We start from the raw sequence: 60,948 nt of genomic DNA, 5'->3' as shown, positions 1-60,948 counted from the left end.
GAGATATAAAGATGAAAATACATAGCCTTTATTTAGTTCAAACGTGTTCTACACATGTGTCAAACCGAGATTATCAAAGAAAAACTCTCGACTTTTGTCATAGCTAGCGCCAACCAAAAAGACTCGATTTTTTACTAGTTAGCCAACGAAAACATGCAAATTTTATCAAAAATTATAAATTAAAAAAAAAAAAAAAGAAGAAGAAAAAAAACCTTGCGAATATCACATACTTTTTAAATGAAGGTGTATTTTATATACTTAACAAACTTGGATGTTAATTAACGGGAAAAAAAAACACAACTGCTGTCCCAAAAAACTTTTGGTGTCTGTGTTAGTTTATAGATCTATGTTAATCAATGTTTTAATAAAAGGTATTGTATCATTATACATTTATACCGGATTAACAAAAGTGTTTAAGTTGACAACATAAAAGTACACATATACATATACAATCATCTTATCACCAAATATATCATTTAATTACAATTATAATAGATACACTCATCATATTTAAACAAACAATAAAAATTAATTAGTATCAATTTTCACGATATAAATAACAAAAAGGACGAGATAAAAACCCAACCTATGTTTTTTACAAATATTTTTCTTTAGATATAAATAACCGGTTTATACAAAAGTTTCACCCTGAAAAACCAAATAAACAACACAACAGTCAATAATGGTGGAATTATAGACTAAAAGATAAAGATTAAAAAAATAAGAATTAATAGTTCATACCTCAAATAAACGTCACGCCCACCTGCACCTTTGCTTTGATTCAATTCTATGGGTCTCGATCAATACGTGAGGATCCTTTTTATTTATTTATATATTATACAAAGGCATGTCTTTATATTCCTTATTAACCTATGTTTTTCTTAACATAATAATCATTACTTTCCATGTATAAATTCATTATAAAAACATGATTAAATTCCAAAAATATGCTTCTTTTTGAAAAGTTAGTAAATTATATGCTTCTTTAAATATGTTTTCCAAGACTATGCTTGCTTATTAAAATAATAATAAAACTCAAATGGTGCTCCCTCTTCTTTAATCTCTTCTTAATGCTCTGTGCCTCTGTATCATTTTTTCAATCCAACCCCCTTATAGATAAGTATAAGTTACTAATAACGTTTTTATATTTTAGATAATTAACCAATCACCTTTAACCATTTTTATTATTTTTACAATCACCTTTCTACATTAACTAACCAGCTCGATCAATTTATATCCGATGCGGTGATTCGATGCGTACAATTTCATGAAGATATAGGAAGTTTTAAGTTTTAGCATAAATATATAAGAGAACATAACAAAATAATCTCCAAAAAATAGTTTATCGCTTTGTCTCCTGGAAATCAAAACATATATATTTTACAAAAATGTGGAGATCGAATAGAATTCAACTTTCCATGTTTACTTATTGTAAACACTAACCAAATAAACAAGCATAGTTTTGGAAAACATATTTGAAACAAGTATAGAGTTTACCATCTTTTAAAAAACAAGCATATTCTTGGAATTTACTCTAAAAACATAGAAACTTGCGTTTAATTTATTAAATGTTCATTTATTATAAATAAAGAACCTAACCATATATATATATATATATATCAAAAAAGCTTACTATATATGGTTAACAAAGCTTGCTCATCAAGGTTTCTTATTTTTAGGGAGATATAAAGATCGTTCAATTATTAATTAAGTTCTTGTTATAAATTAATCTAGATCAACCAAAACTGATCAACAATATATATAAAGAAAATGGGTGGTAGAAAAATACTATATTTCTCACTGAATGCACATTAGAAAACTTCAAACTACCAATGTAAATGAAGATACGAATCCGCCATGAGTAGGATATGTGAGAAGTGATCAGATGCAAACAGTCTTATTTGATCTTTTCCGCAGAGACCCAAGTATGTTTTTCCGCCTCTAGACTCTAGTAGTCATAGACTCACAAACTCCTAGCAGTTTGTTACAACCACTTTGCTTACTTCAACAATCCTTGCAACTTGTATCAGGAACTTGCAACTTCAATGCAAGTCATATATATTAACGTCTAACGATAAGTGGTTATACGCCCCGAAATAATTGTGTGACAGCTGTGGTATATAAATAAAAGCGGCAGAACGGAGCCAAAAAAATGGTTGTTCTTTTGAGCCATCCCAGGTGATTATATGGACCCGTGGAGCCCCGACCTGTTATCCTTCCACTGTCGTGAGCGAGGAGTTTTCGCAGCTCTGTGAAACCAGCCTTACGCAGTGCCCCCTACTCTAGGAACCATGAAACCCAAGCCTTCGCTCAAGCCACATGGTCCAACTCACGACTTGGAATGGGCAAGCCAGTTTGTGCACCAACAGACCCAATCAGCCTGGAATTGCTCACAGTCCAACCATTTTAATACCCTCACTTGAGTTATAGGCAAGCGCTACCAAGCCCGGTGACTGAAACCCTACAAGCGGCCTTTATAAAGAAAAAAGTTTTCTCTTACACTACCGATGTGGGACAAGATGTTAACATACTACTCCGTAATAATACAGTGTCGCTACAAAACTTTGTGGTTTGATCCGATTGTAAATTTCTTTAATCTATACATTTGGTAAGTTGTTAATGTTAGAAATTGTAAACAATGTTCAGAAATGTGTTTTTTTATATTAGATATTATATAGTGGAATTGTATATGTAACGTAATTTCTTTAAAAACTTATCGATGTATATTAATTATACTAGTTTTAATACCCGTACGATGTACGGATTGAATATATATATCGTAAGTTTGATTTTTTTATATATCGTAAGATTAATTTTTTGTATTAAAACAAAAATTAAACATTACATGTATATAATATTGGTATTTAAGGATAAAAAAATATTAATTAATGATATGGTACAAGTTAATCTTTAGATGTTTAGTATTTTTAGTTATTAAGTAACTTAATCGAAATATTATTATTGGGAAAAAAATGCATTGGCAATATAAGGGAGATGCTAATCTATAAATATTTAAATAATCTAATCAAATTATGATAAATGGAGTAAATAGAATGCTTTGAAAGTACGAAAGAAAAACCAAAGAGATTAAAAATATAGGTAAAAGAGTTTTAGTTATATCAAATCTCTACAAACCGATTAATATTTTAAAAAAAAGGATTTTTATTATTAGTTATATTAAATTAAACGGACATGTGTCAATTAAATAGAGTGTCATATGTCGATTAAAGAATACCTCAATCCGGTTATTTCTTAGGTGTGGAACCCCTCAGATACTAATATTTTATTATTTCTTCTTTAATGAATAAATGCATGGGCTCCCATGATTTTTATGGATTAAAAAAACAATATGTGAGTGTTTCACACCTAAGCTTAGATACCCGACAGCCTTATATTCTCATCCCCCGTATATATATATATATATATATCATAGCAAACTACTAAAGCTTTATATAGTTATAACCTTGTTACTTGAAAGGATGGTGAGTTTTCTATACACGTTCACAATAATGAACAAGTGTATTCTTCGTGTAGAATTTGTTCATGATTAAGTTGACTAGTAAGTTTGCGTCTAGAGTACGAAAGCAAACATTAGAAGAAACCGGCCTTATTGTTTTTGAACAAATAAAAAGGATCAGAAAACTGTCTATTCATCTATGTGATTATACTTGGCATGTTCTGAGAGATGCAACGTGGTATACTTTGTGCGTTTTAACTGCTAACAGGTTGAAAACTTAACGTCGAATGGTAAAAGAGAGACGAGAAGCATGTTTGCAATTACAACAGACACCTCTGACAAAATTATCTAATTTATCAAGTATATTTTTCTCTAAAGGGGAAAATCAGAAAATATAAAACCAGCACCAACTTTGTTCCTAATAGCTACTGTCAAGTTGAGATTTCGGATATCTAGAACACGGATGTAAATATTGCAATGCTAAACCATTCAACAACTAAACATGGCCAACGCCCAACTGAAACAAATATGTTGTGTCTTTCAACATCCTACTGTAATGTAACGAAAACATTTTTTCAACACAGTTTAAAGTTGCTCACTTCCCTGTAGATTCACTTCATCACTATCAGTTGGACTTCAGATATTTCGAACACGGGTGTAAATATTTCAACACTTACACCATTCAACTAAACACAGACAGCTGACACAAACATGTAGGTCCTACAGTGATGTAACAAAAACCATTTTTCAGCAGAGTTGGACTTCATTCAACAACTGGACCCTCGTCATCAACTGGGCTACCCTGAGCTGCAGGACGATCATGGTCAACTGGGCTACCCTGAGCTGCAGGACCATCATGGTCAACAAGGCTTTGTTCATACACAGGGCTAGGGCTGCGGCCACGCCCATTAGCTACAACAGGACTGTATGCAGGACTTTGGCTCTTTCCTCTCTGTGGGCTCATGCTATACTCTGAATTTACCCTCTTGGGAGAAGGGCTAACTTTGTCCTCAGTAGGAGTTTGGCTGCGCTTTCTTCCTTTAAAGGGAGATGGTGAATTATGCGACTCAGGGCTACGGCTTGAGCTCCTAGAGTAGCGGGGGCGCTGTTTCCTTTCACGTTCCTTCTTTGGAGGAGATCTGGAACGACTGGTACAGAAAGGGACATTAAGTCATAAATTCCTATATGCGGCAATTGGAACCCAGTTATAAATAGATGGGGTCAATTTCAAGTATATTTTTCTTTAAAGGGTTAAATCAGAAAAAAGACCAAACTGAACAAATGTTAAAGGATCAAACGGGTCTTCACTCGCCGAAAGCATACCCAAAATGCCAAAACCATACTCCATAACTTCTTGTCGTCATTGAATAAAATTGAGTAGTCTAGTAAAAAAATACACATTCGGGGTTGATACCTTTAAACATCCATTATTTATTAAAAGATGATCAGAAAAGTTGCGGGTTAGTGCTGGCAGATCCAATTCGTACTAAAAATTTAACCATTCTTCACACATTAATAATCTATTAAGAAACACTCAGGAAAGTATCCGCGGATCAGCCCTGCCCAATCCACCCCGTACAAAAGTAGCCCATTTTGACAATTTACCCAATCCAACCAATTTGCTGCCTCTATTATAATGACCGTTAACCAAGACCATGCAATATTCTATCAAGCACTCAAATTGAATGATGTGAACTGTACCTGGGGCTTCGGCTATAACTAAGACTCCGGTTTCGGCGACGACGAGGAGAGCGTGATCGTATCGGTGACCTTGAGTAGCTCCGATCACGTCTGTGAAGCAATTATTAATACGATCAGCTAGTAAATCTGGGGATCAAAATGCTAAAACGGACATTGTAAGGGAAGAGAAAAAACGAACTTTAACTTTTTAGGACTATTTTGGCAGTTCCTTTCGATGTGGCCCCTTTCTCCACATCGGTAACACTTATTCTTCCAGTCACCAGCTTTGCAGTCTCGAGCCCAGTGACCATCAAGTCCACAGTTGAAACATCGTCCTGCCCCAGGTGGTGAAGCTCTACCTATATGTTCTCTAGAACCACCAGGTCCGCGTGGAGTCTATAACCAAAAAAAAACACCTCTGAAAATTATATATGCAGATTCATAATAGCTAAAGCATATATATATAGATATATATATATATAATGCTGCACCAAGACAGAATAATTCTTGTGATAAACCAGTAAGGGTGGAAACTTTAACCTCTAAATTTGTGAATAAAATAGATATTTTTACTCTAATAGGTCAAAACACAAAAGTCGCATAAAGTAGGTTTTTTAGTATAAAGCCTTCTAGATCAATATTAGTATTGAGATTATATCATCTACTTACATAATGAATAATGACAGATTGACACGAAAAATTATATGAAAAGGTAAAAAAAGGATAAAAATTGTGTTGGGTGAAACCGGACCACACCTGTTATGTTTTAACGCATACCTAAGACCAGTTTTGACTCGTTACCCAATCCATCCCTTTTTCCATATCTGAAAACTAACACCGAAAATATCGTTACCCAACCCATCCCTTTTTCCATATCTGAAAACCAACACCGAAAATACCGTTACCCAACCGATCCCTTTTTTCATATCCAGGAACCAACACTAACAATCTACCTCACCTGATCCCCACAAATAAGATAAGAAAGCCACAGATAAAAAAATTACAAGACTAACAGTAAAATGCATGCAAGATCCTCAATACCTTTTGAACAAAATAAAGATAGATAAGGTAAAAACATAGCATCAAAGCAGACATATCTAAACTAACGCATGGCAACTACACACGTGTACATCTAGACATACAAATAGAAGTCACTTACACCCTTTGCAAATTCCACAAGAAGTCGACTGCCATTCAGATCTCTACCATTCAAGCTATATCTTGCATCATCAGCATCACGGGGATCACTAAAATCCTATTATTACAAATTCATACAACAGGGGTAAAGAACAAAAAACAGAAGATGATAATCCTGTAATAAATATGCCATCCTTAAAGGCATGAATAATTGAAAAAGAAACTTTTAGGTAGTTGTACAATGAAAAGAAGGGTAAGGACAGATACATACAACAAATGCGTAGTCATGCTTCATATCCACATTACGTACTCTGCGCAAACGGTTTCCAGAAACAATAAGTCCACATCATTACTTAAGCATCATACATCGCCCACCAAGAAGAACAAAACACCAATTTGCATTGTTGCCAATTCCATATAAACACGTACAAACACTACACAAAGTATCGCCAAACACTCGGCAAGACTTGTCACCATTTGACCTCCAGGTCAGGCAAAAACCCGATAACCTTCAATAAATTCATTCAAGTTAAATCACATACACCTACAGGCAGGCACAATGTCCGTTTCATACAAATCAATTATGTCCTGTTAGTGGGCCACGGGATACGCCTATTTGCTGACTACCTAAATTGTCTAGTTATCTTTCAACGTTTTCGATCACCTCTATTCTAAAGTCTAAACACGCGGAAAATTCACATACTTGACCATAACCACACTCATAATCATATATTGCCTAAAAACTAAAGCAGTAAGCATACACATACAGCAAAGACCAAAAACATAAAAGCCGAGTTTTCATCGGACAATTTGTATCGTCACGTTTAACAACGGAAAGAAAAAAAGAGAGTTACCTCCCATATTTGCTGAAGAGGTAATCCAAATCACGAGAGCGTGTTCTTGAAGACAAACGGCCAACATATAAACGAGTTGTACCATACCGATCATCATAGCGAGGCATTTTCGACCTATATATATATATATTATGAATTAATTAATATTAATATATAGCATATCTATAATCTAAATCAATAGATTGTTACTGTTGTAAATATTAATTGAAATCACTAGAAATATTATAATAATTATAATTAGAATGAAAACAAAAGCAAGCCAGAAACAAACCTTCGGTAAGTTTTTCCCCAATTCCGATTTCAGACACGGCTCTAAGAAGATCCCAATTTTATTGTTAGCATGGACCTAAGTCGGTTCGGGTCAGGTCGGATAGGCATAGGATTGGATCAGGTTTGATTATTAGCCCAAAGTCTTTTAATAGTTTGATATTGAAGTTGGGCTGATGGCCGGCCCAATCAAAGGCTATTTTATAGCAATTCTAGGTAAGTAAAAGAAGAAAAAGAAAATGGTGGCAAAATGTTTTGATTAATACATCCATTGAGAATTTGAAATCATGAAGATTCAATCAATGATTTGGAGCTATTGGCAATTTGAAAATTAAGAAATTATTTAATCTAATGACATATTTATAAACAATTTTTTTTTTTTTTTTGGTTTATTATTTGAAGCCAAACCTGATTTTAGTTATTAATTGTGTTAGACGATTGGTTATACCTATTCACGCAACGTTTCTATGTGTTTTCTCCGTTTTCTTTCTCTTTATTATACTAAACACACAACTTTGAAGCGTCATACACAAAACCTCATAATGTTTAGTCCTGCATTTTCACAGAGAAGTTTAGTACCTTTTCTGCTTTAGCTTAACTCGGAATATTTTTTACAGGAAAAGGAGTGGGAATGTCAGCAACATATTTGATTAGAAACTAATCACTACTAATAATTACTAATGAAAAGGGCAACAAATACGAGTAGTATAATCAAGGCCACCAACAATGTGATAATCCTTCACTAGTCCTTCATGTCATAAAGCAAAACTATTATTTTAATTACGGAACAATCTGATTTGTCCGTCATTAACATCTTTATTCTAAAGGTACCACAACTGTGCCGTGTTAACTTGTACAATTAGCTATACAGCTTGTACATTGTGGTACACTTATAAAAAAATTGTGGTACGAATATCACTTCCCTATTCCAAAGGAGAATGATTAAGTAGATTTGTGAAAAAGATAAATAATGGCACCTCTTTAATCGGAAACCACTAAAAAGATACACCTCTTTACAGTATTAAGGTTGTTACGAAATAGTCTCTTAAAAAAGCAACCAATGGAATTGTATATCACAAATAGGAACAATCATTTCAAAATTGGTTTGGAGTTTATCAACTTCACTCTCCACGTCAACTAAGTCAGGAATTTAGGTTTGGGGGTGAGGAAATTGCTAAATCTATCTTTTTTTAACGAGAACCATAGACAGGGCCAAGCACCGGCCAACCCCCTACTAGCTCCGCCACCGATCAAGTAAGTGCATTTTAAAAGGTTTTTTATTTTAAGAAGATGGTGGGAATTGAAATGGATAAAAGGAAACATGTTCAAATGCAAGAATATGGCCATATGGGTTCAAGATGGGCATAATATTAATATCTTTCTATAGACTCTGGTGAGTGGTGATCCTAACTTTACATTAAACAACAACGTATGAAAATCAATTATAAGCATTTGAATATATGTGAAACCTCGTATTGACGTAGTAAGTGATGTTGTTTATCAGTTTGAAGTTGTACATCATTTAATGCTTCCAACTTCGATTTCGTTTTACTCTAAAATCCCAAACTTTATCACAGAGCCTTCAGCCTTGTAATATTTGATAAGGACAACTGTTTTTCTTTTCTTTAATTTATTTGTAAAATTAGAACGAGGAAGGAGAAATGAATTTTGGTATGCAGTTAAGTTATAAAGTCTTACTCATCATTTTAGCCACTCAACTATGTCCTTTTAGCATAAGTAGTCCTCTCTCTGCCAAAAGGAACCCGCATCCGATTTACAATAATGATGATGTGTGTTATTTTGTCTTTCTAACTCTTTGATTAAATAGAAATCCATAATTTAATAATATGAATAAAACCAGGATACAATTACATAGTCTCGAAAGAGAAAATGAAGCCTAAAACAAACTATTGTGAGTAATTTATCAAACAGTCGTAGTAGAAACTTGATACATTAGCGTACAAGGGGTTTAAAAGAACCAAAAGCATCAAAAGTCATGAGATTTTCATGGAAAATTTGTTCAAAAGGATATATCAAACAAAGTCATGAGAGGGCAGCCCGGTATCCTGATTTGCTAGGGAGATTTCAATATCACGTACAGGAAGTAGTAAAGCTATATTCTTGCAAATAGTAGTTGCCAGTGCTTTGATTAGCCGTATGTAAAGACGTACATAAGAGAGTAGAAACACACTAACAGGCAGAAATGAAATCGTGTACAAGATGATGTTCGTCCAATGTTGTGCACTACTAATGGTTAGGATAAGTGTGGCTGCAAACGCAACCATCATCATTGACACAGATAGGATCAGCATGGTAAGGCCTAGTAAGAGTTTGTTATGCAGATGGCTCTTAAAATCCCATAGTCTAAATGAAGATGTGAGGATGGAAAGAAATAAGATAACTGATGTCAAAGAAAACGTGAGCGAAAGTGCATCTGCTAGGGCAAAGATTATGAAATATGGTTTGTTCTTGAGAAGTGGATAACCTGTTTGTTGATTTGGACCTCCGGGTACAGTGTAAGCTGCAGCAAAGGCAACAGTGGCAATGAGCACAGCAACAATGGTGCAGTGCTCAGCTGTGCTCCTCATCCACTGCTTAGCATCCATGCGGAGCTGCTCATTTTTCTCATTGAATAGTTGTTCACCAGTCTTTCCGTCGGCATTTATCTGCAGACGTCCTAACCTTGTACATGCTTTGCTCACACTCTGCTTACAGACCAAAAATTAAAACACGAAGTGAAGATTTAATATGTATAATTGTATACTATGGTCATTTAATTTACGTATAGGTACAATTAATGATAAAAAGAGCAAAAAACGAGGGTACAGATTCTCTCAGGTTCTCCCAGTAGCGAGGTTTTCAACCATTGGATTCAAACCAAAGGTCAAGATTTGATGATCAAGTTTGAATCTTGAGTGCAAGACCAAAAACTAAAGTTCCCATAAGGCCATAAGAAACCCCCAAACATACCCAATACATTAAAAACTAAGGGCACAAGAGAAAGACTCGGCTTTGGAACATGGGGGAACATATGAAGGAGCGAAGTAAGTTTCTGGTAAAGTTAATATTAGTCCATCAGAAAAACCAGTGGAAGTGATTGATTACAATAATATGCTATGCATGAACATTGAAGGTACTTCATTACCTCAAACAGAAGCAAATCTTCGCGTAGTATAAGAGCAGGGCTTCTGATGTCCCCCTCGGCTTTCTGATCTCTAACTTTATGACCAACCATGTGCAGAATCGAGTTGCCTTGTTTGTCAATTTTCTCTCTTATCCTTGTTAAAGTAGACTTCATATTGGTCACGGTTTCATAGATCTCCATTCTTCGATATTTAATTGCCACGTGCAAAATAGTACACCCATCCTCATCAATTTGTTCTATTGCTTGAGGGTAGACTTCCAATATTTTTCTTACAATTTCTGTGCAACCTGATTCCGTGGCTAGAAACAATGTTGAATGAGAAATTTCTTGAGATACCGGTGAATGCCTTGTCTGCTGAACTGTGGAAGCATCTCCTCTGAAGTTGTGGACTCTGAATGTCGAATGATCTGAGAGGGGTCCTGTTGCTTCCCATGAAACATCCTTGTCGATCAAAAAGGATGCAAGGTTCTTTGCTAATTCACTTTTCAGCTTTCGTTTTTGAATTTCTTTTAGGATAGGCACTCTACTAGTTCTTCCTTTAGGATGTGAATCAGCTACTGCAAAAATAAAGGTCAAGGAGTAAATATAGTACATTCTTGTTGGTTAGATTAAAAACCTATATATACATGTAATTTTCTAGACAGAAGTATATATGTTAGTATATCATACACTTGTATATGAGCCACTTGACGAAATTATCTCGTGAGTCACTGTCAAAAACCAATGGCTTGTTTGCAAGAAGTTGAAGGCCGGTCATCCCATCTTTATCCTCTTTGTTAATCAAACTTGGATATTTATCAATTATATGATGTGCCAAATCTGTGTGAGTACATCAATATATTAGACATATTTATCAACAAAAAATGACAGTATATATAGAAAAAGAAAACACACTAACCGAAGTTCTCACTATGAATTGCAACATGAAATATAGTAGCTTTATCATCTCTTTGAAGAAAGGTCCTGAAAAATAGTAGTTCATCTGGAAATCTCCTACTACTGATTTCATTACTAAGAAAACAATAAATTTCTTTCTTGCCATAACGAGCTGCACGGAAAAGAGCAGTCTCCCCAAACCTGTTGGTCATGGTGAGCAATGAAGGAGCCCGGAGAAGGATTGCTTCTGCGACCCTAACTGATTTATCGTTGGTTGCTGTTGCATGCAGCAGTGTGTTTCCAGAAGCATTTGTCAGTGTGAGTTTATTGTACTGGTCTTCTGATAGTGAACCAATTAGCTTAAGAACCAAACCAGCATATTTGTACCAGATGGCAAGGTGGAGAACAGTATCACCATGTATTGTTACTACGTGCAAAGGGCCATCTGGAAAGCCTTTGCACTTGTCAATTACTACGGCTTCATCTCTATCTGATAGCGCTTGATACAAGACGGCATTACTTTTGTGATCTGTAATGTCAAGATGTGTAGCCATTACAACAGAAATTACTAAGGATACTCTAATATATAAAAAATATAAAGTGTAAATGTATGTATCAACGCACATTTTGGTAAGAGACTAAGAGTACTTATATATATACAGAATGGTGACAGGATACTCTAAAGAGAGCACAAAGTTCCGATAGCATATTTATTATAACCGTTAAAAGATCAAAAAGCGTTTGGAAATTGGAATATAATTATACATAGGCCCCAAATTTTTGCTTATATATATATATATATATTTTATAGTTTTCACAAAGATGGTTGATTGGTAGCTTTTCTGCTTTGATTTCAAACGGAAGAGAGCAAAGAAAAGAAGTGAGAATATCAGGAAGATGTTAAGAAACTTAACTATTACCGGCATACCACAATAGAAATAAAGTAAAGAATAAAAGGCCACTAACAATATGATTATCTTTGATTAGTGCTTTCTAATGAGGCCCAAAAAGCAGCATATATTGTATATGATGGCAGAATTTTCTGCCTTTAATTTGGGAAATAATATAATGAATGTATGAAGAAAAAATTAACATCTTAAGAACAAACCAGAATCACTTAGACACTAAGTGATTCGGATACTACCAATTAAAATCGTACAAACCCTTTTCATAAATGGTCAGATTTTAGCCACATATGTCTAAGTAATTTTGATACTGCCAATCAAAATCATGAGTACTAACATCTTGGCGATAATTAGTCACAACAAACGACAACAAGGCCGGATAAAAATAGAAGTACACAGGTGCATCCCGGATCTGTTAATCATCTCTAATGCCAGATTTAGTTGTTTAATTGTCAGCTGCTTAAACAAATTATAAGGCCCTAACACCCTATTGTTTTCAGACCTGCTTTGATTACTTTCAGCATGTATTCAACAGTAGTGATCAGTAAACTGCCTTTGTCTGTCTTGGTTTAGACTTTAGAGTAAATCTGTTCTGTCTGGTTTTACTTATGCACTTGTATGAGAAACTTAATCAAAGTAACTAACAAACACATGTAATAAATTAATACGATGTGAGTCGAATTATATTGATATAGAATTACAATACTAAGTTGAGTATATATACCTTACCAATTAATACAAGTAGGAATCGTCAAATTTATAACCAAATAAACATATTATACTAACAATCTAGACACACTAGATCCAAGCACTTAATACACTAATAGCTAATTCCAATGAAGAATACATTTCAAGAGTTGCCTATGAAACTTAAAGCTCAAAGGATACTCTAATATATACAAATCTGATGTGTAAATGTATGTATCAATGCACATTTTGGTAAGAGTAGTTAAGTGTGTGTGTATAATTATGTATATATACAAAATGGTAATAGACTAATAGGATACACTAAAGAGAGCACAAAGTCCCAATAACAAATTTATTATAACGGTCAAAAGATCAAATAGCATTTGGAATATAAATAGGCCCCAAATTTTCGCTTATATATATGTTTTATAGTTATCACAAAGATTGTTAACAGGTAGCTTTTCTGCTTTGATTTCACACGGAAGAGAGCAAAGAAAATTAAAGACGTGTGAATATCAGGAAGATGTTTAGAAACTTAACTATTACTGCAATAGAAAGTAAAGAATAAAAGGCCACTAGGCACTAACAAAAGGATTATCATTGATTAGTGCGTTCTAATGGCAGGATTTAAATAATATGTAAGAAGAAGAAAAAAAAAAGCAATCCTGTCAGTCCATTACTAAAATCTTAAATACAAACAAGAATCATTTGAACACCAAGTAATTCGGATACAGCCTACTAAAATCGTGTAAATCTGTTTGGTCTCGTTTTACTTTTTATGAAAAACTTGATCAAAGTAAATAACAAACACATTTAACAAAGTTATTAGGTCGCACTTTTTATGCTAAAGTAAGGTCGCATGTTTGCCATTCTTCCTACTTTTAATGTAGCCGGGTGATACTCAACAGCCAGGTTTATCTCTTCTTATGCTATTTTTCAAACGACAGGTATGGTAGCTAAACCCTTTACACTTCCCTACTTGTAGCTTTTTTTTTGCCCGGAGGTCCTTATGGAAACAGTCTCTCTATCTTTGAGTAGAGATGAAACTGGCTACCGCTCACCTCCTCATACCTCGCTCAGTGATTGGGTCTTGTTGTTGTCGATGTAACAAATTTATTATAAGGTATAACTCGTATTATATTGATATAGAATTACAATAGAAAGTTGAATATATTTATAACTAAACAAACTAATTATACTAACTAGGTCCAAACACTTAAAACACTAATAATAACTTACTTCATTCAAAACACACTTCAAGATTTTTAGGCTAATGTCAAGCCCAATCAAAGTCCATTTTATACCACTTCTAACTCTAAGAAAAAAAGAGAAAAAAAAAAAAGTTGCATGGGAGTAATTTTTTTGATCAATACCAGAAGTCTAGAAGACAGTTGTTGATATACCGGCCCTGAATGCATCGCGAAAGATTTTACGATCTATCTTTTGTATATATAGGCTCGCCGGACCAATGGGCAATACCAATGATTTTGCCGGATAAAGGCTCGCCGGAGATGATTCTTTTGGTTGAAGATGGAGTCCATGCGTTTAGTTTTCATTTTTCAATTCTTTAGATATTCTTGTCATCATGACCTAGAAATCTAAAGTCTTAGATATTGTATTGGGGAAAATACTACGAGTACTATTTATAATTTTATACGATTTTAACATTGTAATGACGCATTGACAACCATTTTTACACGTCTACGATCATATTCACCGTACAATGCGGCGACGATAACCTTAATGTCGATGTGGTGGAGTCGACCGATGGTGATGGTGATAGCGTCGTCATCACCATGATACAAATATATTTGGTTTTTTAGGACAGTGAATATCTTTAAAAGAAATTATGGAATGATTCTGTAAGTTAAATAATGAAGGGTAAAATGGTAATTTCGCATGTTTCAAATTTAAACTTTTCAACATAGAAATATAGATATAGATACTTTAATAAAAAAAAACTGACTCGTCCTTAAACTTTTAAGAACCTGATATGTCTAACTTACCCTCCATCATAATACATTCCTATTTCCATTCTATACACTGTGGCTTACAGAAGTTTTAGACTTTATTAAAATTCTCTTTGTTCGTTAAATATTTTTTATTGTTTGTTATTATCAAAAACTATCATACAATTAAAAGTTTCGATTTAGTATTTGATTTGACATAGTTCACTTTTAGACCCAACAACATATCATAACACCTCAAATATTGTCTATTTTTGTCGCTGCAACGCGCATGCACCCATCTATTGTTAATTAGGGAATTGATAATGGTACCATAAAACTTTATTGATCTACCATATTTATGCAATATATGCTTGTACAGTTTGCTATAAACATTGTACTATGTTGTAAATTTATTAAATTTGATGATACTAATATCACTTCTTTATTAAATAGCCCTCTAAATTTCAAGGTTTGTGAGAGAAACACTATCTAACTAGATGATGTAACATCATATAAGTTATTCTTATTGTATTTAGAAAAATAATTATTAATGTTTTTAAAAATCAATCTTAAAAGTGACAAGTGAATTTCACTTAAGATAAATTAAATGAAACAAAAAATGAAATATAAAGAAATGAAATTGATTGAGAAATTCAATAAAATAATTTGTTTGATATAGATAGAGAAATTACTAAAAAAAATAATTTGTTTGAAAGGCTGGATTCAGGTGTATTTTTTCGAAGTCGGCTTTTGAAATACCGGTTTCGAGCCCACTTTTTTGAACCCGTCTTTTCAAAAGCCGGTTTACCTTGTTTCATAATTTTTTTTTTCGAAAACTTGTTTGACAAAACACCCTCCCTAAATCACTGTTTCAAAATTTTTTTTGTATTATCATGTTGTACAAGTTTCTGTTGCGGTTAATGGTGGAGGAAAAGTTTAGATAAGTTTTTTACCAATTTTGGAACTCCCTAGTCCTCCCCTCAATGGTTGTTCCACCATGATTCCTTACCCGAAAGGATCTTCTAGAGAACTGTTCACCATTCTAATAGACTTTGAAAGCGACAAAAGGGAAACTGTTCGGAGAAATTTGTACGGATGGGCCAAAAACTACCTCAATTGGTGTAACAAGGAACAAGACTCGATATATTTGTAAAACTAGGAAGTTCGGTGTTGTAGACACCGAACTTGTCCACGTACATTGAAGTTCGGTGTCTACAACACCGAACTTGTCCTACGTGTAACTGAGAAGAGATATGGACAAACTGTTGCAGCAATGGAAAAGCACCTCCACGTGGGCAAGTTCGGTGTTGTAGACACCAACTTTCAATGTACGTGGACAAGTTCGGTGTCTACAACACCGGACTTCCTAGTTTTACAAAAATATGAAGTCTTGTTCCTAGTTACACCAATTGAGGTATTTTTTTCCCATCCGTACAAATTTTTCAACTGTTCGTGCTGTGTATTTGTTTAAACTGGACTGGACTACTATGATGTGGGAGGATATACACAATTTTTCAATTGTGTATTTTTTCCCCATCCGTACAATTTTTTCCCGTCCGTACATATATTTTCCCTAGAGCTTGAGAGTGATGACTCGGTATCTTACAGCAGCAGCCCTTCAATCACATCGGGATCTGGTGGTTTTATTCATATTCTTGGCAAGAAAGACAAAATAATATACTCGTACAACGTCAAAGATAAAACCATCTCTTTGTATTCTATGCCTTTTTTAGTACAAACTAGCCATGTGTCCGCGTGGGCAATATCTGAATGCAGGTACGATATTACTTTCAGATTTATTTTTGTAATACATGTAGATGCTTTACATATATTATTTATATATGTACAGGCTTCCTAAATTTTAACTGTTGTTTAGGTCGGAAGCAGGTAATCAAGAGAGCAAGGATTCCCAAATACTTGTAACATCATCAGTAGCTAAGGGTGACGTTGACTACTATAGTACGGTCGAGGAATCACACCTGCTGAGTATTCCGTCTGATGTCTTGAATAAGATAAAGAAGTTTTATGTTGGTGTCGAATACCTCAAGTTTCGTGCTACTTGCAAGCAATGTTTGTTAGCAGCCCCTCTGACACAATGGAGCAACAAAACCACTTCAAAGAAATTGAACATGACTTCACCTTGGCTGATGGTGTTTGACAAACATCAAGGAATTATCACTTTTACAGATCCAGCATTTGGTGACAAATACTTTACGAAGACACCACCAGAATTGACATGTGATTTCCGCATGTACTATTCTAAGTGCTGTTGGTTGTTGATGTTTATAGATGAGGGACCTCTGGTGTTCTTTAACCCTTTCACAAGAGATATCCGTGAGCTTCCACCGGTACCTTACCTAGACAGCTTTGGTTTCTCGGCACCACCTACTTCTCCTAATTGTATGGTTATTGGATTCACAACATGCGCTTTATCAAGACAATCTATAGTAGCTAGCTACGTTGTTTATAAGATTCAACTTCTTGTATTATATAATTCATTAGTTGTACCCTCTGTGCTTGTATGTAAATAAATTGAGTTGATATGTATATGAGGAAATAAAGTTACCAAGTGAGAAAGTGAAATTCTTATCTTTCATGCTGCTACATATATATTTACTTTCATTTAATTTGTTCAAAGAGGTAGTTTTATTCATTTCATTCATTCACTAAACTAGTTATAATATGTTAAGATCAATTTAAGGCTTAATTTCTGTTTGTCATGCCTAACTAAAACAATAATGCTGTTATAGGACAACTAAAAAACCACAAGTTGCAAAATAAGTTACACGTACATTTTAGATGATATCCTGAATAGCAATATAGCAATAGCATATATCTTGTGTAATTAGGCCACATAACAATAACCATGCACACCAATGACATCCTCTTTCAAGCATTTTTCCCAAGATCCATTGGCAACTTGATTATATGTAAATGGTGGGTGCAATCTTGAGGGGATGATGGAGATGGGTTTGGTGATTCGTTGGAGATTGATTCCCCAAGTCGTTATATGCCACAAATCACTTGTGTTATTTGTTGGACGATGATATGTCTAATTTTAGGGGGTGAGCGCATGCTTATTACTCCGATTGTAATTGTTGTCGTGGCCAGGGGTGGTACTAAAGGGGGTCCAATGCTCCCCTCCAAATTTAAATTTTGTCATGTATTTTTAAATTTTTCATAAAATTTTAAAAAATTTCTATAGGCTTTTAACATTTTACCCCCTTTTAGATTTATTTTTCATAAGTTTTCTAAGTTTGCCTCCTTTGAAATTTTTTCCTGGTACCGCCTCTAGTCATGGGTGATGGGGCCACATCTTAGAGGAAAGGATGTGTCCGCCTTAAGAGAGTAAGAGCACATGTGTGTGCTTGTTGGAGGAGGAGAAAGTGTTGTCTATCCAAAAAGGAAAATCTTCCCTTTTATAATTAAAAGATACATAAAATATAGGTATTAAGTGAATATGATCAAACCCGTTTCTTAAGGATAGAGAGATTGTTTCTCTTCTATATATATTTGGATAATGTTGCAGGCCTACAACAAGTAGCTTCATCACGAAGGCTTCATTCTTTATTTAGACTGTGTCACAGAAGTTTTGTTTCAACATAGAGGTTGAGGTATACCATCAAGCCCCAGTTCAATATGATGAGTTGCAAAATCATTATGTTCAATTTTTAAGTTTCTGCATCATAAACTTCTAAGCATATACAAAAATTTTTTTAAAACATAACAGATAGAGTTAATAAGAAATCTTTTAATAGAAGCCATATCCTACTTGTTGAAAAAATGATGTTAAAGGGGATGGAGTGATACCCAAGTACCCAATTCTACCCAAATTGTCACATCAATTTTATCCAATATACACCCACCAAACTACCTAATTCTATGGAAATCTTACCCAAATTAGAGGCAATCGTACCCAAATTACTCAATTTCTTTTTCATTTTCATATACTTTTAATACAAAAAACTAAAACCATATTAACATAAAACATAAACCATTTCATTAAAACTTTTAAAAAAAAAATTCATTCATAAAACTTAAAAAAACAACATATAAAAAAATAACTTAAAAACACACTACATAATACTTCAAAAAAAAAAAAAAAAAAACTTCCAACTACAATCTAAAAGTTACACAGCCATCAGTGAATGCTTGAACCAATGCTATCTCTTGTTCTTGCGACCAATGTTCACGAGTCTTCCCATCGGCAATGTTTTTTTTTTCTTCATGCATTAACTTCTTCAACTTCGTTATCGTCATCATCATCGTCGGGTAGAAGCATATCTACATGAAAGTATATGATTAGAATTAATAAAATATATACTTAAAAGCATAAAAAATGTAATATAAATGTATAAAGAAGTATATAGAAATAGAATTATATAAACGTATAGAAATAAAACTAAAGTAGAAAAACTAAATGTATATAAAAGTAAAAGTATATTAAAATATAGAAAACTGTTTGGTGGTTGTTGTTGTGTTTCCGGTATAATCTCGTTTTTCTCGACTTCATTCTTGGATGCACAAAAAGAAATGGAAGTTGTTTAATAGAAAAATAGTGAGTCGTATGGAAATTGTCTTTAAAATGTGGGTTTTATAGCTGAAAAAGTGTAAAAAAAAAGGGGTAATTTCTCTTCGGTTTGATTTTGGACCGTTGAGAGGACCCACTCGCTTTCTTACGTTCCATAGCCATCGGGTTCACTAACCAAATCAATTACCCGATCAACGAAGGGCGGCGGCGGTGTAGCCGTTTTACCCGAGCCGAGCCTAGCCGAACCAACTAGCCGCACCCACTCCCACCCTTTAATGTAAAACATGATCTTTTTGCTAAGTCAATGGCATTTTCCGCGATAACTCGCTGCCCAATCCTATCACCGTATTTACCCTCCACTCTCACTCTCACCCTACTCTTCACTAAACGACACCGTTTTCACCATCACTCGCGTCACCTCACAACCAAAATGTCCACTCCACCGCCACTGCTGGAGCAAAAAACCACCGCGCCGTACGGTTCCTGGCCATCTCCGATCACCTCCGACGTCGTCTCCGGAGCCAGCAAAGGCCTTGGCGGCTCCGCTGTTGACTCTCACGGCCGCTTATTCTATCTTGAATCACGTCCTACAGAATCAGGGTATATCTATATCTCTATTCTATATCTATATATACACATACAAATATATTAAAATATGGTTTAATCGGTTCATTTTATTTTATTTAAGTTATTAAAAAAATATCTGATTGAGATATTTAAGTTATAAAGTTAGTTAGGTAGTTTGTTAAAAAGGTTGTTATAGTTTGTTATTATTTATAAAACTTAATTTTGATATTTTGTTGATATATATTATAGGCGATCAGTGTTAGTTAGGGGTGGAACTGATGAACCAGTTGATGTAACGCCTAAAGAGTTTTCGGTGCGGACTGTTGCACAAGAGTACGGTGGTGGTGCTTTCTCAATTTTCGGGGAAAATGTCGTTTTTTCAAATTATAAAGATCAGAGGCTATATATCCAAGCTATAGATTCGAAAGGTCTAAGCTACGTTCTATTTCACAAGTATCGTCTAATAGTTACTGACTGAATGCTATTTAAGTAGGATTATATAAGAATGGCCCTCAATGTAAGAATTAAGATTCTGTACTATCATGCATAAGTGTATCGTTTTTTGGCCCTTGGGCATCAAAGTAAGTAAAAAAGAAGCAAAAACGTGCAATAAAATGTGCAATGCTATGATAAATACCTTTTAAGCATATGGAGAGATTTTATAACAAATAATGGAACATAAGTTTTTGAATGTTGATTAGTTATAAAAGTTTCAAATATTGAAGGATTTTGAAAGCTTTTGTATTGTGGTTTTAGATTCGGCACCTGTGCCACTTACGCCCGACTATGGTGGACCTTCGGTGAGCTATGCGGACGGAGTTTATGATAGATTGCTTAACAGGTTTATCGCGGTCAGGGAAGGTAGATTGTTGATTATGTAGGCGTGGTTCTGTTTATACTTTTTTTGGCCCATTTGTTCCTCTTACTTATTCATTTGTGTTATGTCTTTTTTTATTAGATCGACGTGAAAGTAGTTTGGATGCAATTACAACCATTGTATCAATAGAACTTGGTGATAAAACCATTCAAGGTATCGTTGACATATGTTTTATGAGTTATCCACTTGTTTTTATCAGAGATAGTGATAGCTTTTATAATTTAAATGTAGAACCAAAGGTATTAGTTGGTGGAAATGATTTTTACGCATTCCCAAGACTGGATTATGAGGGCAAAAGGCTGGCATGGATTGAATGGAGCCACCCTAACATGCCATGGGACAGATCAGAACTCTGGGTTGGCTATATTTCCGATACCGGGTAAGCAGAGTGCTTTGTTCCTTTTACTATTCCACCTGATTAGCAGCATCCAGTGGATTAGGATTAGGGTTCGTCTTTCTATTTTCAATGCATTTGTAGATCTCTATGTCAAATTGGCTTTTCTTCGCGAATATAGTTGATATGCTATTAGTATTCATGACAACCTTGTCTACTTTTGTACCATTCTGTTTCTCATAGACTCTTGTCGTAAAAGTAGTGTGATACAGGTCTAACTACAAACCGTTGTTGCATATCAAGATGCACCCAAAAGAGATGCCCAAGTCTGTGATTCAAACCGACCATTCATGTACATTATTTAGCCAAATACTATATTTTCTAATCCTGATACTAGTACAAGCCTACTAGGAATCCGTACGGAAATTAACTAAATGATAGTACAAGGAATCTTGTTTGTTAGGATTTGTTTTGTCAGTTGCCATTGCCAGAAAATTCTGTAAATTAAATGGATGACAAGTTTAAGTTTACCTTGCCTATGATATCCATGGTTGACCTCTTTACCGCAAGGCTTCGTCTTGTAAAGGAACAATTAGTTGCTCTTTAGCGTATAGTTAACATATTCATAATGGAAGTATAGTTATCACAATATGCATTAGACCATTCAAATGGCTGTTTATCCTTGCATTATTAGGTTCAATTTAATAGTCAATTTCAGAAGCAAAAGTTTATAAGGTCTCATCTTTAGGTAGCAATAATTGTACATAAGTTGTTTTTTTTTTGACATGATATGCAATGAAAACACTAAATCGTAAATTTCAAGTCAACAACAATTCACCTTTGAGCTCGGTGACTTGGCTTCGCTATCGCTCATGACTTGTATTGTAGTCGGCCTGAAATGCCTCATCAAAGAGTATAAAAAAAGAAACGTACTAAGATACAATCAGGTCATTCTTCTCCCTTTTTCCTAATGCACTCTAGTGCTTAAGGGTGAAATTTTAGGTTGTGACAGATGGTACGCCAAATCCTAACAGAGAACGGTCCTTTGATTATTATCTATTGATGATATTGACGTTCATAATATTCGGTTAACAATATAAAGAACAATTTAAACATAGTTGTTGGCCTGATATGGTGTTTAAATGGCTTTGTTGGGACTCTCACAAGCTGCAACTGCTTTTTGGAGTGCATATTGATTTGCAAACCTTTGGTTATCATCTGGTCATAAGCCTATTTCTTTGTGCAGAGATATGTACAAACGTGTATGTGTGGCAGGTGGTGATCCCACAATAATAGAATCTCCCACTGAACCTAAGTGGTCCGATGAAGGTAAACTTATATGACTATATCTTCATTTTAAAAGAAAAGGCAAGTTACACAAAGAGTTCCGGTGGTTCTTTGTGATTTTCACTAATTGTCCCTTTGGAGATTTAATTACAAGGATCTTTGTTGTGATTGATATATTCACCCAAACTCGTCGTTGTGCCACACGAAATGGCCATAGTACCTGTAATTTACCCTATTCACCTTTATCCCATTCACCTCTTAATAAAATCAATGATACTTTGGTCATTCATGTGGCATAAGCACAATTTGGCAAAAATAAAAACACCTACATGGACAGTTAGTGTAATGAATTCTTGAAACTTGAAAGGGACGATTCATGAAAGGGCAAAAACCACAAGGATGATTTGTGTGATTTACCTATAAAAAAAATTATCTTTTTGAGTGTAATGGAAAATTAGAAGCAGGCTTACATGTTGCTTTAATTATACTATGTTGGCATCTTCTTCTTTTTTTTTTTTTTAATTGCAGGTGAATTATTCTTCGTCACTGATAGAAAAAATGGATTTTGGAATCTTCATAGATGGGTAATTTTAGAAGGATATTTTTGTTTTCTATGTATTAGCCAAGGTTTTAATTAGGACAAAAAGTGTTTCAGGTCAAATGGGTTGGGTTGCACCCATAGTGCCTTTAATAATTTCATTTAAAAACAAGGTTATTGATGAAGTGATATAATACTAATCATCTCTGGAAAAAGTTGTAATTAGGAAGAAAAGTTTATTAGGTCAAACTGACTCCCGCTACAAAATAGTCTAAAATTACACCCATTCATTTTGCCACCTTTATCTTTACCCAATGAGAATGATGTTTGCTTGCACACTTCGACTTCCCATTTGAGTGACAGCCTTCTTGACAAACTGTTGTCTTATGTAACAGGTTGAATCAGAGAACTCAGTGGTGCCAGTATACACATTAGAGGCTGAGTTTGCAAAACCGTTGTGGGTTTTTGGCATGAACTCCTATGAGATTATTAAGGAGCAGAAGAACTTAATTGCTTGCAGTTACAGGTTATGTGTCGCTTCTTAATCACATCACTGTTATCATTCCATTTCTTTTATTTCAATATAGGATTATGTGCAGGCAGAAAGGAAGGTCTTATTTGGGAATACTGGACAAAAACAAGAGCACATTATCCGTCCTCCAGAGTCCTTTCACAGATATAATGAATATTGTAATCTCAGTACTCCTTGTTGTTGATGATTGTTATGCTTTTCCTGATTATTTTTTGCAGCCAGTATATTATTTACGCGTATATTCTAAAAATATAAAAATCTTCTATGTAGACTTTGGGTGTACACTGTATATACGTTGAGGGAGCATCTGGAGTTCATCCGACGTCAATAGCTAAGGTGCTGCTTCTTCTCCTAGTCAATTACCATGCTTTCACTTCCGAGTTTGTGAGATGCTTAGTGTTAGTGCAAATTCTGTAACCGCACATGTATACAGGCAAATAGTTAGATATTTTCATGGGTCTTTGGATGTATGATTTGAAATTGATCATTCATAATTGAATAATAAGTAATCAGATAACAAGCTGACATTAAACATGTTGGCTAGTTTTGTTTGGATGTATGCATTTGTTGTTTGAATTTGTAGTAATAAGGTAATCCAATAATGGTATTTGGAAGTTTTGATCATTTATAGAATCAAAGATAAATTGACCCAAAATGTTAATCTTTCATGAATAAAAAGGAGAGACCTTCTGTGGAAGGGAGTAAAAGTCTATCAATTAGGTTAAAAGAAGGGTTAAAGAGGTGATTTTTATTATTTATTCTTAGACAAATAGTTTTGTTGTGGCTGCTTAGAAATGGAAATTTTTATAATCATCATTTGACCCTTAATCAGATGTTTAGTTCCAAAGTACAAACTAAAACACTACTTACTACAATTGGATACCCATCGACTCACCCCGTATCAGCCATATGATGCCCGTACAATACCTCCATCCTAATCCCCACATGATCTGGGCACCCTGAAGGATCGAACCCGCGTATTTAAACTTCACATGTGGGCCTAGGCTGCATTGGTAACGCCCTAACGGGTACCTTAAAGGAATTATTTTTTGTGCCAAGCAGGGATCGAACCTGAGACCTTAAGGTCACCAAGTGTTTTCTTTACCACTAGGCTAACTATCCAGTTGTGGTACCGGGGCTAGGGTTCCCTCCATTACCCTTTTTTTTAAAACACTACTTACTATGTGTATTAAAAGATTTTCATTGTTGATTTTGATCCTGGATTACTTGTGTACGGCAGGTGACCTTAGATGATCGGTCATCAAATGTAGTTGATTTCAAGATTGTTTGGTCTTCTTCACCTACTAGTTCAGAATACGAATCTTACTTTAGCTCCCCAGAATTTATTGAGTTTCCAACAGAAGTTCCTGGTGAGACAGCTTATGCATACTATTATCCGCCAACAAATCCCCTTTATCAAGCCAGTGAAGAAGAAAAACCTCCATTGCTGTTGAAGAGTCATGGTACTTGTATTTTATTTCAATGAGTTGGTAAAGTCAAATTGGGAGGTGTTAATATCAACTGAATTCATGAATGCATGTACATTAAATTCTGTATGTGGATATGCTGAAAACATAGAGTGTGGGGTATTAATCAGATGAACCATGTTGTGGAATCCCCAATGCTCAGACAAATCCAGGGGTGCCCAATAAGACAAACTGGAGCTGGAACCCTAAATTTAGAATAATAGAACCTGGAACTAAACCGTATACAAACTTGGGGTTTGTTTTAAAAGTATAAATTCTAAATGTTGTAATCAACTTAGGTTGGCCAGTTCTGGTTGGGAACTGTCTTGGGCCAATTGTCGATCCTGTGCAATGTTTTTTTGTTAGTTTATACCCCCCCCCCCCCCCCCCCCCCCCCCCTTTCTCTCTTTTTCCCGCAACCGAACAAATTCATGCAATGTGTCTTTTTTGTTGTGTGGGGAGGCTTCAACACACGATAATTGCTTTGTAACCATTGAATTTGAGAACACATGAATAATTAGAATTTATTTTGCATCTATTGTTGGATTTCAAGGTACCAACATGATTACCTTAATGGTTGTTCATATTTTGGGAACGCAGGAGGACCTACGGCTGAGGCACGTGGAATCTTAAATCTCAATATCCAATTTTGGACAAGTCGTGGTTGGGCTTTTGTGGATGTGAACTACGGTGGAAGTACTGGTATGTTGTTTGCTTGAACAAATGAACAATAATACTCATGCCTCTAGTATGTTATTTCTATGTGTCAAATGGGTTAACTTTTAATATATAGCTGAAAAGGAAACAGGTTAAATTTGTCGAATGGGTCAAAAGCTGCCTTAAGTGTATTGTTAATGCACACAGGTTTATTTCCTTATTTACAAAGATGTCATACTACTATATTTATAATATGGATATAGATATTGTAAGCATATATAACACAATAATTAATTAAAAGTGTTCTATAAGGTTGACAAAATATGATTTTGGTTATCACAACCCAAGTCAGTGTTTGACACCCCATGCAAGAATTACTGGTTTGACCAAAACCGTTTTGATGTGTCAACAACCACCTATCTTGTCACATCAGTCCTCAGCATGGCTGTAACAGCTCCTAAAATACTAGTTAACTCTAATATACTCTACTGAATGTGGATCGTCATGCTATGAAGGTTATGGTCGCGTGTTTCGTGAAAGGCTTTTGCAGCGGTGGGGAATAGTTGATGTCAATGATTGTTGCAGTTGTGCGCATTTCTTGGTATTTTACCACACATATGATCCCTTTATGAATCAGTAATGGGTTGCATTTCTTTTTCTTTTACATTTCGTGCATTGATTTCGTTTTATTTTTGTCGTGCATAGGTGAACAGTGGAAAGGCAGATGGTGAAAGACTTTGCATTACCGGAGGGTCTGCAGGTGGTTACACAACACTAGCTGCACTTGCATTCAAGAAAACATTCAAGGCTGGAGCTTCTTTGTATGGTGTAAGTGCCCATTCAGTTTATGACATGATAATTGGTGTAATATTACGTCTAAATCCCAAACTAAATGTGAAGCATGGCCAATCACATATTTAGTAACTAAATGTGATGCACATGTGTGACTATTAGTCAATTTTCTAATGATATATATATTTATAGTATTATAGTAACAACAGAGGAAAACATAGTTGATATTATCAACATGTTAATATTAACTTGCAAAAAAGTAAGTTTCAAGGGAACCAATATAATCTTTATCTACTAAAACTACAAGAAAACAGCTAAAGCTGTGTTCCTGAGTCAACTTAGCCACACTTAAAAATACCCTTATATCTAACCTGTTAGTCTGTTACTGTACCCACTCATTTATTCATCTCTATTGTTATTAAACCAAAATTTCCACCAGGGCCAACTTTGTTGACCTGACAAGCACACATGGACTGCACTCTATCTTTAGCTTATGATTATCATCTCTTACAAAATTTTAGACTCAACATTTCGTAATGTCTCGACAGGTAGCTGACCTCAAGTTATTGAAAGAAGAAACTCACAAATTTGAATCGCGATACATGGATAATCTTGTTGGTAATTGTTATTTATCTTTTCCTTCACCCCTACGTGACTATGGCTTACTTGTGTACATGAACTATCAGAGTATCAGCTGATTGGATGTTAACTTTGCAACAGGGAGTGAAAAAGAGTTCTTTGAGAGATCACCTATTAATTTTGTGGATCAATTTTCTTGCCCCATAATCCTTTTTCAAGGATTGGAAGACAAGGTATTGGGGAAAACCACTTGTGTCACCACATAAACCAAAAATGTTTAAGTAATATATTGTGGATTGCCTTTTTGGCTTCTGTGTTGCAGGTTGTACCCCCTGATCAAGCAAGAAAAATATATCAAGCCTTAAAAGCAAAAGGAGTGCCTGTTGCTCTGGTGGAGTATGAAGGAGAGCAGCATGGTTTTCGTAAGGTTAGTAATAGAGAAGGAAATATGAGTAGGTTGGATAACGGGTCAAAATGGGACGGGATGGGCTGGGCCGGGGAACTGGAAACACTTTTTTCCCCAATTTCGATTTTTTTATAATATAACTAATATATGTAATTAATGATTTTAAAATTGTTATTACAACAAGAATTCAAACCTTTATTTTTGCGCATAAAAAAATAACTTTGGAAGACCTTTAACCCATTTGTTCTAATTGACCCGTTCTCTTTTCATCTGTTTTTTATTTGACCTATTTTAGATAAAAACGCAATCCAAATTAAGATCCATTCACTGGTTAAATAGTCCCATCCAGTTAGTGATTAGCAATTATAGTAGTTACATGTTGTAAGCCTTTCATATGAAAAGGAATTAATCAATTTGATTTATAATATGCAGGCTGAAAATATTAAATGCACCCTTGAACAACAAATGGTCTTTTTTGCACGTTTGGTTGGACATTTTAAGGTGGCCGATAATATTGTTCCAATCAGGATTGATAACTTCGACTAAAGGTTAGTATACGATCTTCATATTTTCTTTTTTGCACTTCTATTCTCCTCCAAGCTGCTCATAATTTTGTTAAAAATCCTATCCATAGTAATGGAGGTGGTAGTTTTGAGCATTATGCCTAGTGATGGGCCATACTTATGCATTGTAAAGATTTAGCTAAAATGGAACATCCAAACAGTTCAAGAAGGCTAACCGGGTCAATAGTCACCTGAATTGTTTCCAAATGTTTAAAGGCCTCATAAATTGTTCTTTTCTGTTTCTTGGTTGAGATTAATGGATTATTATTTTAGCCATACACTTTTTATGATCCTATGTTATATATTAATTTTCTACAAAAATTTAAAATATGGACAAAATAGTGTTGACTGGTCGGCTGAACCCCACATGGTCTGTTTGGACTCATCTTAATAGTTACTTGTCCAACGCGCTGTTTGATGGTCTATTACCTGACCCCTCACTATTTGTGGCCCCTTATCACAAAGTATGAAAATATTATGACGAACAAAAGCAAAATTTTGAATGATTATTTGTAGTGAAAATCGAAATATGGAATTTTAACGTCAAGACTCAAGATGATGAAATCCTTGCATTTGTTCTTTTGGGGCATGGCTAATATCATGGATGACTTGTATTTTTGTTTCATGATAGGCAAAGTGTTATAGTTTTGTTGTTTAAAGTATTACACGATCAGAACTCTTTTGGCTTCAAGGTGTATTTGGCCTCTTTATGATTTTGTTTGAGGTAGAGTTTAGAGTGTTACACATATTAATATTCAACTTGTTATCGGATATTGGGATTGTATATCGTTTATGGTCCAAGTTGAAGAGTCTGCAGTGTCTTTCAATTTTTCCGAGGGTATTGACTGTTGCCTAAGTTCCATTTATAGCTGCCGTACATTTATAAATACATACACATGTTCAGTTTTGGAGGGGTTTGTTATGAGCAGCAAAATTTTTTCCAACAGTGGTTAGTCATAAGATTGGTTCCATGATTTCCGTGATTATAAATTTTATAATGTTGAACACCAAAAGGGTGTATTTTCCATTTTGAATCTCCACCACCATTTTGTGAATGGAATTATTACTTTCCAAAAATTGCTTTCTGAAAAGAAAAAAAAAAAGGTCTCACTGTTTCAGCAAGATTAAAAGCCATTAGCCCATAAGACCCCAATACAAGCCCACTAAGGACATCGATGATGGTCCGGAGACAACTAAAGATTTTGTTCGTGTTAAGCCCGATTTTGGGGGAGGCCATCATAAGTACAAAGAAATTTAAAGGCATTGCAAAACTTGGTGGGTCCGCTGCGCCACCACCAGTACCTCGTGGTTGGTTCGTTTTTGGTGCGAGTACAAGCCAACATCACTGTGTGACTATAAATAGTTGTATAATCGGCGACTTTGCTAAGAGAATCCGTTGTCAGCTAGAAAGTAATATGAACAACAAAGCAAAATATTCTGAATATCAAAGCTAATCAAAGTTCAAACTCTTGTTCTCTAAGAACCACCTCTGCAGCTTCCTCTTCCTCATCACCAATAATGAAATACTCATTCGTGGCAATCGGCCTAAACATGTAAAACATCACCACATAAAATGCCACACTCGCTAGTTCTTCAGCAGCATTAGCCACCCATTGATGCTTATATGCTGCAATCGTCTTCAAAGCGAAAACAATAATCCTTGTGAAATACAAGTACCCAATAACCAAAACATAAAATTGCCTAAAAAGAGTCAGTTTTGCTAAAGTTCTAGCTGCTTTCCCGTCGGTTTTGGAGGACTCCCTCAAGGATCTAATCGACCACACAATTGGGAATATGATAGCACAGCAACAAACTATATCGACCAACAAGAACACTTGGTTCCAAGTCACCCAATCTTTAATAAACGGCCCGGTTTCTCCTATTACTATGGAAGCTATGTTAGCGAAAACTTGAAGAGGGATCACAATCATCAGCACCTTCTTTTCGTTTTCTTGCAAAAATGATTTCAAAAATGACCATCCAGTGCCAATTAGTATGATGACAGTAAACAATAGGACAACCCTTAGAAATTGGAACATGTAAAACAAAACATCCCATCCATGAGGAGTTCCTGTCGAACATAAATCAAATTACTTCTGTTTACTTTCTTCCTTTCTTTTTTTTTTTTAATTTTTTTTTTATCAGTTTTGCACTCGGATGACTAAATTGAACTATATTAATTACCTGTAACCTTCACATAATGTTTATCTTCCGCGGCACATATCAAATTAAGCGATTTCATGACAAGCAAAATGCCCATTAGTAAATGAATCCGATGAACAGATAGCTTGTTTTTCATACATTCGACGATCCAAAATCCTAGAAAACACATATATGAGAGGGAGAAAATGGTGTATAGAAAAGGTAATGTAGTTAATCCAGCTGATAAATAATCCCTTGTATTGCCCTCATTATTATACAACTCGGTACGGACGTCCATTGTGACAAAAGATTCAGGATTACAATTCGCGAAAAAAAGAAAATAATCATTAGGGTTATCAACAGGATACGATTTATTAAACGACGAATGAGGTGGAGGTGAAAGATCACGAAATGTGAACAATAATGTTATAAATTTTGAATCAACAACGCAAAACCTTGGGTCTTGTTGGAACTCGGAAATGACTTGAAGTAACGATTCTTCGGTTAGGAGGAAGAAACCAAGGTGTGAAGGGTCGATTTCTGAGAGCATTGATGTAACGGACACGGATGAGATGGAGATGGAGGCAATGCCATGATTTGTGAATCCAAATTTTTCGAATAGGATCATGGGACGGTTGTCTGTTTGTATTTTTAATGATTTGATTTCGGCTATGCATGAAGAGGCGAAAAGAGAAAGGACAATGAGGATGATGGTGAGCCGTGTTGTCGGCGACGGTGAGGTCGTCATTTTGGTGGTCGTGGTGGACGGCGGTGGGTGGTGGTGAAGGAGAAGAATTAAAGGGCAAAGGAAATGGTGTTGTGCATGATGAACGAACTATTTATTTGAATATATTTTCTTCTTAGTTGATCAATTTAATAAATTACTCCCATAGTTTTCAAATAAATATTCATATTATGATTTGTGGGGTAAATTGAAAAATGAGGTATGAGGTATGTTTGAAATTGCACTGAAAATATCTCATAAATTTAGTTTACTAAGAGAGATTTATAACCTCTTATAAAACACTAGCACGGTACCCGCACAATGCAGCGGTGGTTGTAGTTGCAACGGTGTGGTGATAAGGGAATTTGTTGGTGGTGGAAGCGGCGTCGAGTGATCTTGATAATTGATGTAAAGGTAATTGATTAAAAGATTAATGGAGATATTTTGGATAAATGACTGATATTGTAATTTAATCGATCATTAATGGTATTTAAATAATTTTTCCATAATTTTTAAGAGAGAGTTGTTTTATTTATATAAAAGTATAGATTAGATTTATAGGAGAATTAAGATTAAGAAATAAGGACAATTTAGGTATAAAAAAGTGCTGAATTTCCTAAAATAGGAAAATTTAATATGTTTTATAAGGTGTTATAGATATTGAATTTTTTTGTTTTAGGACATTCAATACCTTTTTATACCCAAACTACCATTATTTCTTAATCTTAGTTCTCCTATACACGAGGACTGATTATGGGCAAATCGATCGTTTATAAATAAGGATAAGGACTTTCTCTTCTTCTTATAGTTCCTAATTCTACCTGCTAGATAAAGCTTTCTCAATCTTCAATCTCCTAAGATTCAACCTTCATTGGACCACTAAAAGTCCTCCACCACCAGCGACTACTAAGGCTTCACCCGAAATCGAGTTCTCGGTCTTACCTAGCCTAAAAGAGAATCGAATCCCTTGAGTTAACCATTGGAGAGGAATCAGAAAGGTAGTTCCTTTGGCGAGATTCTTCCCCACACCCGTTCGGTAGTCTACTTCAGTTACAAGACTATTTCCCTTCCGATCCGTGGCTAGCTTTGCTTGCTTCCCCCTTGCTCTGGAAAGACCTTGATTCAAAGTAAAGGAATAAGGATAGCCGAATCGCTATCTCTGGAACCAAAGTCATACTATCTTGACTTGACTAAAGTCCTAATGGTTTGACCTTTATCTATATTTTTATACTATCGAATAAAAAAAAGCAACTCTCTCTTTACAATGTTATATGATAAATTATTTAAAATAACATTAGTGATTAAATTAATTATCAGTTCTTTATCTTTTAAAATATCTTCATTAATTGTTTAGATCAATTATTTTTACATCAATTATCTATAACACTTGACGCCGCCTCCACCACCAACAATCGCTCCCACCACTACAACGTCGCCACAAAACCGCCTCCGCATTGCGCGGTTATCGTGCTAGTTTGTAAATATACACGATGATTATACCTGATGTTAACAGACACAAACAAATCGTTAACTTTAGTCACATGTCACACACGTGAGGGGTAAAATCATCTTTTCCCACCCATATTTGATTCCTTCAAACAATATCAAATCATCTTTACCTAATTTCTTTTAAAGCCTTTTTTTTATTTTAATTTCTTCAAACAAAATTAAGATGTCCAATTACACAAACAGTTGTATACATTCATCATCATTTTTACCTTCCACCACCAAAACCACAAGACATAATTTAATTTCTTACAAAATCTAAAATCACATTAATTAAATACTTACATTCATATCAAACAACAATGAAGCTAATCAATAACGTAAGTTGTCAAAAGTTATCAAACAAAAGGATTCTTAAATTGTCAAAAGAAGACCCTAATTGATACGGATCCAGCCTTACCAGAAGATGACCCGACGGGCTTGCAACAATCAGACGTCAAAAGTGGCTAAGGATCAGCCCAAGACTTGGGGTTCACTCCAACCAAATAAAGAGTTTATTTCATTACGTATCTTCTATGTTTTGTTAAGATTATATATAATCTGATCTTTTCCTTTATTTTATTGTTACTTTGTTTTCCTATTTAAGACATTGAAATCTCTTGGTTGGAGGCAGAATATTAATAAAGTCTTTTCTTTTTGAGAACATATCTCTTGTTCGTCCGGTTGGCTGGAATTGATATCCGTCGAAGAGGACTTGGTTGGCCAAGCGTCATTGCCGCTAGGGTTTTGCCTAGGTATTTGCCTTCCGTTTGCTTGAATCCGTATCACTAACTGACAAACATAATATATTTTAGAGATCCTTAAAACAAAATAACAACCCAAATAATAACTAACAATTTTCTCTCTATTTTTCATTTTTTAAACACATTAACTAACCTCTTATGCGTTTTCGCTTTTTAACGAAACATGATCAACGATTTTTCAAAGTTCAAGGTGAAAAACAACTGTAAACATACCATGGCAATGGACGTTATTGATATGGAAATTTCAAGTTGCCGGCCTCCTCTTACATCAAACTTCATAAAGAAAATTTTTTCATTCATCAGAAGAAATGTTCTGTAAGTGTATCAATTTGATTAATGTTTTGATTGAACTAAAGTTTATTGTTCTTTATGTTTTGATTGAACTATAGGAACTAATCTTTCTTGTTTAAGATTATGTTTTTATTAAGAACGTTTTTTAACCTACTACAAATTGAACTAAATCTTTAACTCATCATAGTCTTCGATACAAAAATAAAAAGCTAAACTCGTTATAGTCTTTAATACACAAACAAATCGATCTACGCATATTAATATCACTTACCATCACTCAAAGCATTAACATCATCTCCACCACCACAAATAAACAAAGCCATGCACATTATTATTAGATTCTTCATTATAAATTAGTTGTTGGTTCCTTTTGTATCGGTCGGCTTCACAGTATTATTCCTGATGTTACGCCTAAGCTTGAGCTCTTCAAGCTTCATCCTTTTTGCTTCGCAAGAACATTCGGTGTCTCGCATCCACGTCTTCATCAAATAACTTAATCTTGAACAAGAAAGATCTAATTAGTTCCTAGTTATTTGGGGTTATAGATGAAGATGTAGATGCAAGAAACCAATGTTCTTTTGACGAACAAGATATGAAGCTTGAAGAGCTCAAGCTTAGGCGTAACATCAGGAAGAATACCTTGAAGCCGAGGATACGAGAGGAATCAGCAACTTAATGATGAAAAATTAGATGATATTGTTCACGACCTTGTCTATTTATTCTGGTCTAAATGATATTGATGCAAGTAGAGATGGGAAATGATGTTAGTATGCACCAATCAATTTGTTAGTTTGTGTATAGAAGACTATAACGAGTTGCCGAGTTTAGCTTTTAGTTTGTGTGTCAAAGACTGTGATGAGATTAGGATATAGTTCAATTTATTGTAGGTTACAAAACGTTCTTAATAAAAATCTTAAAAAGAAAGATTAGAATAGTTCACATAGTTCAGTCAAAACACGAAAAAACAATAAAATTTTGTTCTATCAAAACAATAATAATTAAATTGATACATTACAAAAAAATTCTTCAAATGAATAAAATTTTTCTCCTTTTCAAGTTTCATGTAACAAACGGCATCTTGAAATTGTCATATAAACAACTCCCCTTGCCATGGGTTGTGTATGGTAATTTTTCACCTTGAAGTTTAAAAATCTGTTTGTCATTCTTGGTTGGGAAGTAGAAACGTAGATGAAGTATAGTTAATCTGTTTAAAGAAAGAAGAGTAGAGGAAAGTTTGTTTGTTATTTTTTTGGGTTGTTATTGCCTATTATAACCATATGAGACTTGGCCCAGAAACAAATGGTTCTCGGTTTCCACATTTATTATATTTTCCGGCCAGGTCTGAACCAAGCCAAAAAATCACAAGACCCGCAAATTCAAAAAGGTTTTCTTTATGTTGTTTTGGAGGTGGGTGGGTTGAAGAAATTTATATATAGAATAAGAAAATAGAGTTGAAACGAAGAAGAAATGTGTTTAAAAGAAAGAAGCAGAGGGAAATTTTTTAATCATGGACATGAGCAGTTCTCGGTTTTCAAGTTCATTATATTTTTGGCTCCGCCAAGAAAATGAGAAGAACATGAAAATATAGAAAGCAGCAGCTACGTTGGGTGTGGAGTGTGGACGGTAGAATGGATGTTTGTGGGTGCAAGTTTGTGCTTTAGTGGCCGGTAACGATGCATTTCCGACTGATGCAACGGGAGTGGGTCGGTGTTTGGTTTTGAGATTTTTCGGCCATTGATTGAGATTTGGAGTGGTGGTGGTTATAAATGTGCGTTTATAATTGTAAGTTATGAGGAATTGTTTGCACGAAAGGGGAGAGAGAGATATTGTGTTGTAAAAGTGGTGATATAAGTTGTTCTAAAATCATGTTTCTAATAAACATATTTATATTCCTTTATCACACAATTTGCAACCCTCACATAATTGGCGTTTCTCACACAATTGCAACTCTATCACACAAAATACATGAATGCGCTACCAGTCCACCACCACCAACCCCATGCCTCGCCGTCAATCACAGCCATCAGGTAGTGTGTTGTTTTCGCATTTTCTAAACAATGATATATGCTCATAAACTACTGGATGTTTCGATTGTTAATACATCATTATTATCATTAGAAATGTTATACATCGAGCTTTTTTTTAATTCGGTAAGTATCTTGCAACAAGTTTGAAAATTAATGCTTATTGAAAAAAGTGTAAAATTTCTAAAATATATATATATATATTTTTTTGAACGGCGAAAATCATATTACTATAAACCCTCTAGCAAAACACTAGAGGTCAAGGTACATATCTAAAAATACAACAAACTACACATTCTAGACTTACCTAGAACTTTAACTGTTAAGGTCGCAAAAGGTTGAAAATATTTTTAAAAAAAAACAACTTATGCCGAGTACAGAAAACGGGACATAAGAAAAAACACCTCACCGACGAAGGCCGAGCCACTGGTTTTCACTTCGTGGTGTTTTTTGTTGCGACCACAAATAAGTTATGAGGAAACAAGACATAAAGAAACAGAAAAAAAAAAAAGAAAAAAAGAGAGAGACATGATTAAACGCTAAGCATTGTCTCGATCAATAAATCCCACTAAATATAAGCTTTCCTGTCTCGACTATTTATCCAAATAAAAGAAACCGAGGTGATGGAGTAGAATATTTCCTTACTAGTTTCATGGACGCCATTATGAAAGGCGTTATTTCTAGCTTTTTCAGATATGCCACCACTAAGGGTGGGGGAGAGCTTCCCCACTCCTCCCTGATTTTTCTTCTCCTCCTCTCCCCTCCCCTTTTGCTAGTAGTACCTCGCCACCCCTCCCCTCCCCTCCCCACCCTTTTCTATTTAATTTCATTTCTATTTATTTTTAAAACTAAAACAATTTTATTTAATAATTTAAAACTACTACAATATTAAAAATAAAACAAACAACAAAATAAAACAACAAATCCAAACATCAAAGTACAATATTAAACGAAACGACAACACAATACATAAATAAACTAGCGATCGATGCCCGGGATAAATGTGCGATGAATATGGTCAATGAGATCCATCTGAAGATCCTCGTGAACGTTTGGGTTCTGTATCTCAAACAGTCGTTCATCCGATGGCTGTGGCGCAACAGGGGGATCTGGAATGTAATCAGGACTTATAGCGTGGTCCTCGTCTTTTAAAATCATGTTATGAAGAATACAACACGCATACATGATCTTACGGATGGGGGTTTATTCCATTTGTCGTGCCGGTTCTCTAAGTATTTTCCACTTTTTTTTAATAATACCAAAAGCTCGCTCCACGTCCTTCCTTGCAGCCTCCTGTGCCTTAGCATACCGAATCCTTTTCTCACCGGTTGGATGCTGTATCGTTTTCACAAACATCGCATATCTTGGGTAGATCCCATCCACTAGATAATACGGGTACCGATATTCGGTTCCATTTACAGTGAAAGGAACCAACGGTGCTGTGCCGTCTTCAAAAGGGCTGAACAAAGGAGATTGGTTCAACACATTAATGTCGTTGTTTGAACCGGCAACACCAAAGTATGCGTGCCAAATCCAACAATCCTGTGAAGCAACTGCTTCAAGCGATATCGTCGGCCCGTGATGGTCACCTCGCGTGTACTGACCACGCCAAGCTACTGGACAATTATCCCAAGCCCAGTGTGTACAATCAAGACTCCCTATAAACATTTATACATTATTAACTAAACTACGTAATATATATATATATATATATATATATACACATTTATACATTATTAACTAAACTACGTAATATATATATATATACTTTTATACATTATTAACTAAACTACGTAATATATATATATATACATTTATACATTATTAACTAAAAAATATATATATTAAGTTAAGATATACCTAACATGCCGGGGAAACCATGGTAAGATGCATGATGATCAAGAATGCGTTGCGTATCAGTACGCGTTGGCCTACGCAAGTATTCATGCCGATATAACTTAATGACTCCATCACAAAAAGCATTAAGGGTTTCACGTGACGATCTTTCCGACATATTTAGGTAATCATCTAAACTATCGGGATTACTACCATAGCCTAACTGACGAACTGCAGATGTGCATCTCTGTAAAGCCGAAAACCCCCATCTACCACGCGCGTCGATCTTCCTCTTAAAAAAACTAAAATTGTTTTCCAAATCTGAAGCTATCTTCACAAACAACCGTCTACTCATACGAAACCGTTTTCTAAAAAAAGTCTCATTAAATTTCGGTTCCTCGGCAAAGTAATCTCGAAAAAGACGGTTGTGAGACTCACCACGATCGTCCCGTCTTGTATACGTTCTTGAAGAGGAGGCAGTATCGCGGACATCTTGTTGAATCGCATAATGCGCCATTGTGAATAGATTAATATAACAGTCCGTCTCGTCGGATGAACTCGAATCCGATTGGAAATTTGGGGGTGTTGGGCCGTGATTATCAAGAAATAAAGGATTGTTGAAGAAAGGGTTCATGATTACGAAAATATAAATATATGTATGTGTTATTTGTGTGTGTGTTTTGTGAGTTCAAAGAGAAAAAAAAGGAGGATCAAATCGGCAGAAAGAAAAGAAAGAAAAGAAAGAAGAAAGAAAGAAAGAAGAAAGAGAGAGGAGAAAGAGACGTTGCAGGTGGGTCCCTTTGTTTTTTTTTTTTAAGGCTGCAACGGTCAAAACAATAGGTACCCAAACCGGCACCATGGTGCCCAAAGTGCTCCCCTCCCTACCGGTACCGGTAGTTCGGGGTGGTGTTCACACCGGTACCGGTCCTATGCCTAACCACTCCGTCCTCCCTAAGTGAACTTAATGGCTTCAACTTTGTAACGATTAGCAGCCAAGATATTAAAATTATCACACCAAGATAAAATACGATTAGGTTGGTCATTAGAAATGTCGCACTTCAGCCAGTTACTAATGAGGAGTCTAGCTTATATCTTTTACTAACTTGCATTGATGAAAGACGTGATAGAAAACTCTACAAATGTATATGGTTTTTGAACTAAATTTTTGTTGGTATGTTGATACCAATGAAAATTGTGTCAGGAGTCCACAGATATACTAAAACCATTATTTGATCTGCTGGCAACAAGTATTCAGGCTGTGAATCACTATTTGTTTTTTTTTTTTTTTTTTCGCTTTAGATTATACTATTGTTTCGTTAGTCTTTATGTAATTATGTTGTTCCAATTAAGTGATACTAATATGTTTCTTTCGGCATTCATATTCACTATGGTTTATATCATTTATTTATCCATGTTAATAAAATTTGGTGTCAGGCCAATAATTATAAGTTTATTCCTTGTTGAACTCCTTCCATAACGAGTAACATAAATGCCGGTGTTTATAACCTAACAAAATCGAACCTTACATTTTGATAGTTTATTATATATTTACGTATGATAGGGCAGTTACTTACATTTATGAAGGAATGTAATGTTATGAATGAACTTCAATTCTATATCTAAAGTTGCATTTTGGAAATTTAGTATTCGTAAATGTGCAAAAATGCTTAGGAGCAAAATAAGTTATCAAGGTAATATGTCTTTGCTTGATAGAGTATAGAAGTTATCACCTATTCCTTAATTTACGATACGACAACATACTTACATATTGTTCATATTTATCTTTTATTTATTTCTTTTGAAAGATGAATTTCGCTTGAAACTTCGTGTTGTGATTTGACAGCAAGATGTCTAGTATACGTTGTCTTAACTGGGTCCACACTAGATAGCTCCCTCGAAGTACCCTACTAATTCCCCGAAGACACGACGACTAATATGGGTAAACTCTGCCCCCTCATACTTGAACTTGGATGTATCCAAGCCAAGACTTCATAGAAAGACTACCTATATCTCAAAGTTGAGGAATAGGGATTCGAACCTTATTTCATTTTTTATATTGTTATTATTTACTATGGAGTTTTTTTTGGGATGGCTATTTACTATGACGTTGCGTTATAAGAGATGTTGTTTCCAAGCGAGCTAATTAAATGTTTCTCTCTTTTGCTACGATGATATAAGAAAATTTGTTGAAAGTGATGGGATTGTAACCGAAGGCTGAACAACTAATTAATAGAACCATCATTTATATGACTTGATTCTTTTTAACATATATAGTATATTTCTTTCACAATATAAATGGTTAACATTTTATTTTAATGGAGAATACTGACCAATGGGATACAATACAAGTGTATTATAGTATTTCGTAGTTGCTAATTATATACCTTTCAAAAATAAAAAAATACCATCATTAATATCTATCTACCTCTAATTAAGACTATATGCACAATATATGACAATGCAGTAGACTTCCAAGTTCAAATAATTAATGTGTATTCATCAATTCATCTACATAAAAATATGTATATGTATTGTTTGTTTATGATTTCTATTCCCCTCTTTGAATATATAGATTGAAAGAAGCTTATATTTATATATATTCACATCCAATTTCTTTTTTTCCCATTACAAAATGATATGTATAAGGAGTTGGTGGTGTAGGCCGACGACAATATATTGTATGAGGTGGAGAGGGTGTACGAAGGGGTGGTGTTGGTGGGCAATTGTGATGTTGGTAGGTTTTAGTGGGATGGGGTTTTGGTGGTTCCTGATGGTTGTGGCGATAGCAAGCCCCTCCCCGGTCGGAGAGCCTCCAGGACAAGGAGGCGGCGAGTTCCCCAACAGCATAGAGCTTGGGAAGCTCGGACCCGGTCAAGATCCGAATAACAAGGAGCACTCAACTACTATTATAGTCTAGTAGTCCTTTCGGCCGTGGAGTAGTTAACTCTTAAGATGCGTAACATGTGAAGGTCATCGTGATGGTAGGTAATGGTGACGTTTGGTGGTGGTTTTGGGAGGCAAAATGGTCACAGGAAGAAAAAAAAAAGAACAATACTTGTTTTTGACTTTTTTGTATTAGTGTGTATGTTTTATGCATGTGTAGCTAGTCAAATTGAAGTGGTAACCAACTAATCATATAACCTATCATCCAATATATTGATTTAATAGAATATGAGTTACATACATATAATAAACATTCAAATAATTCGTTATACTCCATAAATATCTACATGATTCATTACAAAATGAACCTATAATTTTTTTTTTTTTGTTTTAAAAAACCTTTTGATTTCACAATAACTTGATACAGCTATTCAAGAAAGGTAAGCATACTAAAATCGTTTTCTAGAATCGTCAAGAGAGAAGAAAAAAATGAAGAAAAAATTACGAGTAACACACAAAATCCTCAAGAATATTCCATCCAAAATTTACCAAAATCCCCCCAACTATTTTTGTAATTTCCACCAATTTTTGAGGCCCATTAACATTTGACTATATATATACTCGTACAAAAATCCTTGAGTCAATTTAATACCATCTCAAGAAATCCCAATTCCGACACTCAACAACACAAAGTCCAAACTTGAAGCCATTTCTTTATTTTAAAAACACTTTACACACACAAAAATATATATATAAAAATACAAAATAATATCTTAGATAACATCGCCCTGTATCTCTGTACCAACTCAAAAACACTTGCTTACAGAAAGAAATCAAGAAAGCAAGCTACTTGATTTGGAGTTGATTTTTTAAAGTAAAATTATGTAAGTCAACAGTTTTCAATATGGGTTTCTTGATTTTTTTTAATTTATAAGATCTTTATTGATTTATTGTTTGTTTGTTAGTTGAATTTAATAAAGTTTAGATTTTTATTTTAGTGGGTTATAATTTAAGTTGGAATGTGTGTTGTTTGATTTATTATATGTTTGTTTTTTAATGTTTCTTGCATTATTGAGATTTTTTTTTTTTTTAAAAAAAAGATTGTTTTTGAAGTTGGTATCTTTAGATATTAGAGCCAATCAACTAAAGTTCTTGTTTTAGGGCTTAAATTTTGTGTTATTTGATCATATTATATATGTATCATGTATGTATATGTAAGTAACTTCAATTGATAAGTTTGTTAAAGATCATATATTTATTTCAGAAATTTGTTTTGTGTGCAGAAGTCTTGATCTTGACAGTTTTCTGAATAATCTGAATTGGTTTTTGAGACTATTTATTTGAATTTGGAAAGATATTCTTTTTGGGTGGTTTATCTTGTGGTTGATGGTCAACACTTTTGACGATTTTTTCTTTGAAAAACCGAAATCAAGATTCAAGAGTTATTTCGGTATTAAGTTTTGAGCAAGAAAAGACCAGATGATTAGTAGAGTCGGAAGTTACCTTTCTCAAAGTGTATATTCCGTTGCCACCCCGTTTCATCCGTTTGGTGGTGCAGTTGACATAATTGTTGTCCAACAACAAGATGGGTCTTTTAGAAGTACGCCTTGGTATGTTAGGTTTGGGAAGTTTCAGGGTGTGCTTAAAGGGGCGGAAAAAATTGTAAAAATAGAAGTAAATGGTGTAGTAGCTGATTTCCATATGTATCTTGATAATTCGGGTGAAGCTTACTTCATTAAAGAAGTTGTCCCCGAGAAGGATATTGATGTCAAAGGTGCTAGAGAAGATGATTTTGCCCCTGAGAAAAAAAATAATGCCGAGGTTCAGTTTCAAGATGAACATGCAGAGAGTACAGAATCTGATAGTGAAAAAAGATTTTATGAATTTCAAGATGAACAGACCCAATCGTTAGATGGGTCAATTGAGTTGTCTGATTTTGGATCTAATCGTTATGATAATTTAGAAGGTGATTTGGAATCAACAAGTTCAGAGGTGGTTTTGTTCAGCATTGATGGTCAAATTTTGTCAGCTCCGATAACATCGATGGAGCAAAATACAGAAAATGTGCAACTGAGCACACCGCAGTTTCATTTGGGACCTATGGAAGGACCTGAATTTGAAGGTGATCTGGATTTAAGCAATGAATCTACTTGGGCTCAATATTTAAGTGATTTCAACATATCAAAAGATAAAGGTACCGAAACTCGGAATGTAGTGAACCTAGAGCGGGAATTATCTATAAAAAGTGTCGCTGAAGATACACCAAGTGATACAAAGAAAGAGGATGTTTTTAAGAGCTGTTTGGCATTAAATGATTTGGGAAAGCTAGAAGATGGCGGAGAATGTGAAGTAGGTGTTGAAGAATTACAAGTAGGCAATGAATGTGAAGGGGCTGAAAATGTCGAGTCCTTGAAGTCAAAGGCTGAAACTGCGTCTACAGGTGTGACTTCGCAGGATATGGAACAGAAACTTTCTGATGTTGCAATTCTTAGTAATCAAGATCGTGAAGAAATTGTAGGGGTTGAAGATGCCGAATCTGTTAAGTTAGAGGATGAAACCGAGTCTACTCTGGTGAATTTACTGGATATTGAACAAACACATTCAGATGTTGCTATTGTTAGTAATCAAGATCATGAAGAATCTGAAAGGATCGAAAATAGTCCAAAAGGATCAGAAAGTAGAGATGAGTCCACCATCTGTGTAACTGAGGAGTCTCAACTGTATTCTGATGATAATGAAAAGTTCAATAGATCAAGACCGACAAGTAAGTGATTCTGTATTAAATGGAATTACAAGTAACTGGTTAAAATGGATTGAGTTGCCCGACACACTTTTTGCCAAAAATGAATATTGCATTATAAATAGGTAGTGCATTAGATATGGTTACAATGTCTAATAGTATTTCAAGAGTAATATGGTTTTTGGAATAAAACGATCAGAAAGTTATGAAATTTGAAGTTACACTTTGCTGAGTTTTGATCGGTTTTTACTGGCCCATTGGACACGTTTCTGTTTATGCTAGTTTTTCGGATTAATAATCAAATTCCTAAATCAAGAAATACACATTAGCTAACTGCGGGCTGGTTTGGGTTTGGTCATTGATTGAGGAACATATACCCTTAATTAAACTTCAGAAAACTCGTCGACCACATTCAAACCCACCAGTATCTCGTTACTTGCCACAGGTAAATAGGTAAATATAGGAAGGATCTTCCCTGAATATTTTTACCAAGTTAGGTATTCCATAGGTAATTAAGTAAATTTAGTATCGTCTGTTGATGATATCTAACATGGTTCAATGTAATTTCATGGATGTTACAGGGATAGAGATATCTCTTTGTGGGAACTTGCTACGTCCTGGTATGGGGTTGAGTACTGCTTCTGAAACGTTTAACGCCCACCGAATACCCGAGGAAGAATTTAGAATTTCTGCTGCATCGATTATTAAAAATGACAGCTTAATAGTCAGAATTGAAGATAAATACTTTACATGGGAAAAAGCTGCTCATATTGTTCTTGGGGTGGCTGTATATGGGTTAGAAATGCATGCCGATCCCACAGATGCGATTCCTGTGGTGTGGAGTGGGCCCAATGGTGACTCCGGGATTCCAACAACTCCATCTGGCCGTAGATGGAGGCTTTGGCCCATTGCCTTTAGAAGAACTAAGACACTTGACCATAATACTAGTAATCTTTCGGGTGAAGATGTTTTTCTCGACTCGGAATCGGTTTTTGACTCCCCACAACCCGTAGAAGCGTCTCCGACATCATCCCAATCCCCCCAGAAGCAATTTCTAAGGACACAAGTTCCCACTAGTGAGCAAATATCATCATTAAATTTAAAAGATGGGCAGAACATGGTGTCATTTATTTTTTCGACCAGAATGTTAGGAGTTCAAAAGGTATGTTTTTATATTTTCTAAAGTTATCTTCTATGCTTCAATTCCTGCTCATTATGCATAATTTGCTAATAATCATTGTAGGTTGATGCTCATATATACTTGTGGAAGTGGAATGCAAGAATTGTGATATCAGATGTTGATGGGACGATAACAAAGTAAGATCTATTGAGGATGTGATTCTATGATATTGTATAATCGAAATATGATAATCAACTTAATTAAAATTGACTATTGGATATAATGTTTAGATGTGCTTCTGCTTGTTGAATTTCTGATATGTATACATTTTGATTTTAAAGTGTTTAACAACTTCTATTTACTTCAGACTTCAGTAACCACTAGATAGGGACATTAAATAAAAACTTAAGTAACGCCAGGTGTATAGCTTTTCATGGTTATTGATGCAGGGTTTCTATGTTCTTACATTAATCGCTATTATGCCACTGTCTCAATGTTATATCGTGTCTTGCAGGTCTGATGTTCTTGGTCAGTTTATGCCTTTAGTAGGGAAAGATTGGACTCAATCTGGGGTAGCCCGGCTCTTCTCTGCAATTAAGGTATTTTGAATGTGTAAAAATATTTTCGGATGGATGACTATGGGCCAGGAAAGTCAGAATTGACTCAAAAAATGTTGTAGTCTCTTTCTTATTAAATTTTATATATAAGCAATGTATTAAATATATAACTTTTCCATAATAATACTCCAATATGTATGTTATTAAAATGGATCATGATTACAAAGAAATTTTGAATGTTCTTTGTCCTGCTCTCAGAAAGTTTACCAATTTGACTTGCTAGAGAACAAATTGTATCCCAAATGGGACCCATTTATTCTTTGCATTGAGGTATAGCATATTTTGATTTTTTTTACTAACTTGCAGGAAAACGGATATCAATTATTGTTTCTAAGTGCACGTGCAATTGTTCAAGCATATCTCACGAGAAGTTTTCTCCTTAATCTCAAGCAGGTACTCAATGCGCTCCTTTATATGTTTTGATGACTAGTCGGGCATACAGTTCCGGATTTGTAGATATTTGTTACGGTTTAGATTCTCCACATTATACATTTTTTAATTGTTTTGGCTTCCCATCCATAAGTGGCATTCAGGTGGTTTTGGATTGAATGGAACTGCTTAAAAAATATTTCATTTTAATATAGACGAGTTTAAAGCCTTTACTCCTATATACTAATAGTAACAACTAACAAAATATTGACAATGTTAATTTGAATCAAAAATCTATTATATCACAGTTAGGGTGTAATTAACCTATTTACTTGTATTCAAACACATCATTGAAAAGCTATGCAACAAGTCAAACATAAGGAAGGTCATGTGTTCAAACGTTGCAAGTCGTTGATTTATTGATGACTAAAAGGTATGGCTGATAGGAAAACGTTAAATGGGGTCAGACTGTCAGAGTTGGTTGATAAAATTTCCATATTTGTATGCCTATGCTATCACTAGACATCTCATGTTGTTCATTGCTGAAAGTTACTTATAGATACTTCAACACTAGTCAAAATCTTGTAGTTCCAGATGACTTGGTTATGTGTCACAAAAAGATTCATGTCATAGTTACTATTTGAAAACATCAAATTGCGCCGGACATATGATTCATCAAACATATGATTTTTACAGGACGGGAAAGCTTTACCCAATGGGCCGGTCGTCATTTCACCTGATGGCTTATTTCCATCATTGTTTCGTGAAGGTGAGTTGCTTATGACAATTAACTTGGTCAGAATGAGCTGGTCACACACATTAATAAAATCCCAGGAGTCGATTTTGATTTGTTATGCACTGTGTAAACTGTGATACTTGTTTGTTTCCTTGCTGTGGCAGTTATTAGAAGAGCACCTCATGAATTCAAGATTGCGTGTCTAGAAGTAAGTATAATGAATCGAACGAATATCTTCCTTTAGCTCTGATTTGGTTATGTTGTTTAAGTTGCAATGTTTGAATGTTTTCTGCAGGACATCAAAGCTCTTTTCCCATCTGATTACAATCCGTTTTATGCGGGTTTCGGGAACAGAGACACTGATGAGCTTAGTTACAGAAAAATAGGGATTCCAAAGGGCAAAATCTTCATAATTAACCCTAAGGTATTTGTTTCTTGTCTTACAAAATAGCTAGTGAAAACTAGGATCCATGCATTCGAGTTCTAGTTGGAAAGTTTTCTCATCTACTCATGAATGGGTATTTTTTAGGGCTATTTTAATTTTTAACGGGTGAAATGATTAAAACGAAAGAACTACTAAAAAAAGAAACTGAACAAAACTCAAAAATCAAGTTGGTTTTTAGCGCATAAAACCTCCTTTTTGTGTCTAAATTAGCATATTATTGAAACTAAAATAATCTAGTTTTAAGTTTTGTAATCATATCTAAGACTAATACATTAATTAACTATATAAGTATATATTATTTGGATGTCTCTGGACAAAGTGTTTAATCCAAACCCGACGTGGCATAAAAACTACTTGTTTTGACCCAAATCATTTTGAAAAATTACCCAACCCATTGGACTTTGCCTATTTTCCACCTCTAAAAAAGGGTGCGAAGACAAATCAGCGAACTGCAAAATGACTATTTTGTTGGCTTTTGGCCGGTCAGGAAGTTAGAACTTGAGCAAGGGCAGTTTGGTCAAATTATATTTGACACTAATTCTCATTTGAAATGAACTGGCAGGGTGAGGTAGCCATTAGTCATCGTATGGACATGAAGGGGAAGTCTTACACCTCTTTGCACACGTTAGTCAACGACATGTTCCCCCCGACATCAATGGTTGAGCAGGTATGACTCATGTCAAATTCCTGACTCAAGAAAAACTTTTAGTTCTTTATAATGCAAGCAGTTGATTTGGGTACTCTTTGCAGGAAGATTATAACTCATGGAATTACTGGAGAGTGCCATTGCCAGATGTCGACTTGTAGTAGTTTTTCACACTGAAAAGATTCTTGTTAAGCTATCTTCATTGGTAGATTCATCGTAGTTAACATTGGTAGGCATCATTCATGAGTATATATTGTGAGTGATGGATCGAGTTTTTGGTTTACTATCAAGCTCTCGGTTTTTTTCGCGTCCTTACTGGTATAGTTATGACAGCATGGTGTCAAGGATTGACTCATGTGTTAAACCAATCAGTTGGTTTCTGTTTGTAAAGCGACTTTAGTTAAGACAACTCGGGGTGAAACTGTTCAAATCCCATCAATCATAAGTGTACTCTAAATAGGATTACAAACAAGGTAGATATTGATTCATTTATAAAGTAACAGTGGTATCCCTTTTATTATTATGTACATCAGATTACTCCGTAATATATAGGTTGGTTTAGTATAATGGCAATGAATTAAGATTTGCTTGAATACGAAATGGGACTCTTTCTGTTCAGCCCCTTCATGATTTGATATCAAGAACTCTACTGAACCACACAAAACTGGTGTTTTGATTTGATTTTTTGGGTTCAATGACCTGGAGAATGTCCCTCTGTTCACCAATCACCACCTAATCGATAAAATCCTTCTTTACATCGGCCACATCCCGTAGTCAGTTATAATCTATGATGCTTATATTAATTCGTGTTTTTCTCTGATGAATGTCTTTCTTAATTATTGAGCCCCGCATAAAACGGATGATAGTAAATCTATCATAAATGAGTTGTGATGTCATGTGGAAAGCATTTAGAACTCTCACTCAAAGAAAAAGTACACAAATGTTCAAAAAAAAAAAAAAAAAAGTACACAAATACCCTCAATGAATTATTGGTAACTAATAAATGAAAACAACATTTTCATATCTAGCCTTGTAAAATTTGCCCAATGTTCAATTTACTAGTAAAATTTCTAGCTATATATTAGTTTATATGTAGTTCGTTCGTGTCATTCACGAATGAAAATGAACAGAGATTAATGTTTAGATATCGATAAGAGCAACCGGATTTTACTGCTAGTGGTCTTTTGGGCGGTGGGTGTTTCCCGGGACGTAAAGTTAAGAGGACTAGATACTTCGTGTGTCTGGGTTGGATTAGTGTGCACCTTTAGCCATTGGGGCGTTGCGTACAACGTACCCAGCAACCGACATTGTCTAACTTGACCTTTTAAAAAAAAAGTTTTAAGGAATGAACACAAACAAAATTAAGCTTGTATTAATTTTGGTTTTAAGAAGAGCTACGAGGATAAGGATCTTTTAAAGTTCATTGAATTTTATAGGTAAAGTTAAAGACTCTCAACCATTATATTAAAATTAAAGGTCAAGATTCAAACTTGATTTTTGAGGGGTATATTTATAAAAAACGACATCGGGGTCACTTGGGCAGTTGGGCTGATGCCAATGATGGGCCTAATTTGAACATTGGGCCACAAACAAACAACAAGACTGCATGTCTGCATGGATGCTCGATTGGAAGAATTTAAATGACCTGGCACGTGACCATTGCTTTAAGGCTCTCATGACCGATGGATTTGTATTCTTGCAGAGAATAAAAATGTTTGTAACGGGATAAGGTGTTGTGACTCCAGAAAGAAACGATTCCGGCAACCTTGTGTCGTTCCATTACAACCGCGGTGTCCTGGTAGTGTGGAAAAAACACGGTCGACTAATCCATAGTGAAAAAATTCAAGGTGGTCCTCCTTTTTTCTTCCTTTTTCTCATTGCTTTCTTTAAATGAAGTTTACTTCTTACATTTTTTTGGTAAGTAAAGATTTTTAACAAGTGATTACTGATCACATTACGTTATTGAAAGAAGTAAATTATAAATGAAAAAAGTGTAGGGGGTGCTTATAATGAATAAATAATTGACTCCCATGTTTTTTATATATGGATTAAAAAATTAATTTGTGAGAGGAATTTTACCCAATTTAAGTGTATAACAGCACCATCTTCACTTCCTCCTTACATATTTATGGGAAAAGTAATTGTGGAGTTGTCACGTATCCATCCAAATGAAAAGCCTCTCACATACTATTTTTTAAATATTTTTTTGTATTATGGATAAATAATAGACTGTAGATATGGTTTGTAATGTAATTGTAATAACAACTAGTATCCAAAAGTGTGAAAGCTTACTCCAACGATAACTTAATCAAAAGCCTTTTTTTGGTAAAAAATAAAAAAAATCTTCAAAAGGTTTTTTACCATTGGAGTAGATATGAAAATAAACACTCTCTCTCATCTATATATTTGCTAAGTAATGATTTTTTTGGTAAAAAAAAAGTCTTTTAAATGGTTTTTACTATCGGAATAAAAGCTTATTCCATAACTTTTATAAATAAAACTTTTGCACAATAACTTGATGAACAGTTTTTATTGAAACTATATGGTTTGTAATTGTAATGTAATCGCATAGGTTTCTTGAAGTTATATGAATTATGCATGGATGGTCAATGTTACAAACTACGGGAGATGAGTAGAGATGTGTAGAGATATAATATTAATGCGTAGTATATATTTATAATTGATTAGAAGGATGTTTCCAGGATGCAGCTATGATATGGTTGCAGCTACGGTGTGGAGTAATTTATTTTATAAAAAGGTATTATAAGTATATTAGGTAGAAATGTATAATGGAGTGAATGAAGTCAAATGACAAAATAAAAAACACCAAGACATTTTTTAGAAAGAGAAAGGGGTTGCCCATAAATTCTAAAAACATTCAAAATTTTAAGACACCTTATTTATGGATTACTAGAACCCTTGTGATGAGACGGTGTAATGACAACGACGGTGGGGTGCCGGCTGTGTGATGGCAATGTAATGGCGGTGGGTGATGGCACAGGTAATGGTGGTGCGCAACGATTGACGGTGGTGGCGGTAGTGGTGAGCAATTATTGGTGGTAGTCAGCGGCGAGTAGTTTAGGTTATTTATATAATGTGATTTTGATGAGTTGTTGAAATTAATTGTTAAAAGTTGAAATTTAAAATTTAATAAAATCTTATTTGCTTTATAATATAGTGTAAATATAAATATAGATATTGGGAGAAGGGAAAGAATTGGTGGAAGGGTTTTGTTTTCACCAAAACACTCTCGCGGCTAGCTCTAATTTTTCCCGAAAAGTGATTCGTTTAGCTAAATTTTATGACTCTAGACTCGTTCAAATATTTTGTTCACGCAATAACTATATATTGAAAACGTTTCCAGCAACTATTCGCATGCCTAAATTTTATTCACCAAAGTTCACGTAGCTCAAAATTTGACTTATTCCAATTTATTAGTCCCGTAACATTTACCGACTCAAATGGCAGGTATTACAAGTTTGATATGTTCAATATTCATGAAAGTTACGTGGAAGAGGAGTATGTCAAAACACGACGGAAGTTTTAAACAGACTCACTCGAGGCCGGAACAAGTAATTGGAGAGGTGAAGACAGTGTCTTTTTTTTTTTTTTTAATTTAACTCTAACCGTTTTACAATAAAGTAAAGAACATATGAATGATAAAAAATTTTGATGTGATGATCTAATATAAATTTTAGAAAATGGACTCTTATTTGTCTAAAAAACAAAGACAGTGGACTTTTATTTACTTGTTATATTTGTGTAATATTGATATTATACGCTATTAAAAAGTATATATTTTTGGCCCAACCATCAGTTTTATTATGTCAAATTATACATAATCAGTTTTATAACTTTATAGGTGTAATAAAAAAAGGTATACATAATCAGTTTTGTTAAAAAAAACTTAGTAAATACGGACTGGTTTTTTTGACCGCTTATAATTATGTCAAATTACTTGAGCATATGTTAATTTTGTAAAATAACAATGTAATGTCCTTAGCATGTAAAGAAAGATAAACAGTTTAAATACAAACAAAATAGGTGTCGGATACAAAATTATAAGCCGTCTTTTTACGTGAACAAATAAAGAAGGGTAAGTTGAGGTATAACTACACATATAAAAACAACAATCACCATAAACTTAAGCAATTGTCAAAATTCCGCTAAACCTCTTCAACCATGGTTCTCCATATGCAAATTCTAATTTTACGAGTGTCGTTTTTATCACCTAATCGAAAATAAATACAAAAGTTTATATTAAAAAGCTTGCGTTTTACGCGGGATTCAAATCTAGTTGCATATCATATCACAATAAAGCGGTGTGTATGGTCACGTGACATGATTTATGCGCCGTATTTTGGCTCTCATCATTGCTACCCATTTTGGGCCATCAAAAACATAGAATCTCTTTGATCACACCGTTTACATTTTCGTTCACCATCCTCTCAATAACATGTTTTTTAGTATAGAGCTATCCTATTGCCTTTGAAATTTACCGTTGTAAACAAAATTTTAACATTTGCTATTCATTTAACCCATGTGAATCTCACCGTTCATATTAGATCAAGTAGTTAACGGGACCTTTTTGGCTTTTTTTTCTATCTCATGGGTTTATTTCTCACCTTTATGAATATATAAGTTTTTTTTAACATCAAATTAGTAGTTAGTAGTTAACATCTCTACATCAAGTATCTTAAGGAGAAACAGAAAGCGGTATCGCTACGTTAAGTACTTAAGTAGAGGTAATTGTCTACATCTCAATCAACCACATTAACGGTCGTAAACAGTATTATTATTTATTAGAAATCATAACACGTGGAAGCAGAGACGGTACCAGAAAAAAAAATCTTGTAAGGGACAAAATTAAAAAATCCATGAAATATAAATCTAAAAGATGGCAAAATGTTAAAAATCTATAAGATAACTTTTAAAATCCATCAGAAATTTAAAAATATATAACAAATTTTGAATTTTGAAGGGGGCATTAACCCTCTTTTGCCCCTCATTTAGGCACACACCTGCGTGGAAGACAGTAGTATCGGGTGTTACTCACTTTGTCGCACCTTATTGACTTACAAAATAGGTAATAGAGGTTCCTTATGGAGGATTTAAGTTTGTTCAGCAAATAAGATCTCTAACACGAAACCGGTTAAGGACAACACATGCTGGAATTAAAGAAATTTACGAGTAATATGGAGGAAATGAGTGGAGCTTAAGTAGACTTGGCTGGTCGGAGAAGATAAGGAAACAATACTACTTGCTATTTTATGCTAGATCTTGTTTTCTTTTTTTTTTTCCTTATATATCTATCTATTTATATATTTATTTTTTTCTTTATATATCTTTTTTTTTCCTTATATATCTTTTTTTTTCCTTAAATCAGGAGCCATATTAAAATGTGATCATGAAAAAAATAGTTAAAATAACTAGTGGACCCAAATAAACCCTGAACCTGAACATAATCGTGTTGTGGTATGATGTGTGAAAGCAAAATCAAAGTGGTAAGTGGGTTAAAAACGACGTTTGTTGCCAAGAACAACGTTGTAAGTGGGTTAAAATATTACCGAGTTACTTATTTTTTTGAAAATTACTGAGTTATTTATTTGATTTAATATTTACCACTTCTCCGATGGTTTGTTTATTTTTCCGGCCACCATTTTTACACTCGTCTCTCTATCTCTCTCACAAGTACACAACTCACTTTTCTAGATAAAAAGAAAAAATATATATTTATAGCACGTATGGACCTAACTATATATACAATACTTTTCCGATAATGATTGTACGGATGTCACAGATAATAATTTTCTGACGGGTTTTTGGTTTATCCGGCAAAAAGCTTCCACAAACCCTCCCTCCCTCCCCCCACCCCTCTCTCTCTCTGACAAGATAACAACTCATTTTTCGAGATAAGAAGTAAAAAATATATTTACAACACGTACAGACGTCACTATATATACATTACTTTAATTTTCCGATAATGATTGTACGGACGTCATTCTAAAATAATAATTTCCGGCAAAAAGCTTCCACAAACCCTCCCACCCCCTCCCTCTCTCCCACTCTCTCTCTCTCTCGATAAACTCACAATATACAAATCATATATACAAATCACAAAATCAAAATCATTATATCATCCAATTAAGTATCAAACAAACAGATCTATCGTAAAACCAAATATTGGAATCAACCAAAACGATCCAAACTTCAAGTATTATACACACAATTACTAATCATAGAAACCACATATCCATATCCATAAAAACAAGTACTAATCATAGAAACAGAGATCCAATCGTAAAAACATTAAATCCATAACGAACTGACCTAGATTTGAGCTATATTCGAAGCAATAACAGAATCCTCTTCAACAACATCAACAAAAACCTCATCTCCGGCGACAGCAACAAAAAACTCCTCTCCGTCAACAACAACAGAAACCTCCACTCCGTCGACAACAGCGAAAACCTCCTTTTCAAGTATCATACACACAATTACTAATCATAGAAATGACAGATCCATATCCATAAAAACAAGTACTAATCATAGAAACAGAGATCCAACCGTAAAAATATTAAATCCATAACGAACTGACCTAGATTTGAGCTATATTCGAAGCAACAACAGAATCCTCTTCAACAACAGCAACAGAAACCTCCTTTTCGTCGACAGCAACAGAAACCTCATCTCCGTCGACAACAACAGAAACCTCCTCTCCGTCGACAGCAACAGAAACCTCATATCCGTCAACAGCAAAAACCTCCTCTCCGCGACGGTAACAGAAACCTTCTCTCTATCGACAGCAACGGAAACCTCCTCTCCGTCGACAACAACATAAACCTCCTCCCTGTCAACAACAACAGAAACCTCCTCTCCGTCGACAGCAACAGAAACCTCCTCTCCGCCGACAGCAACAGAAACCTCCTCTCCGTCGACAACAACATAAACCTCCTCTCCGTCGACAGCAACAGAAACCTCATATCCGTCAACACCAAAAACTTCCACTCCGCGATGGTAACATAAACCTCCTCTCCGTCGACAGCAACGGAAAACTCCTCTTCGTCGACAGCAACGAAAACCTCCTCTCCGTCGACAGCAACATAAACCTCCTCCCTATCGACAGCAACAGAAACCTCCTCTCTGTCAACAGCAACATAAACCTCCTCTTCGTCGATAGCAATAGAAACCTCCTCTCCGTTGACACCAACAGAAACCTCCTCTCCGTCGACACCAACAGAAACCTCATCTCTGTCGACAACAACGGAATCCTCCTCCCCGTCAACAGCAACTGAAACCTCCTCCCCGTCAATGGCAACTGAAACCTCCTCTCCGGCAACAACCGGCCTCTTTGCTAGTATTTTATCATATCAAAGGTTTTTAAAGGCAGGAGTGTAACAAAATACAAAAGCTCTATAATTGCTTTGCACAAAATCACCTCAACACCTTCGTTTCGAAAGTAGTCCATCATTAATGTTTCAGCTGTTCTTTTCCCTTTATCTTAACAACTTCTAACACCTATCGGATTCACATGTCCCCAATACGATTCCTTTTGAGTATCCCCAAGAGGGTCTCCATAAACCTCACTTGTACTTGTAACCTTGCATTGATTCTTTTGGCAAGTCCTAGCATTTTTACGGTGCCAATCACATTTGTCTTGTAATAGCACAAGTCAAGGATGCCATTATTTGAACAATTCAAGATTTAAAAGAAGACTACATTTTGCTTAAATGATCAAATCCATGAAAAACTTTTGTTTATATTTCAAAACCAACCAAGCATCTTACATTGTAAACTTTTGTCAAGTTTCAACATGGTATGCCTTTCGAGCTTGTTCCATGACTTGGGAGTCGTTTTTCGCCACCTATTATACTTGTTCCAAAGAAATTGCATATAACACAACATACATATTACATACAAGATTGAAAAGAAATTGCATCTGGACACACGCCCCAAGTATAACAACGTACCCAGACTCGAATTAGAATTTCTCTTTGAGTGTTTGACCAAAGTCCAAATATGCAACCATCTAGCTAAATGAAACTTCCTATATATTTTTGCTTGCTTTGTCCACTTTATTAGAAGAATAAAGTGAACGGAATGTGATATATTAAGTGGAAAATGATAAATCATTTTAAAAATTAGTTTAAAAATCCTTTAAAAAAATACAAAAAAAATGATATGTGGTCTCCATTAATTATCTTTCTTAATTTTGCCTTCTGAATTTGTCGCATGTCTTCATCTCATAATTAGGAGAATTCTCAGGTCACTTTCCGTTCACTTTATTCTTCTAATAAAAGGGACAAATTAAGCAAGCAAAAATAGGAAGTTTCATATATATAGCTAGATGCAATGGTTGCATATTTGAACTTTGGTCAAACACTCAAAGAGAAATTCTAATTCGAGTCTGGGTACGTTGTTATATTTGGGGCGTGTGTCCAGCTGCAATTTCTTTTCAATCTTGTTATATTTGACATGTATGTAATATGTATGTTGTGTTAGATGCCATTATATAAAAGAGTATGTTGTGTATATAGACGATCAATCAATATCGATCCTTATTTGTTAATTTTGATGCATTTGATTCTTTTGATGCATTTGATTCTTTTGAAAAGTTTATATAGTTTGTAGCACAATCAACTATCTTAAATTATAGTTTCGTTTTTTCTTTTTAAGTTCTATTTCAAACAAATATTAAAAGCACGACAAAACTTCTTTCAAAATGGCTTAATATAGTTACACATTGCGTTCTCAAACGTCGACCCGATCATATGACTATATAAAAAAAAAAGATTTTCACAAGCTACAATGCTCGTGCATAACTCAAACTTTTGAAATAAGATTTTCGCAGGCTACAATGCTCGTGCATAACTCAAACGTGGACTCGATGATCATATAACTAGTAAATGACGTCTAGTCAAATAATAAGCCGGAAAGTTCAACTCTATTTGGAACATGTATAATAGGTGGCGAGAACGACTCCCAAGTCATGGAACAAGCTCGAATAAAGGCATACCATATTACCATGTGGAGTTTATAATGTAAGATCCTTAATTGGTTGGTTTTGAAAGATAAACCGAAGTTTATTGCGTTCATCGGTGTCGATGGGGAACCTAAGAACATCGACGATAGTGACGACGAGCATCCACCCATCAACCTTAGCGAAAATGAGCCACTTGAATCCATTTACAATAAATAAAGATGGGTTGCAAATAAAACGAACGATAACTAATGAGTAGTTGTTCATATATGTTTGTTTAACTAATTAATGAGCTAATAAACAATGAATAGAAAACCGTATGTATTTGTGTTCGTGTTCATTCCATAATGAATTATGTTTGTTAGCATTTTGTTCATTTGTGTTCATGAACCATACACAAACGAACTAACATATTATTAGAAGCCTTTGGGATTGAAAATAAAACAAACATTCTTGTTTTAAAAATTATCCTGATTATATAATACTATACATTGGAACTATATATTTAATATCTAAATGAGTACGTCTACTAATAAACTAAAATATGATTATAGTATTCTTTGATCGACACGTGACATAATATTTGAGCAACACGTGTCACTTTTAGTCTTTATCCTAATTTGTATCTTTCTCATATACTAATAAAATATTTTTTATTATTTATATTATATTATATGATATACATAATTATTAATTACCATATAAATCATTTAAAAAATATCTTTAACTATTTAGGAACAGTTAATTTCGTACAAACCAAGTACAACCGTAACCCCCATCTCATATATATTTGGAAATAAAATCTTAACAATTATCAAATTTATTTGGATAATACTTAATTTTTTGATATTCTATATATTTTAATAAAAAAAATTTGATACGTCAAAGATTGCTCAGAATTTAGTGTATCTAATTTTCTATTATTATTTATAAATAGTTAAAGTGACATCAAGTTTTATGAAAAGCAAAATGATGCGACAACTTGTATGACTAATTAACATGACTCATCAAGTTTTAACGTGCAATTGTTTACATACAACTCAATAGCAGTAAACTAATATTTTGATAACGTTATAAATAGATCAAACTTAACTTGGAGTCTTGGACAAACATAATACCAAACATGACGACTAACTGAATACACATTGATGTACTTATATGCCACAATGAATATTTTTAAACTTTATGTAAAGGCAGTATATATACTTTGTATATAACTACAAAACATATATATAACCAACTCTACAACCAATTAGTGCAGGGTACAACAAATAAATGTCATCTACACATTAGCAATTATAATAATAGACTTCCAAAACTAGCTAGAGGTGATTCGTATTCAACAAAAAAAAATATAAATGTTTTTATTATTTTTTCTTATTTAATCCAGTATATCTTTTAACCTTCTAAGAAAAAATGACAAATATATATCTTACTAGATTAAACCCGCACGTTGTGCGAGACTGGGAACGTAAACTAAAATTAACTGATAAATACATTATTATTTATAGTTATAATAATATAAAAAATAGTCAGTTTACAACTGATGCAAATAATAAAATTATAATTTATAATATATAATATATACATGTATTAAATATGTTAAAGTGTGACTAATGACACTGTAAATTCCTTTTCTATGATATATATATATATATATATATATATAGGGGTTGGGTATTGTAAAACAAGTATTAAAGTAAAACAAATAAGACAAGATCTTGACCTTTAGATCATGGTTAAATTGATGCACGAAGATTCACGAAACAATCGATGCACGATGATTTTCATGATGCACGGTGATCACCAGTGAAAAGAAACCTATTTTTTTAATTTGTTTTACTTTAATACTTGTTTTATTTTACCTAAAACCTATATATATATATATATATATATATATATATATATATATATATATATTAATAAACAATCTCATTTAAAACAATGATAATTATTATTAAATTAATAAAAAGACAAGCATATATGAATATCTTTGCGCTCATATATTATCAAAATATGAAATTTTATTTATATAGAGATAAGTTACAAATATAGATTTAAATATCAAAAATATATGTGTGAAATTGATAAAGTAAATATCTAATTTAACATTGATGATATAATCAGTTAGTAAAAGTATTAGATATAATTATAATATTTTCTTATAAGAAATATTTATCTTTAGTCATGTAGTCGACATTAATATCACGAAAACATTTGCAAACGCGTTTCACTCGCAAAGTTTTTTCAAATGTAGTATTTTTTTTATAATCTCAGTTTCGATTTCAGCAGGTAAATGTTCCCATGATGTTGATGATGATTTCATCATCATCTTATGCATTTTCAAAAAAGAAGGCAGTTAATTGGTGATTATAGAATAACTTGGTGTTACGTGTGTATATATCGATGATTGATTGACAGATCATTGATTAATATATCTTAACTGTCGAACGAAATTACCGCAATCATGAATTCACGATCTCCATGTATTTTGGAAGGAGTAAAAATTACAAAGTAAAGCCTATTGTAGAGTAGTTTATGAAAACTTTGTTATTTGAACCATCGATTTCAAATTTATAAATGCTTAGAGTTTAGTAGACCCATACCCAACACTAGACACGGGTTTACGATATTAACAATATTAGATTTTGATACAATTAAATCATAAAAGCTTATAGTTTTGAAGATATAAGGTTCTAAGTATTATATTTTGCAAGTTTTAGTACAATAATCATAAGTTTATTACTGTCATTATTAGCCGAGACATATTGATGTAACCAGTGGCGGATCCAGGAATTTCGAATACTGGGGGCTAATCCTTTTTTCCTAAATAACAAGGTCGTCTCTTAGTAAGCATGGACCTAGGACGAGCCGAAGAAAAAAAGGCCCTACACAAGACGCTACGATCTAAATTAAATTATGTATCTTATTTTAAAAACGATGATAGATATCAATTTTGATTCTCCATTGTTTCATGCATTTACTTCTTAAGCGTGTAGGCATGCGTGTTATCAATCCTTCTCTGTAGAAGTGCGCGAATTCCAACTTCCAGCATACTTCCTAGTACCCACCTTGAATGTCATTGCTGGGGTTCGAATTATTAACATTTAACACTTATCGTTCTAATAAAACACATTATAAGTCATCTAGAGATAATGTTTGACACGGGCATAAATCTAATGTGTTATGTATATTTGATATATTCAATAATATCCTAGTAGTAAAAACTATAACATAACCTTCAAGCAAAATTTGCAATATCGTCTAAAGAAAAAAATAAAAATTCCATTCTAATGTTCTAAATATTGGTGGTCTAATAAACATCAACCGAAATTTTGATATACTGTACTATTTTAGTGGTAAAATAGGTTGTCCAATAGCCTTTTGAAATTCTTGATTCTTGTTATTAATTTGTGTTATTGATGGGCTCTAAGTTTTTTTCTTTTTACTGGGGTCATATTTTTATTTGACCTGGGTTCAATTTATATGATGGGCTAAAATTGTTACTTCTGGTTTAGCTTTAGGTGGGGTCTGACTCCCCCCCTCTTATAGCCTTGCATCCGCCCCTAGATGGAACTGTTTGGCGTAGTCATTCCACAAGGCACATGTTATAGGTTTTTAACATTTTTCCACTTTTTAGATTTTTTTTTCATAAGTTTTCTAAGTTTGCTCCCTTTGAATTTTTTTTCTGGTACCGCCTCTAGAATAATTTGAACCAAGTTATACTCATAATGTGATATCATTATCATTATTATCTTTTAATTTGAACGTTGCCTTATGTTTTGCTTTTACATTGTAGACTAGCTTAATTGGCTACTGTGTATGTTTCGAACAATTCATTACATTTACAAATTAAGAGCTGATTAAGCTCATATTTTGCACCTTTAGTACACAATATTATAGTTCAAATAAATAATACATATAAAGTAATTATTTTTCTCAACTAAAAATCATTATACATCATAAAAATATTCATGTGTAAACACTACAAGAAAAATGTCGTTTAACGACATGTTTAGCGACATTTATTAAGCCAACGATGCTTAAATTTACTTCTTAATTCCGGAATTTAAATTTAATTAACATTTTTTGTGACAATTTGCCCAATGTTTAGTTACCTAATGAAATTTTTTTTACTTTGTTTGTTAATATGCGGTTAGTTCATGTTCGTTCATACAACACAAACAAATGAAAAAGTAAATATCTATACTCTCTATATAAACAAACTACCCATCTCCAAATTAAACACTCTACCTTTAAATTCCCTATTTTATCCTTTTAATTTACACTACCACCAAACACTTTAATCCTGAAATATCAAAAATACCCTTACGCCCAATTTGCCTCCCTTACCTTCTCTGAAGCTGCTCACATATTATACCAAAAAACACACCCATACATCCCCCGAAACAAAACACACACATACATCCCCTCAGAATCGCCTCCCTCTAAAACACACATAGCCACCGCCCCCCAAAACCGTCGTCGTTTCCGCTGTCTAAAACACACATAGCCATAGGTACGGTAATCCAATAATTGAGCGGGTACCGCTAATTAACTAGCATTTTTTTACTATGTCCCGCCACATCGTGCGGGTACAAGACTAGTCTTTTTATACATTGATTGTTAGTTAAGTTAAACAAATAAATACAAGTTAAGAAAACTATATTTCTATTCGCATGGTTCTAAAAAGAGCTATGATGTACGGCTTGTATGCTTTGTAACAAACAAGATTGGGTCATTTCGACTTGTATGCTTTGTAACAAACAAGATTGGGTCATTTCGACTTATGGAATGATGGGCCAGTTTTGAATAATGGCCCACAAACAATCAACATTCAACAACACTTTATGGTCGAATAGTCGATGGATGCTGAATTGGTCGACTTTAATGTGGCACCTAAGTACGTAACCTTTGCTTTATGAATGACCGATGGATCTATATTCATGAAGACAACAAGTCCGGTGCCAACCGTGTGTCGACCAACCCGTCGACACACTCGTCAATGAGGTTAGCAATGGCAGGGGGCTCGTCGATGGCGAGTCCTTGGTAACCATCGA

At 34.3% G+C, this 60,948-nt stretch overlaps 7 protein-coding genes across 7 annotated transcripts; 2 read left to right on the top strand and 5 right to left on the bottom strand.

Annotated features, from left to right (window-relative positions):
* Nucleotides 1-3,906: 3,906 nt before the first annotated feature.
* LOC122581622 (serine/arginine-rich splicing factor RS2Z32-like) lies at nt 3,907-7,428 on the bottom strand. Its single transcript, XM_043753865.1, has 7 exons — nt 7,400-7,428; nt 7,129-7,242; nt 6,546-6,585; nt 6,297-6,392; nt 5,337-5,533; nt 5,159-5,248; nt 3,907-4,605 (listed from the first exon to the last, which is right to left on the bottom strand). Exons 2-7 carry the CDS (start codon nt 7,233-7,235, stop codon nt 4,221-4,223), a joined length of 915 nt encoding a protein of 304 aa, XP_043609800.1. The 5' UTR covers nt 7,236-7,242; nt 7,400-7,428; the 3' UTR covers nt 3,907-4,220.
* A 1,787-nt stretch (nt 7,429-9,215) lies between these two features.
* LOC122583621 (protein ACCELERATED CELL DEATH 6-like) lies at nt 9,216-11,970 on the bottom strand. Its single transcript, XM_043756005.1, has 4 exons — nt 11,439-11,970; nt 11,210-11,359; nt 10,541-11,097; nt 9,216-10,100 (listed from the first exon to the last, which is right to left on the bottom strand). The coding sequence occupies exons 1-4, from the start codon at nt 11,968-11,970 to the stop codon at nt 9,429-9,431; spliced, it is 1,911 nt and encodes a 636-aa protein (XP_043611940.1). The 3' UTR covers nt 9,216-9,428.
* A 7,835-nt stretch (nt 11,971-19,805) lies between these two features.
* Nucleotides 19,806-28,913, top strand: LOC122582273. The gene is made up of 19 exons (XM_043754646.1): nt 19,806-20,088; nt 20,305-20,483; nt 20,812-20,916; nt 21,014-21,085; nt 21,164-21,311; nt 22,513-22,595; nt 23,082-23,137; nt 23,487-23,617; nt 23,691-23,781; nt 23,894-23,959; nt 24,864-25,086; nt 25,690-25,791; nt 26,262-26,347; nt 26,452-26,574; nt 27,087-27,156; nt 27,259-27,350; nt 27,440-27,544; nt 27,956-28,071; nt 28,603-28,913. Exons 1-18 carry the CDS (start codon nt 19,919-19,921, stop codon nt 28,067-28,069), a joined length of 2,016 nt encoding a protein of 671 aa, XP_043610581.1. The 5' UTR covers nt 19,806-19,918; the 3' UTR covers nt 28,070-28,071; nt 28,603-28,913.
* A 627-nt stretch (nt 28,914-29,540) lies between these two features.
* On the bottom strand, nt 29,541-30,976 carry LOC122583620 (protein CANDIDATE G-PROTEIN COUPLED RECEPTOR 7-like). Its single transcript, XM_043756004.1, has 2 exons — nt 30,271-30,976; nt 29,541-30,157 (listed from the first exon to the last, which is right to left on the bottom strand). The coding sequence occupies exons 1-2, from the start codon at nt 30,974-30,976 to the stop codon at nt 29,541-29,543; spliced, it is 1,323 nt and encodes a 440-aa protein (XP_043611939.1).
* Nucleotides 30,977-36,494: 5,518 nt separating this feature from the next.
* LOC122583619 lies at nt 36,495-37,869 on the bottom strand. Its single transcript, XM_043756003.1, has 3 exons — nt 37,377-37,869; nt 36,776-37,174; nt 36,495-36,661 (listed from the first exon to the last, which is right to left on the bottom strand). The coding sequence occupies exons 1-3, from the start codon at nt 37,867-37,869 to the stop codon at nt 36,495-36,497; spliced, it is 1,059 nt and encodes a 352-aa protein (XP_043611938.1).
* Nucleotides 37,870-40,956: 3,087 nt separating this feature from the next.
* Nucleotides 40,957-47,435, top strand: LOC122581913 (phosphatidate phosphatase PAH1). Its single transcript, XM_043754231.1, has 11 exons — nt 40,957-41,119; nt 41,519-42,999; nt 43,557-44,137; nt 44,219-44,292; nt 44,610-44,694; nt 45,019-45,105; nt 45,778-45,850; nt 45,982-46,025; nt 46,113-46,241; nt 46,825-46,929; nt 47,013-47,435. Exons 2-11 carry the CDS (start codon nt 41,715-41,717, stop codon nt 47,067-47,069), a joined length of 2,520 nt encoding a protein of 839 aa, XP_043610166.1. The 5' UTR covers nt 40,957-41,119; nt 41,519-41,714; the 3' UTR covers nt 47,070-47,435.
* Nucleotides 47,436-53,238: 5,803 nt separating this feature from the next.
* LOC122583618 lies at nt 53,239-54,540 on the bottom strand. Its single transcript, XM_043756002.1, has 5 exons — nt 54,453-54,540; nt 53,937-54,262; nt 53,752-53,886; nt 53,537-53,704; nt 53,239-53,382 (listed from the first exon to the last, which is right to left on the bottom strand). The coding sequence occupies exons 1-5, from the start codon at nt 54,538-54,540 to the stop codon at nt 53,239-53,241; spliced, it is 861 nt and encodes a 286-aa protein (XP_043611937.1).
* Between the last annotated feature and the right edge of the window lie 6,408 nt (nt 54,541-60,948).

The sequence above is a fragment of the Erigeron canadensis genome, chromosome 9 (assembly GCF_010389155.1).
Source record: "Erigeron canadensis isolate Cc75 chromosome 9, C_canadensis_v1, whole genome shotgun sequence".
Lineage (NCBI taxonomy): Eukaryota > Viridiplantae > Streptophyta > Magnoliopsida > Asterales > Asteraceae > Erigeron > Erigeron canadensis.
Note: the sequence above shows the minus strand (reverse complement) of the source record. Positions and strands in the feature narration are given on the sequence as shown.

What these genes read in the sequence shown, in the direction of transcription:
- LOC122581622 (XM_043753865.1), bottom strand. Translation starts at nt 7,235, where the DNA reads ATGCCTCGCTATGATGATCGGTATGGTACAACTCGTTTATATGTTGGC. An exon ending in CTCTTCAGCAAATATGGGAG is followed by an intron (nt 6,586 to 7,128) that starts GTAACTCTCTTT and finishes CCGTTTGCGCAG; the next exon opens with AGTACGTAATGTGGATATGA. An exon ending in AGTTATAGCCGAAGCCCCAG is followed by an intron (nt 4,606 to 5,158) that starts GTACAGTTCACA and finishes TTTCTGTACCAG; the next exon opens with TCGTTCCAGATCTCCTCCAA.
- LOC122583621 (XM_043756005.1), bottom strand. Translation starts at nt 11,970, where the DNA reads ATGGCTACACATCTTGACATTACAGATCACAAAAGTAATGCCGTCTTG. An exon ending in AATTCATAGTGAGAACTTCG is followed by an intron (nt 11,360 to 11,438) that starts GTTAGTGTGTTT and finishes GTACTCACACAG; the next exon opens with ATTTGGCACATCATATAATT. An exon ending in AAGATTTGCTTCTGTTTGAG is followed by an intron (nt 10,101 to 10,540) that starts GTAATGAAGTAC and finishes GTCTGTAAGCAG; the next exon opens with AGTGTGAGCAAAGCATGTAC.
- LOC122582273 (XM_043754646.1), top strand. Translation starts at nt 19,919, where the DNA reads ATGTCCACTCCACCGCCACTGCTGGAGCAAAAAACCACCGCGCCGTAC. An exon ending in TGGTGATAAAACCATTCAAG is followed by an intron (nt 21,086 to 21,163) that starts GTATCGTTGACA and finishes ATTTAAATGTAG; the next exon opens with AACCAAAGGTATTAGTTGGT. An exon ending in ATACATGGATAATCTTGTTG is followed by an intron (nt 27,157 to 27,258) that starts GTAATTGTTATT and finishes ACTTTGCAACAG; the next exon opens with GGAGTGAAAAAGAGTTCTTT.
- LOC122583620 (XM_043756004.1), bottom strand. Translation starts at nt 30,976, where the DNA reads ATGACGACCTCACCGTCGCCGACAACACGGCTCACCATCATCCTCATT. An exon ending in ACATTATGTGAAGGTTACAG is followed by an intron (nt 30,158 to 30,270) that starts GTAATTAATATA and finishes TATGTTCGACAG; the next exon opens with GAACTCCTCATGGATGGGAT.
- LOC122583619 (XM_043756003.1), bottom strand. Translation starts at nt 37,869, where the DNA reads ATGGCGCATTATGCGATTCAACAAGATGTCCGCGATACTGCCTCCTCT. An exon ending in TGGTTTCCCCGGCATGTTAG is followed by an intron (nt 37,175 to 37,376) that starts GTATATCTTAAC and finishes AAATGTTTATAG; the next exon opens with GGAGTCTTGATTGTACACAC. An exon ending in GGACGTGGAGCGAGCTTTTG is followed by an intron (nt 36,662 to 36,775) that starts GTATTATTAAAA and finishes TGATTTTAAAAG; the next exon opens with ACGAGGACCACGCTATAAGT.
- LOC122581913 (XM_043754231.1), top strand. Translation starts at nt 41,715, where the DNA reads ATGATTAGTAGAGTCGGAAGTTACCTTTCTCAAAGTGTATATTCCGTT. An exon ending in GTTGATGGGACGATAACAAA is followed by an intron (nt 44,293 to 44,609) that starts GTAAGATCTATT and finishes CGTGTCTTGCAG; the next exon opens with GTCTGATGTTCTTGGTCAGT. An exon ending in TCAAGATTGCGTGTCTAGAA is followed by an intron (nt 46,026 to 46,112) that starts GTAAGTATAATG and finishes TGTTTTCTGCAG; the next exon opens with GACATCAAAGCTCTTTTCCC.
- LOC122583618 (XM_043756002.1), bottom strand. Translation starts at nt 54,540, where the DNA reads ATGCTAGGACTTGCCAAAAGAATCAATGCAAGGTTACAAGTACAAGTG. An exon ending in GGGGATACTCAAAAGGAATC is followed by an intron (nt 54,263 to 54,452) that starts GTATTGGGGACA and finishes ATAAAATACTAG; the next exon opens with CAAAGAGGCCGGTTGTTGCC. An exon ending in TTGCTGTCGACGGAGAGGAG is followed by an intron (nt 53,887 to 53,936) that starts GTTTATGTTACC and finishes GACGGATATGAG; the next exon opens with GTTTCTGTTGCTGTCGACGG.